General features: G+C 40.5%; 1 protein-coding gene across 4 annotated transcripts; it reads left to right on the top strand.

Moving 5' to 3' along the window:
* The first annotated feature begins 18000 nt into the window (after positions 1-18000).
* Positions 18001-55293, top strand: PLEKHD1 (pleckstrin homology and coiled-coil domain containing D1). 4 transcript variants are annotated; one of them, XM_072629489.1, is made up of 14 exons: positions 18008-18164; positions 18751-18848; positions 29303-29396; positions 29955-30044; positions 30760-30836; positions 32367-32458; positions 33535-33587; positions 43883-43977; positions 49591-49684; positions 51089-51267; positions 51650-51782; positions 52847-52991; positions 54033-54182; positions 54664-55293. In XM_072629489.1, exons 1-14 carry the CDS (start codon positions 18054-18056, stop codon positions 54831-54833), a joined length of 1581 nt encoding a protein of 526 aa, XP_072485590.1. In that variant the 5' UTR covers positions 18008-18053; the 3' UTR covers positions 54834-55293. The 4 variants fall into 4 exon arrangements, with proteins under 4 accessions (XP_072485592.1, XP_072485590.1, XP_072485591.1 ...); XM_072629492.1 differs by lacking the exon at positions 18008-18164 and adding an exon at positions 18264-18353; XM_072629491.1 differs by lacking the exon at positions 54664-55293 and having other exon boundaries at positions 18001-18164; positions 51650-51802; positions 54033-54122.
* The last annotated feature ends 16796 nt before the right edge of the window (positions 55294-72089 follow it).

Genomic DNA, 72089 nt, shown 5'->3' with positions numbered 1-72089 from the left:
GAGTGAAATTGTTTGTTAGGACTATCTTAAGAAACTTCTTTCTGAAAAAAAAAGAGATTTTGAAATGAAGTTGGAGGGTGATAGGTAAGGACAGTGCCTAAGTCAGCCACTGGGTGTTTATCAGACAACAGTAATGTAGCTGTGGGGCACAGTACAATTACGGTTACAGTATAGTATAGTACAATTGAGGCTACAAGTAAGTTGGAAATTAAGAAGTGTGGAGATAAGGCTAATGAGTATTATCTGCCCTTGATATTTTAATTGTACCTAATGACTAAGACTGTTATTAAGTACATACTATGTACCAGATGTTTTGCAAATATCTCATTTGATTCTCATAACCCTGGGAGGTAGAAGCTATTTACTATCCACATTTTACAACTGAGGAAACTGAGGCAGACAGAAGTTAAGTGTCTGTCCAAGGTAGAAAGTGCCTTCTGCTGCCCTCTATCCTCCTTTATTCCTCTCACATGATGAAGTGACCTTACTCTTTCCCCAGGCTAATTGCCTCTACTTGTTCTATCAATCCCCTTCCATCACTCCAACAAATGGCCCACTTCTGTCATCCCGATTCTATCACTTATTTTCTGTCTCTCCCTGTCTACTGGCTCATTTCTTCTTGTCAACAAACATGTCCATGTCTCTGCTATCCTGAAAAAACCTTCACTTGATCCTTTCATCCCCTTGATAGATATGTATTCTGCCCTTTGTAGCTAAATACCTTGAAAAGACCATCTATAATAGATGCCTCCACTTTTTCTCCTCTCTTTTCTTAACCCTTTACAATCTGGCTTCCTACCTTATCATTCCACTCTAACTGCTCTTTCCAAATTTACCAGTGATCTCTTAGTTGCCAAATCCAATGGCCTTTTCTCAGTTCTCATTCTCCTCGAACTCTCTGCATCCTTGGACACTTGTTGATCACTCTCTCCTTCTTGATACTCTTTTCTCTCTAGGTTTTTGGGACACCTCTGATTGTGGTTTTCTTCTTACCTATCTGACTGCTCCTTCTCTGTCTCCTTTGCTGAATCCTCATCCAAATCATGCCCTCTCAACTATAGATGTCCCTCAGGATTCTGTCCTGGACCCTCTTTTCTTCTTCCTCTATATGACTTAACGTGATGATCTCCTTAACTCTCATGGATTTACTTAACATCTCTGCTGATGATTCCCAAAAGTACCTATTCTGCCTCAGGCTCTCTCCTAGGAGTCTCCAATACATCTCCTACTGCCTCTCAGATCTCAAATTAAATGTCCAGTAGATATCTTAAATTCAAAATGAAACTCATTTATCTTTCCCCCAAGCTCTCTCCCCCCTACTTTTCCCTATTTAACTGTGTAGGGTAACACCATCCTCCCATTGCCTCAGGCCCACAATGCAGGAGTCATCCTAAATTCCTCACCCCCTTCAGGCCTGTCATCTTTGCAATGTCTCTCTAATATCCCCTTCTCTTAACTCTGACACTGCCACTACTATGGTGCAGGTCCTCATCACCTCATGCCTGGATTATTACAGTGGCCTGCTGGCGTGTATGCCTACCTCTTCTCCCCACTTCAATTCATTTTCTATTCAGCCATTGATTGTGCTCATCCTTCGTTGCCAAAGAAGACCATGCCATCAGAGAAATGATGACATAGCCTGTACTTGCCTTTGTTTTGAGTGAGGGAGGGCTGTGCATGTCACCAGCCTCACTTCTCCTCCAGAGCCATCTGAATCCAGAGACCTGATATTACTCAGGATGACTGGAGATGACTCAGGATGCACTGGGATACCGTGGGCCCTTTAGGCCAAGGTCTTTGCAGGCCCTCACTTAGGGTGAGGCAACGCCCATTCATTGAGTAGGCCTGTTTAAGAAGTAACCAGGGTATGGCCCTATGGCCCCTTTAATGAGGTCAAGAAAAACAAAGACATCAGTCTGGGTGGGAAACAGCAACAGTTACTATTGATAATCACTCTAAAGCTACTGAAGTCCAGGCGTCCTTGGCAGGGGCCAGTTGGAGTCCCAGTTTCAGAGAGCAGTAGGTTTAAGGTTTTAGGACAGTACAACATTGCCTTTCCTTTCCTTCCCTTCCCCTCCCTCCCCTCCACTTTCCTTCCCTTCCCCTCCCTCCCCTCCGCTTTCCTTTCCTCCCCTTCCCTTCCCTTCCCTTTCCTCCCACTGAAGTGATTTCCTAAAGCATAGGTCCTATCATGTCACCACTCCAACCCCACCCCTACTCAATAAACTCCAGCAATTCCTGGTTGCTTCCAGGAGCAAATACCAAAAAATGCTGTTTGACATTCAAAGACCTTCATAACCCAGCCCCCTCCTACCTTTTCAAGTCTTCTTATACTTTACTCCCCAAACTGTACTCTTTGATCCAGTGACAGGAAGTGGTTCCACTTCCTGATTGTTCCACAAACAAGACCCTCCATCTCCAGACTCTGCATATTCTCTCTGCCTCTTTCTCATGCCTGGAATGCTCTCTTCTCCACTCTAACTACTGACCTCCCTGGCTTCTTTAAGTACCAACTAAAATCCGACCTTCTACAAGAAGCCTTTCCAAACCATTCTTAATTCCAATGCCTTCCACCTGTTAATTATTTCCTACTTATTTGTCTATATTTGTTTTCATGTTGTCTCACATGTTAGACTGTAATTTCCTTAAGGGCAGGAACTCTTTTGCCTCTTTTTGTAATCCCAGCACTTAGCACAGTGCCTGGCACATAGTAGGTGCTTAATAAATATTGATTGATTGATTGAGGTCAGATCTGAACTTGGATCTTCCTTATTCCAGGCGTTATACCACTAGCTGCTTAGGTGGGAGGCCTACTGCTAATATTCCTGAATGGAATACGAGCCTCTGCTGTATCAGTCCTTTCTGGAGTCAGTACATTATTATAGGTAGAAAAAATAGGATTTGTTATAGGAATGAACACTTTTTAATATTACTTTTTATAAATGTATATGTTTAATGCTATAAAATTTCACTTTCCATGGCACATAAGTATTTTGTGAAGGCAGTTTCCATGACTTTCAGCAAAGACCTCTGGTGAAGAATAACGCTTAGGGGTGCTGGAGAGCGCCATTTTCCAACCTTGCCTATTAAGTAACAATGCTTTTTTCTCTTGGCTCTGTTGGAGAGCTTACTGTGGGCTAGGTTGGTCTAAAAAGTTCTCTTTAATTTTAAAATGATGTGGGGTAGAGCTGGGCTTTGAAAAATGGGTAACATTTAGATCATTTGAGTCTGAAAAAGCTGGGTCTGCTAGGTTGGGGAAGCAAGATAAAAGGAAATAACTTCATCACCAAGGCTACGGTTGACTTGCAAGAAATTGGCTTTTTGCAGAGCTAGTACGTTTCTTTCTGTAGGCTAACAAGCCTTCCTCTTGGCAGTAGGAACAAGGTTAAAAGTTCCGAATTCCTTACTACTATTCTCTTGTTTCAGCTGTTTTCATATATCTGTGTATATACGTATTATTGCCATATACTAACCAAGAATCTATCAAATCTCTCAAATCAAGACATTCACCTCACTCTAGATGTATATAATTAAGCTTCAGTCTGTACAAGATAACTATAATAAACCACTCCCAAGGACTAGTCAGAGGGAATCCATCTTTTATTTCAGTTCTTTACAATTTCCTTCTAAAGCTCTTCTGAACTCCTAGTTTTAGTGTTTGGCTTTATTGCTATTGGACTTGTGCCAAGGCCCTTAGACCTATTTCCTTGACATCGTTCTTGTTCCAGACCTTATAGTCTCTTGGATTAGCCAAATAACCTCTGTAAGTTGTTTTACCCTTTGGCTCTCTCTGTTGTGGGGTATGTTGGATTTATGGGAACCATTTACCGAGAGGAACCAACAAATAACTTTTCTCACCCACCAACAAAGGAGAGTAGTTACAGGGTCTCTCAGGTAGACTGCTGCATTGTAATTAGTATCTGTACTCTTCTAAAAGGAGTTCAGTCTGTTGACAACAGCTTAAGAGGGGTGACTAATTGGGATAGCTACTAAGCACCCACTGGGAAGACTGCTGAATGGTCCGGTATTCTAGATTCTGCAAAAGACTTGTTGCTTTTTTTGTAGACCTTGGAATGGGAAGTTTGGGTTTGGAGATATTAGAGATCAGTATTGTAAGCATCATGTGGAAACTGAGGTACAAAGCTGAGAAGCAACTCGCTGAAAAATGTATTTTGGTCTAAGTTAAAACACAATCAGCTTCAGGAGGAGAATTTTCTACCCCATGATTTCCAGTATATTTTATCATTTCAAAGTATCACATCTGTTGTCTTTCTAGTCTTTATGTCTTTGAATTCCCAGCTCTCCTTCCCTAAGACATATACTATGAGCTTAATTAGTAGAACTAACTGCCAGAAATGTAGCCAGCTTAGCTAAGGTCATGGGGTGCGGGGAGGGTGAGGAGAAGAAAATGGTCCCTAGGGGATTTGCTGGTATTCACCATCCCTGTGTTTCTTGATCTTCCATGGGTCTGCACCATTACAATGCATCCCTACTTCTTTTAGTTGGGGCAACTAAGTGGTGCAGTGGATAGAGCACCAGTTCAGGAGTCAGGAGGACCTAACTTCAAATCTCACCTCAGACACTTGACACTCACTAGCTGTGTGACCTTGGGCAAGTCACTTAACCCCAATTGCCTCATCCTGGGTCATCTCCAGTCATCCTGATGAATATCTGGTCACTGGATTCAGGTGGCTGTGGAGGAGAAGTGAGGCTGGTCACCTGCACAGCCCTCCCTCACTCAGAACAAAGTTAAATGCAAGTCATGTCATTATTTCTTGGATGGCATGGTCTTTTTCAGCAACGAAGGACGAACACACACACTCTTTTATTTGGTATTCAGCTGCCACCACCAGGCTCCAGTACCCATAGTAACCCATTATCAAGGCTACCATTTTCTTTTCTTTTGATATAAATTATTTGGTGTACAAGAATACAAGTCATTCCCCAATTGATAAATGGTCAAAGGATATGAACAGGCAGTTTTCAGAGGAAGAAATTAAAGCTATCTATAGTCATGTGAAAAAATGCTCTAAATCACTATTGATTAGAGTGATGCAAATCAAAACAACTCTAAGGTACCACATCACACCTATCAGATTGGCTAACATGACAAAACAGGAAGATGATAAATATTAGGAAAGATGTGGGAGAGTTGGAACACTAAAGCATTGCTGGTGGAGCTGTGAGCTGATCCAGCCATTCTGGAGAGCAATTTGGAATTATGCCCAAAGGGCTACAAAAATGTGCATACCCTTTGACCCAGCAATATTGTTCTAGGACTGTATCCCCAAGAGATCATAAAAATGGGAAAGGGTCCCACATGTACAAAAATATTTATAGCAGCTGTCTTTGTGGTAGCCAAGAACTGAAAACTGAGGGGAAACCAATCAATTGGGGAATGGCTGAACAAGTTGTAGTATATAAATATAATGGAATATTATTGTGCTATAAGAAATGATGAACAGGAAGACTTCACAGAAGTCTGAGTAAAAGGAACAGAACTAGGAGAACTTTGTACACAGCAACAACCACAGTGTGTGAGGAATTTTTCTGGTAGACTTAGCCCTTCACAGCAATGCAAGGACCTAAAAAATTCCCAATGGACTCTTGAGGCAAAATGCCTTCCACATCCAGAGAAAGAACTATGGAATTGGATCGCAGAATGAAGCAGACTATTTTCTCTTGTGTTATGTTTTGTTTTGTTTTGATGGTTTCTCCCATTTCATTTTAATTCTTCTATACAATATGACTAAGGTGAAAATGTGTTTAATAAGAAAGTATGTGTAGAACCTATATAAGATTGCATGCTGTCTCGGGGAGGGAGGGGGGTAGAAGGAAGAAAAGAGGGGGAGGGAGGGGGATATATGGAAGTGATTGTAGATATATGGAAGATATATGGAAGTGATTGTAGAAAACTGGAAACATAAATTAATAATAAAAAATAATTTGTTATTTGGGAAAATTTGTTGAGAAACTTGGAAAACAATATGACAGAAACTGGACTTAGACCAATATCTCATACTGTTTACCAAGATAAGGTCAAAATGGATATATGATCTAGATAATAGGGATTGCAAGAAATTCTGAAGAACATGGAACATATTAATTCTCAGATTTATGGTAGACAAACAATTTATGAATAGTTAAGAGATAAAGAGCAGAATAATGTATAAAATGGGTAATTTTGATTATATTAAATCAAAAAGTTTTGTACAGATAAGGACATTCAGAAGGAAACTCAGAAGGGATGCAGAGAATTGGGGGGAAAATTATAGACAGTTTCTCAGAAAAAAGTTCTCATATCTCAAATATATAAAGAGCTTTCTCAAATCTATAAGAATATAATTTATTCCCCAAATGATAAATGGTCAAAGCATATGAACAGTCAGCTTTCTGATGAAGAATTTAAAAGTAAGGCCACCATTTTCTCTTCCTTCAGGGACCACTGGGAAATATTCACTTCTTCTCCCAGTATAACTTTATCCTACATCCTGTGTTTGGAGACTGCTGCTTCTGATCCTCCCTCCCTCCCTCCACATAATATACCCAAACCCAAAAACCTCACCTGTTTTTATTTTTAAGTGAGAATTTCTAGGAATTCTAGGATTCAGAGCTGGGAGGAACCTTAGATCATTTCACATTTTACAAAGAAACAAACAAAGGTTCAGAGGGATTAAGAGGTTTACCCAGAGCAGGCATTTAAAACAAGGTTCTCAAATATGTTTCCACTGGAGCACTCATGCTGAGCTAGAAGAACATTTATTTACATCTGCTATCAGAATGCTTATATAGCTCATTCTCCCTAATGTTGGGACAAAAATTATGAACCATCTAATGAGACCCGTGTAATTTGAGATTCTCAAGAGTAAGAACTTCATGGATACTATGTAGCTATGTGATTGATGCTCAGAAAGTTGTAGGGGATGATGAGGAAAGCATGGTAAATGCTTCTAACACCCTGACACTGTCCCAAGTGTGCTGATTCCTAGGATGCACATAACTTTCCAGAGCACTGCTCATTTTATTGTTTCTAAACCCTAGAGTTGCCATGGTAATAATAATAATAATAGCATTTATATAGCATCGATTATGTGCCAGGCACTGTGCTAAGCACTTTACAGATATTATCTTGTTTGATCCTTTCAACAACCCTGGGAGGTAGGTGCTATTATTATCATCCCCATTTTACAGTTGAGGAAACTGAGGCAAATGGAGATATTTATTGTACTTATCTTGTACAACAAACACTATTGTACATATATTATGTATCTTGTAGGTGTTTCCTACCCATTTTTTCTCCACAGTCCTTGAGGGCAAGGACTTTTGTTTACGTCTTTGCATCATCACCAGTGAACATAGGTACATATTAGGTGTTTAATAAACCCTTTCTATTTGACTATAAAAGGTATTCTACCAGTGGTAACATGAAATTGGAAATAGTTGCTTGCTCTTTGTAGACTGGTAGAGCCTATTAACATGTTAAGTATTTAAACATATGCCTCCGCTTATGTCAGATGATGATTTTCCCCATTAACTCATCAGTGACTGAGGGCAACCTGAGTATATAATGTTTTACTAAATCTGCAAGGGGACCTGAGTCTTGACCTATAACATCCTTAGCCCTGAATGCCAAGATGGCCCTCTCCTTTACCCTGTAGGATCCCCTACTTTTTCCTTCTTCTTTACTATGTGGGGTCTTCTACTGATACTCTCCCTTTTACCTCTCAATAGTATGAGACCCCCTCAAACTGAAAACTACTAACCTTTCAAGGAAGAATTTGGGGCTGATACTAACCTAGCTTACCATCTATCAATTTCACTTTTTTAGTATTTGACACTTTGGGGTAAGACTTGGGTTAGAAATATGGTTGATAATTAGTAAAAATGAGGTAAAGAGAGAGGTGGGAATGTAAAGACCTTCCTCTGGGTAAAATTCTTCAATAGGGGTATCTCTGGAATAAATATATGAAAGATAGGATACAACTGAATAGGAAAATTAGAAACCCAGATTCCATTTCTGAGTCTGCTGCTAATTTTGCTAAGAGGTTAACTTCCAAAGAACAGTGAATAAGAGCATTACATTCAGGTCTGGGTGCCTTACTTTAGGTGAAACAAATTACAAGTCGTTCTAAGATTCTTGAGATCCACCAAGATCGAGAATGTTCTGCCAACTGTCTCATTTGAAGAATGGTTGATGGAAACAGTAGATGTTTAGCCTGAAGAAGAAAAAATATGATAGTGATCTTTTACTTTAAGGAAAATAATAATGTGAAAAGAGGAAATTTATTCTACAATTGTCTCAGAACCCCATCCTAGAATATTGTGGGGTGGGAGTCATCTGTGATACGAACTGAAGTCCATTGGGTTGTTTGCTGTTGCAGTAGCAGAATGGAAGGTCAGTTAGATGTCAGTTATTTGATTAGAGTTTTGAGGGGTTGTGGGTGAAAAAGACCAGAGCAAAAGGTATGGATCTGATGGGGTTCAGACTCTGGGAACCTCTTTGAACTCCCCTGGAGTCATCCCACTTAATCTGGCTTTTCATACTAAAATCTGTTACCCTTAACCTAGCCTGGCCCTCTGTTACCTTCTAGATTGCCCCACCTGCTTCTCACCCAAGCCCTGAATTGTCTGATACCTCCCAATTGCCACCAGCTGCTTTCCACCCCTGATTACATCACTGGTTACCCCAGTCCCATCAAGATCCTCCTTAGACCCTCCTCCCAGACTACTAGATCATCTCTAGATCTTTCCCCCAGGCCTTCTGTATATATTCTATCTCACCTCCATTAAGGTACTCAGATTCAATCCAGCTCAGACTGTGTCTAGCTGAGATTCTGACCCACTTGTTAATACAAATGGTTAGGCTCTTTAAGAGTCAACCCAACATGGCCAACCTTTAATAAACTTTGTTTTACTTTGGCTGGAAGAAGTCTTGAGTCAAATTCATTTGGCAGGACCAGGCGTGTCGGTATTTTGGGGTCCTGGATACCCCAAACCTTATATGGTTCCCCAGACCTCAACATATGACTCCCTGATTGGGAATAGATGTAGTCTACAATATGTCAGAATGAACCAAAAGAGCTAATATTACGGGTCAAGTAAAGTCAGATAATCATAGACCAAGTATTTTTTCTATTGTGAGGATCTAGTTCCTACCCTTCTGTCCTTCCAGATAAACCTCTTCTACCACCTACATGGGAGATAATTCTGGCAGGACAGATGACAATTGGTATCATGAGTAGCAATGGAGGCAGAGATAGAACTCAACAAAGTGGCCCAGTTTTTCAGGGAAGAACTTTTTATTAATTAGTTCTGTCCAAAAGTGGAATGGGTTGTCTTTTAAAAATGGCATCCCTGGGATTCTAGGACAGTCAGAGGATCTCTTGTCAGCAATGTTGTAAAAGGACTTCTTGAAGTTTGGATTTTCTCTTTTCCATGACTATCCAAAGTGTACCATCATGGCCCATGGACTTGAATGAAGAAAATCAGACAGATTGGTTGAAATTCCTCCTTATTTTTACCTTTCAAAATGCTTGTTCATGTCCTCCATGATGACCTTCTCCTATCCTCCCAGTTAGCATTCTCTCCTCCTTCACTTTAACTTTATGAATTTGTTATATCCTCCCTAGTGAAATGTAATTTCCTTGAGGCAGGTGCTTTACACTTGTTCTGTTTTCCCCATTATCTTGCACGGTGCCTTCTACATAATAGTTGCTTAAATTTGTTAAGTTGCTAACAAAGCAATAAAGCAAAAGTGATTCCTTAACTGAGAAAGAACTATATTACCTCCAAAGTTTCTTCTTGTAATAATAAGATTCTGTTGTTCTAGCATAGGAACCAGTCACTGTGGATCCCTCTCTTGTCTTGTTGAAGCAATAAAAATTCTTTGGTTCCAAAGTACTAAAGGCCTCATGTAAAATGTAAAGGTGTTATTTATACATCATCCACGAGGGGGAGCATTTAATATATTTGTTGTGCAATTGAATCAGAATCTTGTGACCCCCATTTGGGGTTTTCTTGGCAAAAGTGTTTGAGTGATTTGCCATTTCTTTCTTCAGCTCATTTTACAGATGAGGAAACTGAGCCAAACAGGGTTAAGTGACTTGCCCAGGGTCACAGAGCTAGAAAGTGTCCAAGGTCACATTTGAACTCATGAAGATGAGTCTTCCTGACTCCAAACCAGGTGCTCTATCCACTTGTGTTTTAGCCACCTGTCATTAAATATTAGTTCATTTTTTAAACTTCCACTTTCTAAGCATCCCCTGTCCCTGGATGTGTCCTCCATCTGTGATTGACTGATGGACAGAGAAGCCATTAATTATGATTATTCTTGTTAAGTGGTTAGCAAACCTATGGGGCAATGAAATTGATGAACTATCGCCTTTATATTTCTCTTTTCAGCCTTGGTCTACAAATGATTACTGATGAGCTTCTGGCCCATAGTTGAAGGGTAGACTTTCTCCACTGGCTCAGAAATTAATAGAATCAATTTCTGGACTGATTTTTTTGCTGATGTTATTGACATATATTGCTTATGGCAGAATGAGTTTCTGGACTGCAGTGACAGTGACTTTGGACCAATGTTATAAAGCTAACAAAGGCCTTCAGAGCCTACCTCCCTCCTCTTTTGGTTCCCCCACCTATGTGCTCTGTTGTCCCATATAAGAAGGAAAACTTTGGGGATGAGCTAACATTCTGGGTAATTGGACACAATTATAATATCTATTATAAGTTTCTCTCCCTCCCACACCCCCATTTCCTCTTTAATAGAAAGAGGAGGAACCTAGCTGGATTAGTGTATAATGGGTATAATATCATAAACCCAGTCAGCAATCAAGATTGCTGAATGAATGAATAAAAAAGGCATTTATTAAGGTGCAAAGTGTGCAAGTTCTGCTAAGCACTAGGGATACAAACAGAAAAATGGAGACAGTTCCTATTTCAGGGAACTCAAATTCCAAGTTCAAAGAACTTTACAATTTTAATGTGAAAGATACACATAGATTTCAGCTGCAAGTCAGGTTTCACGGACCCATGGTCCTTAGGGAGAAGTGGTTAAGCAGATGGTAATTCATCTTTAATGTTGTTTCCACTGGTAAAATCACATCAGTTTCTGGTGTTGCAACACTTAACAAAGCCAAGGACTTCGCTATCAAGAACTTTCTCTTCTGGGTCTTCAGTATCTGTGGTTGATGAAGAAGGTTGGAAGAGGCTGTGTTTTTCACAGAAGCGGTGGCCAGGCCAAATCTCTTGGCATACTTGTTGGCTTTGGGGGTTGGGCTAGAATCAGGATTGTATTTGGAGGCACGTAACTTCTCCTAGGGCTGTTAGGCTTATTTGACCATCAGGGATGGTGGGTTGGTGATGGGTCTATTGGAAGCAGAGCAGGTGGTCAGGACAGGGGGAGGATGCTATTATTCTCAGAACTTTTGCATTGAGTCCTGAACTGTCTCCATCTGAGTCTTAGAGGAGAGAGTAGTTGAAGTGGTGGCAATGATTTGACTCCCATGTACATATCTCCTCTTTCACCTTTAGCGTTCTTTTGCTATTTTAGCTCAAATAAAAAGGAAGGAATGAATTCAATCCAAAGAATCCAAGTAGGTATGAACCCCAAATCTGCATAGGGATAATTTGATTCAAAAGACTTCATTTTCAGGCTAAAACAAGAGCAAGCTGTCTGGATCATGAAGCTCTAGGTAGATGAAATTCTATGGCCCAAGCTCAGGTACCTTTAACTTTGAGAGAGAGCTAGAATTTAGATGAGTGGAGAGGAGAGGGTGTTAAGTTTGGGTATAAACCAGTCTGTACTGAATAGTTTTCTTTTCTATATATTCCCAATTACCTTCTACATTATTCTTGATATTTTAGAATATTGCTCTTTTCCTTTGTGAACAAATCCAAGAAAATATATTTTTGCATTTTTGATTTGTGTAAAAAGAGGAAAAGAGAAGAAAGAGCAAGTGAATGGTTTTAAGGTATGACAGGTCACTAAACCTTGGAGACTGTTGGATCTAGAAACCTAGCATAATACGTTAAACATAGTAGGTGCTTAGTAAATATTTGGTGAATTGAATTGAAGAATAAGCTATTAAGTAAACAAGACTTGGGGCAGCTATGTAATGCAGCAGATAGAAAGCCAGGCCTGGAGTCAGGAAGACATCTACTTGAGTTCAAATCCAGCCTCAGATCCTTACTAGCTATGTGACCTTGGGCAAATCACTTAACCCTGTTTATTTCAGTTTCCTCATCTGTAAAAGAAAGAACAAAATGGCAAACCACTCCATTATCTTTGTCAAGAAAAACCGCAGTCCTAATACCCACTGAGAGCAGGGTAACTCAGCTCCTCCAGGGTTACATTTCTCCCTTGGGCCGAAACTCTTTGTAGTCCCTTGGAAAGCTCAATTAGAACAAGTCCAAAACCTGTAACTATATACTATAAATACAAACATCAGTGCTTAAAAACAACAAAGATGATTTTCCTGGTGTACTAGGTGACTAACCTTAGGCACCACTGAAACAGAAATAAACCAAATGCACATTAATAGAACATGCAGTAGACACAGTGCTATATAGGGCATTACCTCGGAGGCCATTACAGTGCCTAACTATATACTCTATACATAACATGCATCTCCCTAATACACAGCATAATAATAATATCTATAATGCACAGCATAATACATTAATTTCCATAATAAATAGTACTGAAATGTACAAGCATACCCATAATATACAGCAATCAATCAAAAGCAATTACCATGGATAACTAAAAAAGCAATGCTAGTACTAATAAGGCTATCGTTAGGCCTACATATAAAGTATAGCTTATCAATAAGCATACAACGTAATCAACAAAACAGACCTTTCCATAGCATGAACAGAACATAAAACATAGTCAAGTGAACATAACAGCAAAATAAAAAACAGAATAAAAACTCAACAAACACACAGGAATTCACAGGTAAAGCAGGAAACATGCAATTACATGCAAGGCACATTTTACATGGGCAATCTCTAGTATTGTTGCTTAGATATGTGCAACTATATCTACAGGTTTACTTGTAACATCATAACATAGCCTGATAACAGCCTGGTAATAGGCCTAGTTCTCCTATCACTGACTGATCTCCCAGTTCTTCTGTATACCAGAGCTTGTAATGACACTTGGACTGGCAATCAGTGTTTTCAAGCTGTGGATTGAATCTGTACCCTGAATCTTGGTAACAGTTTGAAGCAAGAAAGGAGCTGCCTTAGGGCTCAGTTCTCCTGCCTTGTAATAATATATAGTTTCCTTCACTGGATGGATCTTTTTCAGCGCTCATATCTGGGTCAAAAAGTGTTTGTACAACTAGTGGACCGTGTGTTTTCCTCAGTCTTTTCTTAGGTGAATCTCCATCACCTGCTCAATAGAAAATCTGGCTGGATCTTCTATGGACGATCTGTGGTTGTGGTGAATAGTCTTGATTGGGCTACCTCTATTCTCTGGGGCTAAACAGGCAAAGTTTATAAAAAGACAAGCTGATCTGTTTGAATTATTTTATATGGGTTAGCATTCTATCAGACAGTTAACTTGTGAGTCCCTTGAATGCTTGCATTTCTCCTTGTCAAAGGTCTTGATTCCGTATTCTGGTATCATAATGTCTTTTGTTTCTGTTACAGATCTTCTGAACTGAAGCTGTGGCTAATTAGTAGGCATTTGTCAGTTTCTTCTTCAATTAAGGGATGTACTGAATGTAAATAGTTGTATCACCTCTATCTGAGGTACTGATACACAAGTTAAAAGGCAGGAATGGTTCTTGTCCAAATATGAGCAAGTATGGTATACAGCATGCAACATCATTCCAGATGGAATTGTGTGTACATACTAGAAATGAGACATGTTGACTCCAGCAAGACAAGCCTTTTGTTCTCATGCCAAAATTTCCAACGTATTCAACAATGCCACTAAGTTGTCAAGCTGTGACTCTCCTTGAGTATGGTAAGGTTTTAGTCTTTTTAATACTTGTCAAGACATTTGTCTGGGTAACATTTCCCCAAGTAACTTGCTCTCAAAGTCTACGTTGATCAGAATAGATCCTAGAAGAAATTAAAGTCTCCTTTGGAGAAGGGTGGGAGAAGAGACTATAGAAGTCTTTTCTGCCTCCTTTTGAGCCATACAACAGCCATATGCTACATGGTGGGGATAGCTCTCACAAAATGTGCAAGATCTCTACATGGGAATGTAACCCCAGTCCTAAAGCCCTTTGGTATAGAACTCTTTCCTTACTGACAGAGATGAACATGAGGGGAAAAGTAGTGTTGACTGAGATCAAGAGAGAGGAGTGCTCTCTACTCTTCTTGAGAGTGTCATTCAAGATTCTCTGAGTGCTTCTGGCTTCTAGCTGCTGAAGGGAAGCTAAACAAGGCCAACCCTACTTCAGGTTTCTGAAGGAAAAGACTGTAAAGACTTGAGAGGAGCCAGCAGTCTCTATCATATCCCTATCTTCAGTAGTTACATTAGAGACTTTGAGAAACTTCCCCTGTGGGGGAGATCTAGGACTCTCTCGGCTGAGCTGAGTTACCTTGCTCCCAATGGATTCTGGGACTTGAGTCACACTAAGAACTCTTTGTCTTAATCTACCCTAAAATTCATTGATCTCCAAACCCTTCCTTCAAGTTACAAAACCTCCTCACTTCTTGGTCTCTGGAACCAAGTAGTTCTAAGATTCAGTGACTTATCATACCTGATCCCCAATTACTTCCCCTGCCATGAATACCAGACCAATTTAGCTATAGTACTTATTCTGCATTGGAATTTATCTTGGTGTCCAGATTAGCTTTCAGGATCTTAAATAAACTGACAGCATTACCATACCTTAGATGAACTGAGTGAAAGCAAGCAATATATTTTGTTTGATTTTTTTAATGAAAAAGAAAAGAAAAAACAAACACATCTGAAGGGAAAGTAGATTTTCAGGGGTCTGGACAGTTTTTTGAGGGAATATATAAGCTGCTGGGCAATTTGATTTAACTTTCTTTTTTAAACCAAGAAATCCTTTCCAACCTCAGCAAGATCCATCCAGGTATGCCAGTGGTTGTCTGTTGGATTTTAGCTGGAGCTTGACAGAAAAAGAGAGCTTCATATTCGTGTTTTGAAACTACCAAACATACCTTCCTTCTTAGGACCTAGTTCTGCCTTTTCCTCATTCTTCTGGTGGTCAGTTCATCCTTCTACCCAGGCAAAGGGGCAGATCATTTGAGCACTAGAGTTCACTTTACAGGCTAGGCTAATGACCTTCTCTCACAGGCTGAGAGGATTTCCATGTTATTGGCTTGGTACCCCATGCTGAAAGTTTGTTAGAGATGTGAAATTGAGACCTCAATCTGCAGAACTAATCAGGGCCAGCATAGCCAGCTTTCTATGCTCCTGAGCCATGAGGCGGTGGTCTTCCACCCTGGGTAAAGATGGTGTGGCTGTTGCATAGTCCTGGATGTTGGGAATGGTTAGCTTTAATAAGACAGTAAAGTTTGGGGCAGTTGGGGTGATCATGTAATAGAAAGAGCATTGGATTGGATTTAGGGTTACTAGACCTGGGTTCAAATCCTAGCTGTGTTACTATCTCTATAACCTTAGTCAAGTCACTTAAACAACCTCTCTGGATCTCAGTTTCATTCTAGATAAAATTAGATTGGACTAGATGACCTCTAAGATTCTTCCAGCTTTAAGTCCTATAATCTTATGAAGCCCTGAAGGAAGCTACCCCCTTTAAGTTAAACTTGGTTTTATTTAGGTGAATGGATATCCTTTTTTAAAATAAAATTGTATTGATATCTCTTATTATTACATCACCTGCCTTTCCCAATGGAACCTCCTCCAAGAGGTTCCATGTTCTATTGGGCAGCTAGGTGGCGTGATGTATAGTGCACTTGGCTTGGCGTCAGGAACACCTGAGTTCAATTCTGACCTCAAACATTTACTAGTTGTGTAACCTTAGACAAACACTTAACCTCTGTTTGTCTCAGTTTCACAAATGTAAAATGAGGATATTAATAGTACCTATCTCCCAGGGTTGTTGTGAGGATTAACTGAGATAATATTTATAAAGCACTTAGCACATAGTAGGCAATATGTAAATGCTAACTATCATTATCATTATTCCCTAGCTACTCAAGCCCCTTTGGAGTCATAACATTATAAGATTTAGAGCTGGAAAAGGACTATATAAAATTATCCAGTCCAATCTCTATTTTACTAATGAGCAAACTAAGCCTCAAAGAGTTGAGTGATTTTTTCAAGGTCACTGGTTACAGGTTCAGCACAGTTTCACTTAAAGGGATCTTTTTTAGCTGGCAACTAAAAATAAAGTTATAAAGTACAAGTTGCTCATACGTGCCTCTGGGTGTAGAAGTCCTAAAGAGGTGAATGGTAAAGCTATTAGGCCACTTGGATTCAGGACAAGAAGATTGGTATGAAAGGAGGATTCATGAGAAGCAATCTTGCATAAACTAGATATAGATTAATATCTCATACCATATACAAAGATAAGCTCCAAATGGATTCATGTCTTAGATATGAAGGGGGACAAAACAAATTACAGGAGCAAGGAAGAAAGTCCCTTTCAAACTGATGAATTGGAGAAGAGTTCATGATGGAGAAATTCTCCAAATTACTAATTATTGAAGAGATGCAAATTCAAGTAATAAACTGATTCTACCTCATACCCATCACATTGGAAAAACTGACAAAGAAGAGAAAGGATGGATATTGGAGGGACTATGAGAAAACAGGTATATTAATGCAAAATTTGCTGATGGAGCTATGAATTGGTCCAAATGTTCTGGAAAACAATGTGGAACTGTGCACCCTCCCCCCCAAGTCACTAAACTGTGATTTTCCTTTGACTCAGATTTATATACATAGCAGCTCTTTTTGAGATGGCAAAGAACTGGAAACTAAGGGAGTATCCATCAATTGGGGAATGGCTAAACAAATTATGGTATATGAATATAAAATTATTTTATTTTGCTGGAAGAAATGTTGACATATGTCTTCACAGAAACCTGGGAATATAATGCAATACAGATGCAAAATGAAGTGAGCAACACCAGGAGAACAAGCTATACAATAACAACAAATTTATAATGATGAAAAACTTTGAGAGATTTAATTTTCATCAATCAATGATTTTAAAGAACTCATGATGAAATATGCTACTCACCTTCTGATAAAGAGGTCTCAGGACTTAGTGTGCAGATTGAAACAGAAAATTTTTGGACATTGCCAGTACAAGAATTTGTTTTGCTTGATAATAGATATTTGTTACAAAGGTTTTGTTGTGATTTTTTTTTTTCCAGTGGAGGTTAGGGGAGACAGGAGGGAGAAAAAATTGTTTTTTAAATTAAAATTTTTTATAAATCTAAGGCGTGTTCAGTCCAGTGGGGTTAGGGATGAAGAGAGTGTGAGAAAGAATATTTCCAGTAATAACTAAGATGTAAAAACAAAAGGTAGTAAAATTTATTTAAAATAAATAACAAGGTTAGGTTAGAAGATTATCTGTAAGGCCCTGACTAGATGGGATGGAGCAGTTTTGGACTGTGAGCTCCTTGAGGGCAGGAAATTTTATTCCTTTTTTTTATATCCCCAGACAGTGCCTGGCACATAGTAGGCACTCAATAAATGCTTGTTGATTTGACTTGAACTGAGAATATAGGGTGAGGCTCAAGTCCGGGAGGGGAGCCTCCTGCAGTTACCCTTCAAGGAAAGTCAGGAAAGGCCCTTCAGCTGTCCACACCTCCCTATTCAACATGGTCAACAGCTTTCCTCCCCCCCACCCCCACTTCTCCCATTTTGTCAAAGTAATTGATTGATCTAAGTTTGCTCTGTAACTCCCACTCATTGAGCTTCTGTCCCTTCATCTTTCGGCCATAATAATACCTGCACCTTCTTTCTCAGAGTCCTAAGGAAAGCTTTTTTTTTTTTTCTTTTTTTTTAAGATCATGAAGTGCTCTATGAACGTGGGTGGTTATTTTCAGAATGCTGGCACTAAGGAAATTCATCTTCTGACCTTCTGATAATGGTAGCAGAGAGACCTTCAGAGACTAGCTCAGGGACTCTGATTGGAGTATCTAAAGTGGCCCCTGACTTAACTTTTACTCCTAGCCAATCAAAGGCCACCAGAATTGGGGTGTGTGCATGCTGGAATGGGGGAGAGGGAGGAGGTATGGGGGGGCGGGGGAGTGAAGGATGAGGGAGTGATGAAGGGGAGTTGTTTTGGTGAGAGGGATACCAAGCTCAAGCTCAAGCATTTTTTCCTCGGAACTCCCACCTGGGATTGTTCCCTCCACCTCCCTTTCTGCCTTCCCCATAAACAGATGTAAGGAACCTGGCTTACTCCATTTCTTCGGGAGGGTGACTGCTCTACTTTTTCCTCCGTGCTTTGCAAAGCTCTGATCTCGCTGCGGCCAGCTGTCAACCTTTTTGCTTTAATGCACCAGACACTGAGAGGAAACCTCGCTCATCTCTGCACCCGGGAAACAAGTATCGACTATGCCTTGAACCGCCCGAGGATTGATCCAATCTGTAGCCTCTTCTCACTTGCCTCTGGCTCCCTGCCATTTTAGACATTATTATTCTAGGTTGTTGCCTTCGGTCATCTCCCCGCAGCAGCTAGATTCAGGGAAGTTTTGAGGAGGGGAGGGGGAAATTCCTCTGAGATAAAAATGTTCGCTTCCAAATCCAACTCAGTTTCTCCCTCCCCTTCCATGGAACAGGCAGATGCCGATGCTCTGGACATCAGCACCAAAGTGCAGCTGTATGGCGTGCTCTGGAAAAGACCCTTTGGGAGGCAGTCAGCCAAGTGGTCCAGAAGGTGAGTTCTGAGGATGCTTGGGGCTTCGGCTGGAGTAAGAAAGGGGAAATGACTCAGTTTTGAGGAAAGCTTCTCTTGGTCAGACAATAAAATGGGAGCCAAGACGCTTGACATTTTAACCTGGCTCTGTCTGTGCCTTGTTATATGACCTTGACATCACCTTTTTCCAGTCCTCATTTCCCTCTTCTGGGAACTGGCTTCAACATTTGGCAATCTTTGTCCCCAAGCAAAGATACTGAGGTCTTTGCTGAGATACTAGAATGAAGAGGAACAGACTTCTGTTTAGGGAGTATAAGTGGAATTGGTGTTTTGATTCAAGAGCCAGTCCAAATGCACACATTTATTCAGCTGTGAATTGGGGTCACCTCATACAGAAGGGCTGGGCTGACAGCACCTCTGCTTGGAAGAAAAATGGGAGACTTCACCATCTCCATGTAGAGCTAGAAGAAATTTTCTTGGAGAGAGACCCTCACTATAAAACAACTTCTGAATTTCATTGACTTTATAAGCCTCACCAGGCACCAATATGCCAGGCTAAGTCCATGTTTGTGGGGGACAGGCTAGACCAGAGGCATAACTAGAAATTCTGGCATCCAGGGCAAATTCCCTTGGTGAAAGGGTGCTATAGACATACCTTAGAAGAGAGGCAAGCAGATACAGCCCTGCCAGGAGAGACGGTAGCCAGGCCCTTCTTCTGAACTGCATCGACCCAGTAGCTCAATGCCTTGCCCTCTCCTGGGGCCTGACTTCACCCTCCAAACCCCACAGGGTCAGAGGTCAACAAAGGACTCTGAACAGGGAGGAAAGGGAGAGGATGATGGTCTCCAGACCAGTATGAGGAGGAAGTCCTCTCAGTTTAGGTGCCTGGAACAAACCTGCCCCACCCTAGTTTCAGCTCTAAACAGAGTATTTCAGTCTCTTCTCTTCTCCCACATGTCCCCAAATCAGGTATTTAGCTCAATGTCTTAGGCAAAAGATTAACAAGCTACAGTAGTTGGAAGAGTCTGCTTATGAAAGTAAAAAGCTTTTAACAGGCTTGAGATGGATTGTAATATATAAAACCTGAGATTAGACTGCCACCCCCTACCTTGACCTTGAGGTCTAACAATAAACCTTTGGAAAACTGGATATGGGGCTTGGGAAAAGTCCTGTGAACATCTAAGATTAAGTGACCCTTTTGATCTCTGGAGGCAGTCAGAGAGCTGTCTGCTCTTTATTGATCATATTCAGGTTGGATTATCGGGGTGGCCTTTCACAGGATCAAGGTTTGGAGATGACTTTTCCATGGGATCAAGAGACTTTCTTATTGCCAGACTCTTCCTCTTTTTGGCATTTGAATGCAAAAATTGGGGGTGTTTTTGTTCATTCGTGTCAGACTCTTCATGACCCCATTTGGGGGTTTCCTTGGCAAAGGGAGTTGGCTTGTCATTACTGTCTCTAACTGATTTTACAGATGAACAAACTAAGGCAAACAGGGTTAAGTGACTTGCCCAAGGTCACACAGCTAATGAGTATCTGAGGTCAGATTTGAACTTGCATCTTCCTAACTCCAGGTCTTGTGCACTTTCCACTGTACCACCTACCTGCTTTGGGGGTATGAAGTGACCATATTAGGTTGGGCTGCCTGAGCACTAACTCCCTGGAGTTAGAGATTTCCTCTGACCTTCAGAGGTAAAACTATCCCTAGAATATGGCAAAAAGGGGCACATTGACCCAGAACATCTGGCATAGTTAACAAGGGAAAGAATCCCATCCACTCTCTCTCCAAAGATGATTCTTCCATTCTGCTTATGGTTCTGGTGATACTTCCTCCTTTACAGTGCTTCTGCCTTCTGTCCAATACCCTTTAGTCATGTTTACACTCTCAGCTATCCTCTGCTATTACCAAATCCATCAATTTAGAGTCATAAGGTTAGAACTGGAAGCTCCTTCATTTTTCAGATGAGGAAACTGAGGCCTAGAGAAGTGACTTGCCCAAGATCACACAGATGGCAGAATTGGAATTCAAACCCACAAACTCTCAATTACATCTTTCTACTACATCATGATGCCTCTGGATTTCACCAACATTATGCTGGGCAAGGAGAGAGGGGCCCCAGCACAGATTTGCCCCAGGACTTGAACCCTACTAGGGAATCATCCCACCGCACAGATAGCAGCATCCATCAAGCTAAGTTTTGGGAGAGTAGAGAAGAGTGAAAGTTTCCAATCTACAGATATAATCCTCTAGCATTTGGAAAGGAAATAAAAATCTTCCTAGCATTGCCGAACTTAGACTGAGAAGCCTGCCGCTTTGTAAAGCGGAGCATCTCTCCTCCCTTCCCTCCTTCCCCATGGTGGGTCTTAGCTAATTAGTGACCACAGATAATTGCAACAAGCTCTATCATTAGAACCATCATTGTCATCTTGTCTTTAAAAGATTCAGTGCTCTGGAATGTCAAGGGAAACATAAATAACTAATAGGAATGGATGAATCTGGTGGGCTGAGCTTTGCTCTGCAGCCATGGTCAGTTCTCTTTTCTGAAATTGCATTTGGCCTGGTCTTCTTCCTTGGCTGCAGAGGATATGTTAGGATCAGAGTGAAAAGGTGATGGTTGAAGGATGTCTATTCCTCTTTTCCCAAGACTCACCCCCATAACTGACAAAAGCAGCTAGGTGTTCATTAAGTTAAATTCCTTTCCCTACAAGCAGAAAAAAAAGGCATAGAAATAGAGATAGAGAAAAACAGACAGAGGCAAAGAGAAAGACAGAGACTAAGAGAGAGACACAGAGAGATTCTCTCATCACTGCCCAAGCAGTTCTACATTTGTAGGAACTGGAAGAGGATGGCAAAGAAAATTTTCTGCTGGGAGATTAGTTTCTTTTGCAATTTATAGAAAGATAAAAGACTATTTCTAAAATGATGGAAGGGTTGGAAGAAATGCTGGGAATTGAAAATATGATGAATTTATATTTGCATTATTTATAAAACCCATTGACATTTGTGAAAGGGAAGCATGTTTTAATGGAAAAGCTACTGCTGGATTGAGGAGTCAGAGGACCTGAGTTCAAATCCCCATTTTTCACCTTCTTTGCTATTTGACACCTATGTGACTTAATTTCTCTGGGCCTCGGTTTCCTCATCTATAAAATGAGAGGATTGGACTCAGTGACCTCGAAGCTCTGAATCTAGGAGGCTGTGAGCTTATAGGACTGTGAACAGTAAGAAACACGGGTATCTTTGGAGTAGTAACGTGAGTAGTATGGTAAAGAAAGCTCAGGAAGGGCAACAGATCAACCCCAGCATATATCAGTGAGTCAGCAGACTGGCCAGACTGGGGTTGGGCCAGCTGCAAAACAGCCTCTTCATGAGTAAGCAGTTCTCAGAGGTCTCTGATTCTGCATTCCCCTCAGGTCCCTGGTTCCTCCACCTGAAACCTCCACGGAGGTGAGCAGCAGTATCTATCATCTTCCTTCTCTTGTAGTCTAGGAGTTAACTATCTGAGGATGCACAAAATGAGATCAGCTTTATTAATCTAAAGTAGTAGTGGGGTAATATATGAGTGAAAAGCCCTGTTCTGCAGGGAAAAATCAGAGTTGAAATTTGTTGTAGTGAGAAATAAGGACGTAGGGAAGAAAAACTTTGGGCCCAGAAATTCTAATCCCATTTCTGAGATTTAATTAACCTCTGTTCGCTTGCAAAGTTGTAAGGCTGAGCTTCTTCAAAGGACTGTAAAAAGAACCTAGATTTTCTTGTAAAGTCCTTGGCCCCTCCTTAGGATATAATCTGAAATGATTCTGAAGCTATTGGGTCTCTTTTTTCTTTCATCTTCTAAACTGGCCTCCCCCAGCAAACTTTGTCTGGGAATTTGATTTGGCTCATGAACGTAGAAATGCTAATACAATGGTCGATAACAGTAATGGGCAGCTAGATGGTGTAGTGGTCAGAGCACTTGGCTTGAAATCAGGAAAACTCATCTTCACAAATTTAAATGCAACCTCAGACACTTACTAGTTGTGTGACCCTGGGCAAGTCATTTAACCCTGTTTGCCTTAGTTCCTCATCTGTAAAATGAGCTGGAGGAAGGAAATGACAAACTACTTAGCAAAGTATCTTTGCCAAGAAAATCCCAGATGGGGTCACAGCTATGACTGAAAAATGACTCAACAATACTAATAATAATTACTGTTAATAACAGTAGTAGGAGGCAGCTAGATGGCTCAGTGAATAGAATGCTGGGCCTGGAGTCAGGAAGTCTTGAGTTCAAATTTGGCCTCTGATACTTAACTGTGTGACCTTGGGCAAGTCACTTAATTTCTGTTTGCCTTAATCCACTGGAGAAGAAAATGGCCAGGATCTTTGCCAGGAAAACTCCATGAGTCGTGAAGAGTCAGACACAATTGAACAAGAAAAAATAACAGTGATATGACATCTTTCTTTATTGAAAATGGTTTTTGCCTGCTCTCTGTGACACCTCCCTTCCCCACCTTCCACCTTGAGAATTATGTTCTGGTTAATTCACTACTATTGGTCACACTGTTGGTACGGCTAGGGGAAGCCCTTTGGACAGAAGGTTGATAATCCCCTGGAGCCCTCCAGAGTAAAGGGATCTGCTGTGCTAGGTTAGACCCACCTAAAGAAATTAGCAAAAAATAACTAAAGCAGGGAAAGAACAAGTACCTCCTTATTGGTAAATCCCAAGGCAGTCTTTTTGAACTCCTAAAAGAGTGGGACAGAATCCTCAGTTCTCCTGTGACTGTCCAAACCCCCCAGCCTGATTAGCTCTCACACAGTTGAGTTCCAGGTCAGGCTTACACATAAAGGGTATGTATCATTGACTATCTGTGTAGCATGTTGAAGGCCCTACTAAAAGTTGCTCCCTCTCCAAAAATATTTCTTCCCCTGGCTTTTTGCAGTGCCTATAATTCCCTCCATTTGGAGTTAAGACATTTGGGGGTTTCAAGAGTTCATTTTAAAAATTGAAAATGTTTTATGGAGAAGGTAAGCTTTAAGATGGGGAGCTAAGTGGTGTAGTAGCTGGTGTGCTGGACCTAGAGACAAGAAGACTCCTTTGTATGTGTTCAAATCCAACATTAGAGACTTTCTAGCTGTGTGACCCTGGGCAAGTCACTTAACCCAGTTTGCCTCAGTACCTCACTTGAAAAATGAGCTAGAAAAGGAAATGGCAAACCACTCCAGTATCCTTTCCAAGAAAATCCCAAATGGGGTCACAAAGTGCTGGATACAACTAAAAGAATCACTCAACGACCACAAACTAATTATGTTAATTTGCCTTTCAAGTCAATAACCATGAAAGACAATCTATTGATAAACCCAGAATATGTAAAAGTGAGGAAATAGTTTGACTTGAATTTCTATGTATGTGTCTTATGAAAAAACATACATGAGAATTACCCAGAATTAAAAGGTGTGGAGGGAATAACCACAACAGGGAAATCATGGATCCCTCAAAGTAAATACAGCCTCAAAAAGGCCTTTGTGGAATGAGACAAGACCCTGTGGTGTACAAGAGGCAGCCCTATAGCAGACAGGTCACTGCTTTCTGCTGGATTTGAAGTTAAAAGAAAGACCTGCTGCATTTGAGCTAGCCATGTGACCTTGGGCAACTCCTCTCTGAGCCTCAGTTCCCTTACCTGTCAAAAGGAGATAATACTGATACTGCTTACCTTGTGGGCTTGTTGTGAAACAAGTGCTTTGTCAACTGACTCAGGACGGACAATTTTTAAATTTTCAGTTAGATTATTTAAACCATGGAATGATGCAAATTTGGGCTTCATATACTGCTTTGTTGATTGTTTAGAATTAAGAACATGATGTAGAAAATATTAATAATGCAGAATACACCTGAAAGTATGTCCTCCATACATTTTTTGTTTCAGAGAACTGGTTGTTAAACCAGTATACTCCTGTGTAAAACGTTCTTGGAATAGTTAAGGTTTCATGCTGGTCTGGAATGAAATGAAATGAAACCTGTATGGATCATCTAATTAGCAAACCTATGGATATTTACTTACTCATAACATACAAAGGATACTCAACAAGGCCTGTCAATTTTATAAAATCTCTTGTATATGCCTTTTTTCCTTTGACACCACTACTATCATTGTCATGACACAGACCCTTCTCACCTCACAGCTACACTATTGCAATAGCCTAATGGTTAATCTCCCTGCCATAAGTCTCTCCTCATTCCAGTCTATCCTCAACTCAGTAGCCAAACTGATCTTCCTAAAGTCTGACTATGTTAACCCTCTACTCAATAAATCCCAGTGGCTCCCTATTACTTCTGTGATCAAATATAAAATCCTCTACTTAACATCCAAAGCCCTTCATAAACTACTCCCATCTCCTACTTTTCTAGTTTTTTTTTTTTGGTTTTTTTTTTTACTATTTATGCCCCACCACATGCTCTTTGATCAAGGCCTCCTTGCTGTTCATTGAACAAGACAATCCATCTCCCAAATCTGGGTATTTTCACTGGCTGTCCTCCATGCCTGGAGTTCTCTCCTGCCTCATCTCTACCTCCTGATTTTATTTCAAGTCTCAGCTAAAATCCCACCTTCTGTTGGAATCCTCCTTCTTTTGATCCTCCTTAATTCTAGTGCTTTTCCTCTATGGATTATCTTGTATATACCTGGTTTGTACCTAATTGTTTGCAGGTTATTTCCCCCATTAGAGTATGAGTTTCTTGAGAGCATGTGCTTTGCCTTTCTATATCCCCAGCACAGAGTAGGCCCTTAATAAATGTTTATTACTATTGATCCTTGATACTGTACCAGTTCAGCCCCCCTCTTTTCTATGTGGAAATAATTGCTAGCAGTTATATAAGTAAGGTACTTTATGTATGTTATCTCAGGGGTATGTTCATTCTAAGGGCAAGGCTTCTGTATTCCCTGTTCCCTTGCCCCTGTTCCCAAGGGCAGGACTTCTTAAGCTTTTTCCACTTCTGGCCCCTTCAGCACTTCTTAAACTGTGGATCTTGACCCTGTTTGGGAACAGGGAAGCTGTGTCCATCTGGGTGTGTTAGCCCCCTGAAACAATCCAGTCAGTCAACAAGCATTGATAATTTGCTTACTATATTCCAGGCACTAAGCTAAGTTCTGGGGATACAAAAAAAGGCAAAAAATACAAACACCTGCCTTCAAGGAATTCATATTCTGATAGTGGAGGACAACATGCAAACAATCATGAGCATATAAGAAATAAACAAAGGAATTTTGGTAATCTCAAAGGAAAGGTGCCAAAGGGGGCAGGGGGGAGGTAGGGAAGGGTGGAGGGCAGAGGGGAGAACCAGGAAAAATTTCTTGTAGAAGGTGGGAATTTAGTTGAGTCTTGAAAGAAGACAGGACAGCTAGTGGAGTTGAAGAGGAAGTACATTTGCAGGTCTGGAAGTGGGAGTAGGAAGTGGGACAGAACCGTCCCACATTAATGAGTGATGGAGTATGTGTATCAACGTATATCGTTTTTTGTTGTCATATTAAATGAGTGACGGAGTATGTATATCAACGTATATCGTTTTTTATTGTCATATTGCCAGCACCTAGCTCAGTGTCTTCTACATAATAGGTGATTAATAGATGCTTGTTTAACTGAATTGAAATTGGGGGATCTCAAATATAATCCCAGAAATTGAAGCCAACCAGGAAATTGGGATATCAAAAGATAAATACTAGGACAATGAAACATCAATCTCAGGGTTGGTTTTGTGTTATTTTAAGCAAAAGTATAGGTATTTTGGCCACAGAATTATGTTTGGCTAATCTGATTTCTGTTTGAACAATATGCATCCCTATTATTCCTTATCCAAGGAAAAATCAGTGCCCTGCACAGTAATAATGCATTCTTAAAGACTATAATGTTTACAAAGATTTTTCCTCACAGCCACTCTATGAGACTGATAATGCTAATATGATTGCTTCCATTTTATTGATGACAAAACTGTGCCTGAGAAATAAAGGGATTTGTCCATGGTCACATAGCTATACTGTCAAAGTTAGGATTCAAATGCAGTTCCTCTGGCTTTGAGTCTGGTTTACTATATTATTCTACTCCCATGGGTTTCCCTAGGTCCATTCCCATTCAGGAAAAAAATCATCTTCAAGTTTCTCATGTATTTCTTGGGGTGAGAAGTAAAGGAGATCACGTGCCCTCCCCATACACTCAATCTTCATGACCTATTTAAATACTATCTACCCTTTCCAGCTCAAGTCCAACTCCTTCATGAATCCTTGTTTTCCCAGCCACCCCACTCTTCAGAGATAGGTCTCTTTTTCTGGCCTGGTCCTTATCATGTGCCATCTTGAAATATTGTGACCTGAATGGGGATCCTAATCCCCTACTGTTGGCAGTCTAGAGAGATTTCTGTCTTTGGGACATGCCTAATAGTTTAAGATCCCATCAATTTGAGCCCCCACCCATAATCTCATTAGAAAAAAATTGACATAATCTAGTTTATTTCTAGAATGGTTGGAGCCACCTCATCTGCTTGCTAACAACCAAGGCAAACGTTGGTAAGCATTTTTAACATGAACGTATTTATTACAAAACAGATAAGGAGAGAAATGACCCTTGGACCCAAATCTTTTAACAGGGAACAAATTCATATTGTCAGTAGTAAAAGCAGCCCAAGTTCGCTGCAATTAATCTTCACTGCAGCATACTCATGATATGTATTGGTTCTAAATACTTGTCTGCCAGCCATTTCATCTGTTCCAGATGATTGCTGTTCCCACCGCTGCTGTCTCTCAGACGCATAATGCCACCTTTGAAGCTGCCACCTGCTGTTGCTGCCAGCTGCAGTCCTGTAGTTGCATAGGTCTGCCCTTATCACCTCCTGGCCCAGCACTTCACATGGAAGATTTTCCCTTCTCAAGTCTCATGGTTCTTCTATTGCCTTCTTGCCCCAACCCAGGGGCCCTTTATCTTCTAATCATCCCTACCTGGTACTTTTTGCCATATGCCTTTGGCCTGCAGAACTTTGGGAGTGTGAGGTTTTTATTTTTTTTTCTACTAGCACCATGTTGACTGTAGTATATTCTGTACACACATCCTGCCTCCCTGTGTCTCACTTTGGCAAACTAGAAGAAAAAACCCAAAAAGGCAGAAAATTTTCTACTCCCATATCTTACATTACTTATCTTTTTATGTCTCTATATTGACTTGCCTACTAGATTGCAGGTGCCTTGAGAACAAGAATTCTCTTATTTTGTACATGTATTGCCCACAGTTTCTAGCACAGTGCCCTGCACATAGTAGGTACTTGATAAATGAATGTTGATGAGATGTAGAGATAAATGAGTACACAAAGGAGAACTGAAGCGTAGCCTGGAAACCCAGGTTTGAGGCATTTTGTGGATCAGTTCAAAACTGCCACTCATGAGCCCCCATCAGTATGTTCACTTTTTTTCTATTAATGAAATTTTTAATTAAATTAAAATTAAAATTTAATTTAACTAATTAAGTTAAATTAAAAATTTAAATTTTAAAAATTTATATATTGAATTTATTATATACTTAAAAGGAACACAAAGCTGAATGTAAATAGATTCTTGATTTCATGTACAATTCTCTTTTTTCCCCCAAATTCCTCAACTTTAAAAAAAATTGAGTATTTTATTTTTTACATGTAAAAAACAATTTTTAACCTTCATTTTTTACAATTTTGATTTCCAAATTCTCTCCCAAACTCTCTCCCCCTCTCTCATCACTGAGAAGGCAAGCAATTTGATAAAGTCTTGTAAAACGTATCTCTATATTAGTCATGTGCAAGAAAGTATGCTTACTTTTACTAGCAATTCAGAGAGTGCATTTGTTCAAAACAAACAGAAAAATTTAATCAGTTAAATAAAATTACATAGAATGATTCCATATGCACACATAGGGTATACTTTCCAAAAGACTGCCACATCAGTAGTAAAAATATATGCTTCTTTTCAATTTCTACCCATTGCCCCAGGTTTCTTACCTGTAGGATCAAACAGAACAAAGTGAAGACCTTTTCCACATGATAATTTCATCTATTTGAAGATAGCTATCATATCCCCTAAAAAAATTTTTTGTCCAGGCTAACTAAACATTTCTTGTTCTTTCAGCTGGAACTTATATAACATGGACTGAAGGTTTTTCACCATCTTGCTTGCCCTCTGCTGGATACTTTCCAGCTTATCATTGTCTTTCTTCAACCATGGTTGAACATGCTCAGAGGTTCTGGACTCTCTCTTAGTGGGAGAAGTAGAAATGTTAATAACCTCTTGGTTCTAGAACATAGGGATGCTTTGGGGGCCAATTCAGTCCAAAATTCATAAAGTGACTACTGCTGGGGGCTAGGGAGGTATATGGTGCCAGTGGAAGATCTTCACCATTCATTATAACATCAATCTTATACATTCTCTTAACCCAAGTTCTTGACTCTCTTTCTTTCTCCTTGTTCTCTTCTCCCTGGTCACCACTTCAGGTTTTTCATCATCAAAGAAAGCTTTCTGCTTTACTACTCTGAAAGCGAAAAAAAAAGCTTCGAAAGCAATAAATATTTCAACATCCATCCTAAGGTGAGACCATCATACTTGGAGCTGGGGCTGGGTAAGGGAGGAGGTGTTAAAATAAGGAGAGAAAGGATCTAGTAGGCAGTGAAGATCATATGTCCCGGGATTTCACAATAGTGCTGATTTCAAAATAAGAAAAATACTTTTAATGAGGCTTTGCACGACTAGTAGCCTTTGCCAGGCCATGTGTCCTGGTTTTGTATTTGAGTAGAAGAATAAAAAATGTCACCATGGGTAAAGTGGACTTGGGTCTAGGTAGGATCTCATACTTGAAAGAGTTTGAGATTGGGGAGACATGGAATCTCTGGAAACTGCCTAGGAACTGGGAACCTGTCTGCTGAGGAATAACTGGGTCAGCTAAATCCTCCTAAGACAGGGAAGTTGACCAGGGGGCTGCAATAAGGTATATTAGGCTTCCCCCTTCCTTCACCATTAATAACTTCAATTCTCTTTCCAAGGGCCCCTCTATCGGGTTTCCAGTCTGGGGGCCTCAGATGAATGTGTTTCAGTAGTCAGTCTGACTCTTAGGTTGAGTTGGGTGATATATTCTGGTTGTCCATTCAGGGTGTCATACCTCTGGGGGGCTGTCTCGTGGAAGCCAAAGAAGAACCTAACATGCCCTATGCGATGAAGATCTCCCACCAAGACTTCCATGTGAGTAAAGCTTCCCAGGCAGGCTAGGGAATATAAGCAGAACAACCCCCCTGTGACATCCTCCAGATCCATAGATCAGAAACAACTCAGGCAATGCCACTGGCTTCCATCTGCACCAAAGATGCCCAAAGAGTTTGTGCCGCATCTTGATCTACCGAAATAATTAGCTAAGGACTATTAGTGGATTAAAGAAGGGCTAAAACCTTCTCATCCACTTCCTTTCTTGGGATGCCAAATATTCCCAGCATTTTCACTGACCCATCTGGAGAATAGACAACATTACCAAAATTTCCTACGTTTTGGAAGCTGTGTTTTCCTGTGTTTTGGAGGAATGTGGGTGAGGGCCAAAGGTGTTTACTGCACACATATGCCTCTGACAGGAAGAGAGACAGTAGGAAGGTCATGTGTTGTTCTTTGCCCATTAAGCACTGTTGAAACTTAGCTGTGTGTAAATAGTGGAGAGTTGTTAGATTTTGGAGGGTGGTGTTTACATGGACTTGGGGAGTACTACAAGCAGGAACAGATGCTTCTGTCAAGAGGGTAAGTATTTGGCTACTGTCCTTGTTGAATTCAAGGACCACAACCGCCCACACCAGTACAGAAGAGAGGACAGCTAGGAGAAATGAGACAATGATGCTGAACCTCTCTGATGTACACTGACTCACATGTGCCAAACCCAGTGTCTCCTTCTGCCCTTGCTTTATTATTCCCTCAGGGCAACATTGTACTGGCTGCAGAATCAGAGTTTGAACAAGTCCAGTGGCTGGAGATGTTGCGAGAATCTGGCAAAGTGTAAGTGCTGGGATGGTGGAGGGAGATGGTGTCCAGGTAGGGTAAGAGGGAGGTGGCAGCTTTGGGGGAGGGGATGCAGAAGGTCTTGTGGAGGAAGAGGAGGAATCTACCAACTGTGAGCTGACCCTGCTCAATGTGGCCTCCCTACCACTCATAACTCCGAAAGAGGTCCTGGGTCCCATAGGAAGCTGGAGAGGTTGGGTGTTGTGGATGAAGATAGAGGCAGTAAGGAAGAGATAAAAAAGCTTCTCAGGGAGGAGAGGAGACAGGAAGACTTGGCAGTATAAGAGGAAGCAGAGGATTGTCCTCTCTTGCCATTCAGAGAACTTGCAGAAGCCACCAATCTTCAAATACTAGATACCAGAGCTGTGAGAAATTTTATGTGAACACAATATTTAACCCTCTGACTTGACACAGCTGCCTTCTAGCCCCTTGGACGAACAGAGCCATAATTGGGGCTTTAAAAAAATTTTCCGTCTGACCATGATCACAAATGGTTCTTGGGGAAAATGGCATAAATGGCATTTGAGGGAGGCGGGATTCAAGGTCACTGCTGGGAGGGTGCTATTTGGAGAGGCATGGAAAGAAGTAGAAATTATGGGATTCAAGCATGGAGCATAGTTGGGGAGGGTTTAGTGAGAGGCAATTTACTCACCATAACATACCATTTGGCAGCATAATATACTAATTATTTTTGCTAACTAGATACTAAGTCTTATTTTTACCTTAAGGCAAAACCCCAGTTACTCAACCCTGGTTTGGCTTTGGGATTGAACCCTAGGATTGGTACTTTCTGAATCAAATTCTCCAGGCCATGAAATTTCCATGGGTCCCAAGACAGTCATTTCCTCTCTGGCATCCTTAGATTCAGAAGAACTTGCAAGTTTCCAAGTCTATCTTCATTCAAGTCTCCCAGTCCTAATTCCTCAGGCCAAGGTCAGCCTGAGAAAGAATTTCTTATCCACAATGTCTTAAAGTTTTACAGTTTGCTATGTGCTCATGTGCTGCTTACATGGGAAATTTACTAATATACCACAAATTTACCAATGGTTATTATAAATTTATTTATTTAGTTTTCAACATTCACTTGTATAAGATTTTGAGTACCACATTTTTTTCTCCCTCCTTTCTTTCTCTCCTCCCTTCCCAAGACAACAAGCAATCTGAGATGGGTTATATATGTACAATCATATTAAACATATTTCCACATTAGTCATGTCATGAAAGAAGAATCAGAACAAAAGGGAAAACTATGAGAAAGGGAAAAAAAGGTGAAAATAGTGTGCTTCGATCTGCATTCAGACTCCATAGTTCCTTTTCTGGATGTTTACCATCAGTTGCCATGATGGACTCATATCTCAGTTCCTAAGTGCTAGGTGAGACATATAGAAGACATTAGCTCTTGGCATCAGCAAGATGACATTCTGCAAAAAAAAAAAAAAAAAGGTGAATATAGCAAAGCATGCCTTTTTTTTAATGGTCTTGGACTTATTTTTCTTCTATCTCTTCCCATCTGTTCTCCTTCCCCAGGACTTGGAAGAATGCCCAGCTGGGAGAAGCCATGATCAAGAGTCTAGAGACCCAGGGTCTGCAGTTGGCCAAGGAGAAGCAAGAGTATTTAGGTGATGCTTTGATTTATGGTGATGCTTTGGGTCTAGACTGTTCCTATAACTGCAGCAATTTGTGATCACATTGGGCTTGTATTTGGCATGTATATTTGGTGTAGCAGAAATGGCATTCTATAGTACCATTCTGGGTTGTATGGGAAGGGAGAACCCAAGGACCAGTCTTTAACTTTGAGTACTTTGAAGTATACTGAGATACCACCTTTAACCTGCAATGAAACAATGATTTCCCCTTATTCTCAAGACACAAATAGGGAGAGCTACCCTATTCCCCCTTACCTGGACATGTTTTGGTCCACAGTTTCAAATTAAGGCCTATTTTAGGATAGAGTCACATGGTTTTAGATCCTCATGTCAAGGTCTCCAACAACAAGCTATCTTTGTGTGACCCTGGGCAAATCACTGTTCCTCAGCTTCTTCATCTGTTAAATAAGGATAATAATAGTACCTTCCTCACATGGTTGTCATGTTGGTTAAGGTCCGACTTTGGGTGTTACCATCCATGATGTAGATAATGTCTCCCATGTTGAGTTCTGAAACAGAACATTTCCCATGTCAGGAAGATCTGAGTTTAAATCTGCACTTACACACTTAGTAGCTATGTGACTCTGGATACTTTTCAATCCTTAAAGCACTATAAAATGCTAACTATTGTTACTGTTATTATTTGTACAGAGAAAAAGAAAGTGATACAGCTTGTTGGTCCTTCTCAGTGATTCATACCCCATTATTGATCTCAGAGGATGGTGGCTAGATCCATTCTCTGCCTGCCCTCTCTAGATTAAAATAGAGAAAATAAGGAAATAAGGAAAATAAGGAGAATATGCTCAATGCCCACGATGGGCTATTCAAGGGAATTGGTTAGCCCTTTTGCTGGAATGAACACTAAGATTCACACAAGCCTTCTCTAGGGAATTGAGGAAGGCAAAATGATCTCTAAGCTACCCTTCCCCTCTAGTTCCTATCATCCTGTGTTTGCCTCTGGGACCAATCCCTCTGTACCATTAATATATCTCAACTTTGTTTAGGAGTGTGTGTATTTTTATCGTATGTACATGTGCTTGCTTTGGCAGACAAATTGATGGAAGAAACTGAAGAATTGTGTCTTCAGAGAGAGCAGAGAGAGGTAGGTGGCTTCTGTAGTTGTGCAAAATCCTCCCCTCTCTCTCTTAGGCCTCTCAGTCCATGAAGGCCTTTGAAGCAAAGCTCAGATATTTTCTTGGATGGTTTCTGGCACTAAGAAGAGTCTGATGTGGGCAGTAACTCAGGTTAGAGAGGAGTAGCCACATGAGAGGACTGTGGTCAAATTGTCTTTTAGCGCCTCCTTTGCAATATTAACTACCTGGGAGTTAGGGGTAGTGGGACAAAAGGGGAGATGAGAGGTATAGGGGGTGGAGAACAACCAGATTAATTTCTTGCAACTGGAACCATATAACAATGGAATGGACTGGATTGATAGGTAGTGAGATCTCCATCTCTGGAGGTATTGAAGTAGAGGCAAAATCATCTATTCAGCAAATTTTTATTGAATGATCAATATGTCATTTGAAGCAGGGTACAGGAAAAAAGGAAGGGAAGGAGGGAGAGAGGGAGGCAAAGACCTGAACATGATGGAGCTTATTTGACCCTAGGGAAAATAAAATATTTACACAAATAATTATAATGCAAGGTAAAATGTGAAAGTGCATTAAGAAAGACACAAAATGCTATGATAGTTCAGATGAGGAAGGGATTACCTCCAATTATACACATCTGAGGAAGACTCATGGAGAAGATGGCATTTGAGCTGGATGATAATCAGTATTGGGTATCACAGGGTAAATTCTTGCACTGGAAAGAAGATTGGTTCCAAATGACTTCTAAGGGTACTTCTGACTCCCACTTTCCAGAATGCAGTTCAGAGAGCAACCAGGCATTTGCCTATAGAGTAACCTGTACTATTTATCATTGAGACTTCTATAAAATCTATAGCTAACTACCCCTAGAAATTGTCAAATTTCCAGGAATTTGCCCAGGCTGTTCCAGAGGTTGCTCAGATAACACAGGTGGGAAGGATCATGCAAATGATGTCACAAGAGCTTTCAAGTCATGGGTGGGAGGCATCAGTGATAAGAGGTCCTATTTGCTATTTTTCTCTCCTTTCTCATCTGACTCTTCTTTCCATTGTCTCTCTAGACAAAGGAGGATGTCTGTCTTGGCCAACCCCCTTGAGGCTCAGCCCTTGACTCTGACTAATGATAACTCCTTACCCAGTCTCATTTGTTTCTTGGTTAAGGTCTGACTTTGGGTGGTACCACTCATTAAGTAGATAATGTCCCCCATGCTGAGTTCTGAAACAGAAGCAGCTAGTGGATAAAATTCTGGGCATAGAGTCAAGAAGACCTGAGTTTAAATCGGGCCTTACACACTTACTAGCTATGTGACCCTGGACAAGTTACTTATTCTCTGTCTGCCTCAGTTTCCTCATCTGTAAAATGGGGATAATAATAGCACCTACCTCACAGGGTTGTTGTGAGAATCAAATGAGATAATATTTATAAAATTACTTAGCACAGTGCCTGGCACGTAGTAGGAGCTATATAAATGCTTTCCCTCCCTTCTTTCATGTAGTCAAGAAGCAAGGTAGATTAACAGTATTCTGACAGACAGATGTGTATGACACAGACATCTTGGCAGGAGGAAAGATAGGCTTATCCATCAGAGCCACAAAATCTGGGGCAGCAGCAGGCTAGAGGAAAATTTAGACAAAGCATCTAGGACTCATGCCATAGAATGAGGGCAGCAGTGGCCCATTTCAGAAAGGCCCCATTTAAAGACATATTGCACTAAATGAGACCTGTCTGAAATTAAATACCTATTATGTAGTCTTAGAATGTCAAGTGTATTAACATTAGGTCCAGATGGTGCCACAGTAGGTTCTCAGTCCGCTTGTCCTGAGGTAAGAAAGAGATGGATAAAAAGTTATCTCTAGCTTTTATATCCAGAGTAGTGAGGCAGGATTCAATTCCTGCTTCTTTCACTGAGTTCAATGAACAAGGCCTTTTCTGTGCCCCAGTTTTTCTACCTGCAGAATGGATATACTAAAAATCTCCTTTCCTCAATCCCTCATGGAGATTTTTGTTTTAAAGTGTCTTAAATCCTTAGAAAGGATTTTTTGTGTCAGGAACTGTTTTATTTCTTCTTTGTGTTAAAAAAATTCTTTGCACAGTGCTTGACACATAAAAGGCATTTAATAAATTCAGGTTGAGGGAATAAATGAATGAATGTGATTTCTATCCTTAATATTGTTTTTATATTCCATCTATGTGTTTAGTTGCTCCAGTTGTGTCTGACTCTCTGTGACTGCATTGGGGTTTTCTTGGCAAACATATTGAAGTAGTTTGCCATTTCCTTCTCCAACTCATTTTACAGATGAGGAAACTGAGGCAAACAAGGTTAAGTAACTTTCTCAGGGTCACACAGCAAGTAAGTGTCTGAGACCAGATATGAACTCAGATCTTCCTGACTCCAAGCCTAACGCTTTATCCAATGCACTACCTAGCTCCCCAAATTTCCTTTGAACAGAAAAAGTCCTGGAATGCAGGGTATAAGGCAAGAACCTGGCATATGGTATGCAAAGAAGATTGAGATGAGGGCAGATGTATTTAGAGCTATAAGAATGAAATGAGAAGACAATGTGGGGAAAGGGCACAGGACTTGGAGTCAAGAAACTGGGATCTGATTTTGGGTTCTTGCATTTTGGGTAAGGCACTTGAACTGTTGGGTTTCCTTTTTCTCCTCAGTAAAATAAGCTGTTACTGCTTATATCAAATAGGACTGTCATGGAGAAAAGGGCTTTGTAAACCCTGAAATATTATAGAAAGGTAATTTCTTTTTTCCCACCTGCCCACCTCTGGATTTAGAAGATGTCTGAGACCACTGCCATCACCTCTGTGAGCCTCAGTATACTGAGAAATGCTCACAATCCTCATTTCCTCCCCATCACCAAATGGTATAGTGTTCACCCTATGTTATTTCATGATCAATTTGATTCAATCAACAAGCATTAATTAAATAGCTATTATGTGTCAAGCACTACTGAGGAATCTGTTGTTGTCGTTCAGTTGTATCTAACTCTTCATGACTATATGGACCATACTGGGTTTTCTTGGCAAGGAGCGGTTTGCCATTTCCTTCTGCAGCTCATTTTACAGATGAGGAAACTGAGGTGAACAAACCAGTTAAGTGACTTACCCAGGGTCACATATTTAATAAGTGTCTGAGGAAGTTCTGAACTCAGGAAGATGAGTCTTCTTGACTGTAGGCCTGGCACTCTATCCACTGCACCACCTAGCTGCCCTTTGGGGTTCTCGAATTTCCTCTATTCCCAAACTGCCTTGCCCCACAACTAAAGGATTGCAGAATAGCCAGTTTATCTCTATGAGTTTTAAGGGCTTTAAAAATAATTGTGAGAGAAGAATCATAGGATTTAGAGTTGAAAGGGACTTTAGTCAAAACCTTGTTTGATTTATACATACCCCTCACCTTACCCCCCCAAAAACATAACTTATGGCGGATCATTCAGCCTCTGCTTGAAGACCCTTAAGGTGGGGGAATGGGAGAGAACCACTACCCATTCCACTTTCAGTCCTCTCTAATTGTTAGTAAGTTTTTCCTAGCATCAGACCTTAATTTGCCTCTTAGCGTCTCTAACCCCTTGCTCCTGGTTCTGCCCTCTGATGCCACACAGAACAAGTCTTCCACATGCTAGCCCTTCAGACATTTGAACATAGCTATTGCGTCCCCTTTAAGGCTTTTCTTCTCCAAACTTAATATTTCCATTTCCTTCAACTGATCCTCAAATAACATAGCCTTAATTCCTTCTCCTATGCTAATTTCCCTCCTCTGGACAGTTGAATAGTCTAGCTTATCAATGCCCTTCTTAAGCCACAGTGCCCGGTACTGAGCAAAATACAATAGATGAGATCTGTTGAGGGCAGAATACAGAAGGACTCTCATAATTCTTGCTTTTCTTAATACAGCCCTAAATCACATTAACTTTTTTGGCTGCCGTATCTCGTTCTGACGTATCTTGAGCTTTACAAAGTCATGTCATTATTTCTCTGATGGCATGGTCTTCTGCGGCAACGAAGGCCAAACACAACAATCTTGAGCTGTAACCCTCAACTGTCTTTCAAACTGCTAACTGCGCCTCCCCCACCCTGATCTGGAGCGTTCTAGGCCACTGAGAAGTGTGTTGTTGGTTGTTTTTCTTGTTAGAATTGTCATTCCTATCAACTCTCCTGTATGTTCCGTTCCAACAGAGGGATTTTTAGACTTTTTCAAGTCTTTGATACTTTATATTAAGAAGCAAATTGTGAGACCTTGATACTATGATATTGCTAACACATTCATTTTTAAGTGAAATTTATTAGGCAAATAAGAGATAAAATACAATTTATATCAGTTCATAGTCAACAATCCAGACTTCAGTGAGGGGGAAGGGGTGGAGGTACAGTGGGGCAGGAATCTGAAATGATGATAATGACTGCAACTGATTATAAGAAAAAAAGAAAATGAGGCAGCAATGTTGAAGGTATAAACTGGGGAATTTCCCATGAACTTTCTCTCCCATTTACGTATGTAAAGCTTTCTCAGGAATCTCCCAGCACTGGTACTGGTCGGCTGGGTCCCTAGAAGTCAGATGCTATCCCATTAACACAATAGTTCACAAGCTCTCACTGGTGTGCTTCCCCTTAAGAATCACCCAGTAGACTCAAGTAGTTCTTTAGTATAAGAATTTGCTCAAATGCTGTGGCAACAACAGTAGTTCTAAAGCATTTTCTCACCAGGGTAGGCTGCTGATGGACTGGATTCAGTGGGTTGTTTAGCCACTGGACTCTTGCCACACTAGACCAGGCAGATAGGTTGCTCTGCGGAGGCTGCCCTGTCCCGTATTGTTCTTCTCAAGGCCATGGTATCTCTAAAAGATGAGTCATTCCGCTGGATTTCCTGGGATCATTCTTTGATGTGCAGTTCTTACCACCCTCACCCTCTGGCTCTCTTCGTGGGAATTAGTATAACACTCCTTTTGTTAAGGCAATGACCACTGTTAGCCTAGGAGTGGCAGAAGCTTCTCTTTTAATTTCTTAGAGGTTTGTCACCTTTAAGCAGGACCTAGGTGAGGTCTAGCTTCTTCTGTTCTACAATGCTTCCTGGTTCAAAAGTGGTTTCTCTCAGAAAGGGAGTCTATTTTTACATACCATAATCAGTCAAGTTATACTTTCCATCTTCCTCTTGGATCTTCTGCAAATGGTTGGTTGGCAACAGAGGTTTTAAAGCTGTGTCCCGGGGAAAGTTCGTTCTCTTGCTGACCTCATCATATGTAACTGAGATAATGAGACTTTGAACTTTTTCTAAGGTGTGGAATATTTCTTTTACATGTGAAAGGACTTTTTCTTTACATTTCTTTTTCTCTTAACCTTAAAGCTTTCAATTTCTTAGAAGTCCAAACAGGGTACAACTTTGTAAGTGGTTAATTGTCCAGACCTCTGCCTTTCTTCTGTTTCTGCCTTTTAAGTGATAAAGTTTATACATTTTTCTCTCTGACAAAGGTCTTTGAAATACCTTTGGGAAGGAATCTCCTGCTAGGGCTAAAAATAAGAACAATTTAAAGCTAGAAGGAAGGACAGGAATTGAATTCAGAAATAACAATACACAACTGGCAATTTAGAAAAGAATCTTCTTGACAAAAACAGAATGCTTAACACCTCTTGCAGAATGCCTCAGAACCCTAGAAAGCAAGATGGCACAATGGAAAGATTTGGAGTCAGGAGACTTTGGCTTCAATCTCTGCATGGTACTTAATACCAATGTGAACTTGGACAAGTCATTTTTTTCTGGGCCTCAAGTTCCTTGTTTGCCCAGTAAGACCTTTGGAATAGATTACCTCTACAATCCCTTCCAGCTCTGAGTCTATGATCCTATAAAGCTTCTCTCAAGTTTCCCCTGGACTTCCCTCATTCTGGGACAGCAGTGCTCAACCTTTTTTGGTCTTAGGACCCCTTTACACTCTTAGAAGTAAAAAGAAACTCAAATAACTTTTGTTTATGTGGGCTATATCTCTCAGTAATAATTTTATTAAAAAATTTTTGTTATATTTATATTATAATTTATTATATATTAAAAATTTAAATGGATAAAATTTTAAAATATGTATTTATTCACTTAAAAGACCAATAACAATCCTATTACAGGTCAATATAAATAGCACGTTAATGAAAAATAACTATTTTCCAAAACAATCAAATTTAGTAAGAAAAGTGGCATTGTTTTACATATTTTTGCAAATCTCTTTAATGGCTGTCTTAATAGAAGATAACTGGATTCCTATATCTGGTCCTACATTTAATCTGTTGTGACATGTTGTTTTGGGTGAAGTCTATGAAGAAAATCTGTCCTCACAAAGATATATAGTTAGAAAAGGGAAGAGTATCTTAATAGTCAAATAACATCTTAGTATTATTACAAAAATAGTTTTGACCTCATGGATTCCCTGAAAGGGTCCTAGGTGGATCACAGTTTGAGGACCTGATATTCTAGAACCTACAGTTGAGTACATGGAGATACCCAATAAATGTTGTTGTTCAGTTGTTTCAGTCAGGTTTGACTCTTTGTGGCCCCATTTGGAGTTTTCTTGGTGAAGATATTGAAGTGGTTTGCCATTTCCTTTTCTAGCTATTTATAGAGGAGGCAAACAGTTAAGTGACTTGCCCAGTGTCACAGAGTAGGTGCGTGTCTGAAGCCAGATTTGAATTCAGGAAGATGAATCTTCCTAATTCCAGGTTTGGCACTCCACTCACTACACCACTTAGCTGCCCCCAATAAATACTGATTGATTAATTGATATGGTGGAAATTGCTGCTTGGACTCTCTTTAGTAACCAGTTCTAGACCGTTCAATTCCCCTTTGCTTCAGAGCAAGCTTTTTCTGGGCAAAAGAAAATCAAAGCTGATGTCCTGAGACTCCTTTTTGGCTTATTCCTTTCCGAATGTCCTGGGAGGGATAACTACAGGTCTCTAACATTTGGATTGGCATTTTCTTTCAACCACTTACATGAGAAATCCAAAACAAAAACTCTAGTGGATATTTAAAAAACAAACAAAAACCACAGATAATACTGTTCTATAATTACTGAAGAGTGAGTACAGTAACAAATGAGAGTCCAGGCTGTTTGTAGGGGGAGTGAGGTGAAGAAGAATTCTAGATTTAGAGTCAGAGGACTCTGCTATTACAGTGTCCTAGCTGTATGACTCTCGGCAAGGTCACTTTGCTTCTCTGAGATTCCGTTTGTTGCTCTAAGATGAAGGAACTGATGCCTACCTTTTAAGGGTTTCATTTTTCTTATTTTGCTCCCTGCCTGCCTTTCCTTCTCCCTCCCCAGCCCCCCACCTCCCATGGAGAAGTAGAAAAGAGAAAGTTGATTTTTGTTCGTTAAAGTGTTTTTTTAATTTAAAAAATGTATATGTAAATAAAGTGAAAGAGGTGGATTAAATGATCTCTAAGTCCCCTTCCTCCTCACTAAGAAGTTGAACTCTGAAAAACTGAAAAGTCAATAATGGTACAGAAGAACAGATATTAAAACATCTTCTTTCTCTCAATAGAGAGGCAGGACACTGGCTGCTCAGACAGAACTTTGTGTGTATTGATTTTGATTAACTACTTTTCTTCTGTAACAAACGTAGAATCTGCATGGGATGCAGAGCACTTCAGTAGCACAAACAGGCCATTTGGGCTTGTGTCCTCCCCTACTTAAAGTCTGTTACTGCTGTTAGGTCATTTCAGTTGTGTTCAACTCTTCATTGACCCCATTGGGGTTTTCTTGACAAAAATACTGGCGTGATTTGCCGTTGCCTTTTCCAGCTTATTTTACAGATGAGGAAACTGAGGCAAACAGAGTTAAGTGACTTGCCCAGGGTCACACAGACAGTAAGTGTCTGAGGCCAGATTTGAATTCAGGAAGATGAGTCTTTCTGACTCCAGGCCCACTCACTATGGTATCACCGAGCTGCCCCCAAGAAATTAGCAAGTAGACTTATTGTTGTTTAGTTGTGTCTGACTCTTCATGACCCCATGGACCCTACTGTCCAGAAGGTTTTCTTGGTGAAGATACTGGAGTGGTTTTCCATTTCTTTCTCCAGTGGATTAAGGCAAATGGGAGTTAAGTGACTTTCCCAGAATCACACAGCTAGTAAATGTCAGAGGCCAGATTTGAACTCAGCTCTTCCTGACTCCAGGCCCAGCCTTTTATCCACTCAGCACCTAGAAAGTTTTGTCTTGCTATATTCATTGTCTGAAGAGGGAGCATGGTATCTCATTTGTCCACATAGTGGTGATATATTTAAGCAACCAGCCAAGAGATCCATCAGTTGCTCTGGCTTCTGTTGCTCTGGCTGCAAATTTTTACCCACTGGTCACCAGAGGCCACTCAGTCCTCAGTCCTTTAGACTGCTCCCTTTTCTGGCTTCTCTCCCTTTCCTGGTTCTCAATTTAACATCGAGAGTAAAAAGGAAATATCATTAAAATATTAATATAGAAAATCTATAGCTTTTAGCCCCTACTCCATCTGGAATTTTCTGTCTTGGTCTCAGAAGACTACACACACACACACACACACACACACACACACACACACACACACACACACACACACACTACTGTGACTATATAGATTATGAGACATAAAAGAAAACTGAAGAGAAATAAAGCACATTCTCTTGCCTTGAGCATCCACCGAACCATCTCCTAAAATTCCTCCTGCACCTAGAGATTGTAGAACAGTGAGAGAGGATTGTTTGTATCCATCAGGGATGCAAGTCTAGACTAGATCAACGGTAAAGAGAAAAAGAGAGAGCTGTCCTCTTCTCCATCTCTCCACTGATGGAGTTTTGTTTTTAAACTGCTAGTTTCCAGCCATTGATCCCCCACCTGTATGCACTGGTCCCTGACTGGCTCATTTTACACATCTCTGAATGCTGGTCTTTATTCCCAAAGCTCACTGCCCTTTACCCACATTCTGGACAATCTTATTCTTATTCCCATGTGTCTCTGTTTCTTGCATCTCAAAAAATGGTGGGTAGGAAGAATTTCCAAAGAGCAAAGGAAATTGAGGTCCTTGAAATCTGCAAGCCCAAGCAATACATTTTGTCATTCCTATTTTGCCTTGTGAGAGCTTCTATTCCCCACAGGAATGAAACACTATTGTAGAAATACCTGTTATACTTTGTTACAAGTTAAAAATAGGCAACAAGTGATGGATCTAGAAATGACTGGTATTAAAACAATAAGGATCAGTAAGACTTAAGACAAAGTAAAATAAATCTTATGGTTTCAGCAGTGTATATAGACTTCCTCTGATGCATTTTGATTATAGAAACAGACCATTTGGAGGGCTTCTGATCTTTGCTTTAAAAAAAATGTTTAAATGTTGGGGAAAATCATCAAAGTTTATTACGTTAACTTAATCCATTGACATTTCTGGTATATGCAATTTCTCTAAGAATGTAGCTTCTCCGGTTAGTAGAGGCTGGGATCAATTCAACAAAAGCATTAATTAAGCACCTACTGTGAGATAGTCCTGGGATTACAAATACAAAAGTAAAATAGTGTTTACCCTCAAAAAGTTTACATTCTTTTAGGGGCTACAGCATGTTCACAAGCGAATATAGGATACATACAAAACAAATACGCAATGATGTTTTTGTCCAGGGCCAGTTCTAACAACTGGGGGAATCAGAAAAAGTCCTATTGAAGGAGATGGTGCTTGAGATGAATCCTGAAGAATCTTCTCAAGATTTAACCCTGGAACCAGGTCATAGGGAATTGTCATTTCTTCATCCCCCATTCTTGGAACCCTCTCTATCTCCACCTCTTAGCTTCTCTGGCTTCCTCCAAGTCTCACCTAAATTCTCATATTCTACAAGCAGCCTTTCCCAATACTCCTTAATCTCAGTGCCTTCCATCTGAGGCTATCCTCAGATTATCCTGTATATATCTTATTAGTGCATTGTTGTTTATATGTTATCTCCCTATTAGACTATGAGCAACCTGAGAGCACAGATTGTCTAGTTTTTTTTTTTTGTTGGTTTTTTTCTGCCTTTCTTTGTATCTCCAATGCTTAGCACAGTGTTGGCACATACTGTAGGGATTTTTTTTTTTTAATAAATGATAGTTACTACTGATTGATTGAGAGACAGAGACCAAGAAGGAAGGGTCCCCCTTGATGTCAAACCAATCATTTCCATTCATGGAAGGTTCCCAACTCCTGAATTGGTGATATCACACAGAAAGCTTGTCTCCTCCTCCTAGTGGATCAAGGAAGGACAGAAGAACTTGACTGGATCTTGCTGAGAAACTCCCCTTTGCTTCTTTGTTTCCCTTTAGGAGCTCGAGCGTCTCAACCAGATCCTGGAGGCTGAGAAGCAACAGTTTGAGGAAGTTGTTCAGGAACTGAGGATGGAGCAGGAGCAAATCAAGAGGTACTGATTGTATTGCCCAAGAAGATGGAGGGAGAACCTGCCTGGAGGAGACAGGTCCCCACTCCCCATGGCCCAACCATGGTCCATGGTTCAGACTCTAGCCAGAGCAACTGGACTCGTTCCTTATGGCATCATAGTTGACTAGAGTTGGAAGTTTCCTCGTGGTCATCTAGGGCAACCTCTTCATTTTATAGATGGAGATTGAGGAGATAGCTGAGTATCTTCCATTTCTGAATTATCTGTCTTAAAAATATGAATAATACATTAATTTATAGGCAGGTTCTAACTATACTAGGGCATTGCCACAATTTGACCATAGCCAGGGCTGAGCGGTAAGTTCATAGGATGCAGAGATAGAAGTGGTTTTAGGCATCCCACCCTCATCCCTCTATGTGTTACAGAAGAAGAAACTAAGTCTCACAGAAGTTAAGAAGCTTTCTCAAGGTCACGCTGGTAGTGAATAGCAGACAGAAATTCAAACCCATTCAAACAGGCATCAATCAAACTTATTTAATAAAAAAATCTATTATTTGATCCCATAGCTAAGCAGTGTTTATAGACTTAATCTTATACATACAAACCACTGGGAAAGTTTCTCATTTTTGCTTTAAAAACAATAAATGTGTTTTTTAAAGAATAGTACTCGTTCTACTGTGTCTACCAGTTCCTCACATGTTTATTACTCCATAATGATTTTCAGAATCTAATTCAGATTTTCTGCATCCAGCTCAGTCTGTTTAGTCCTTTTCAGTTTCCAAAATCATATCACAAATATTTAATCATGTAACCTGAGGCTTACATGTTTGATTGAAGAACCTTTGAGACTGAGACTAAAAATTCAACCTCTCTTCTCCCTACATAAAAGAAAGAAAGTAGGAGATGCCTAGAGCAAGAGGATGGTGGCAGAGAGAGAAAGAGGAAAATGCAAGGGAAATGGATGGGCTCCAAAAAGCCACTAGGGCAAGTGAAGACGAGGGAAAGTTATTGGCCTACAGTTGATGCACTGGGTTTTATCACATGTTCAAAGGCAGGAAGAAATTTCATTCATGGGGGTATTTGATCATCACCTATAGGCAGTGGTAGACCTGACTTCCAATCCTGCCTCAGATACTTACTACCTCTGTGACCCTGGGCAAATAATTTAGTCTCTGTCTGCCTCAGTTTGCTCAGTTTGTAAGATGGGGGTCATTATAGAACCTACCTTGAAAGGTTATTGTGAGGTTCAAATGAGATAATAACTGTGAAGTGCTTAGCAGAGTGCCTGGTACTTAGAATACCCTTAATAAATGTTTATTCCCTTATAAAGAGACCACAATGAAAATAATTGAAGCTTCTAAATCACCATCAGTTGCTGAAGATCAAGCAATAGAAAAATTCTATGAAGGTCTTGATAAGATCCTCCATATTAAAACAAAATTCACAGATGACTTCAGTGCAGATGTAGGAAAAGGTGAAGATAGGGAGAAACAGGGGTATGCTGGAGCCAGCTCCAATTGGCTTTCAGAGCAGATAGTTAACATTTTCAGTGTGAGCATTTATACCTAGGAAATAAGCAATTGCTACAAATCAGAACTTGAGTTATTGTTTCATTGATTGCTTGGATTAAGAAAATGTTAACAATGTAGATTAAATTTAAAAGCATGTCCTGTGTACATTTTCCCCCCTGGAGAACCTGGTTGTTAAATATTTACCAGCATCCCGATAGGTAGAAATAAATGGATAAGTATGGATCAGGAGAAATGAAAGAAAGAAATCAAAGACTTGTAGATTATACAGAAGCCTCATGACTCTATATTGTGAATGTTTTCTTTAAAAAAAAAATTGGTAAGGCATTAGACATGGTGAGCACCAAATAACATCATAAATATTTTAAGCGACAGGAAGAGACTTAATGTTGGCAAAGAGTTATCCCTGAGTCAGCTGTCTACACAGTTAATGTGTAATTTATCAACAGTAATGTCAGAATTTGAAATAAACAAGAAAAAAGATTAGTCATGAGAAAAAGATAAACCTGCCTAGTTAATATTTATCCCTGAATCATTTAAACAAACTATTGAAAAATAGGAAATAGATAACAGAAATCACATCTACACCTAAGATAATCATTTCATCCATAAGTTAAAAGAAATGTAAATTAATTGTTCTAACAGAGAGACCCAGAGAGTTCAGAAAGCACTTTAGTTAATAAACACCTGACCACTTGTTGAATGCAGAGATGGCTGCCAAACACAATATAGAGTTAGAATATTAACGCATATGTAAAGTCCAGGGGCAGCTAGGTGGTATAGTGGATTGAGTGCCAGGCTTGGAGTCAGGAAGACTCAGCTTCATGAGTTCAAATCCAGTCTCAGACATTTAGTAGCTGTGTGACCCTGGGGAAGTTACTAACCTGTTTGCCTTAGTGTCCCTAGGAGTTAGGGTACAGGTGGAGTTTGTACTTTGTTCTTGCTGTGTTGAGGCTGGAGCTGATAACAGTAGAAAAAAGATACCCCCAACCCTAAGAGAACCCTAGAACCCTGAGGGAGTCAATATATCTGCCTAAATCTGGGAGAGTGAGCCAGAGAACACTTGCTCATCTGGGATTAAATTGAGTCATTCACTTTTGAGGGACCCCTAGTAAGATTCTCCAACCTGGGCTTTCATTTTTTTGATATCTTAGTTTACCAAGTCATAGGGAGATTGTCAATTTAAAAAAATAGGCTGTATTTAAATTTAAGTTGTTTTTTTTCTGGTGTGTGGGAAACCCCTACAAGTCCACCCCATTTGAGGTGATTTTGCAAAATTTTTCATTTGTTGATTTGTTCAATAATTAAGTATTGCTACTTATTATATTATTGAAACCTTATTGATATTGGGTCTAATATGATGAGTATGGAGTTCAAATCATTAAAATACTGGTGCCTACCTACATGCTTATTTTTTCTAGTTTAATTTAAACAAACATAGAATATGTATTTTGGGGCAGCAAGGTGGCACAATGGATAGAGTACTGGGCATGGAGCCAGGAAGATCCAAGTTCAAACCTGACCTCAGACACTTTTAATAACTGTGTGGCCCTGGGCAAGTCACTTAACCCTATTTGCCTCAGTTTCCTCATCTTTAAAATAAGCATGAAAGGGAAATGGCAAACCACTCCAGTATCTCTGCCAAGAAAAGCCTGAAAAGGAGTCACAAAGAGTCAGACATAACTGAAAACAACTGAACAACAATACAATATTTATTTATTGTGAGAATTGTGTACCCAGCAAATCCATAGGATAAGATTTACTTGTATGCCTAGAAACTCCAAGTAATCAGTTCTTAGTGTTTAGTTCCTTTTCTCTGAAATCGAACCTCTCTTTGTGCTTACTTGACCTTGTTTTGCTATTTCCTTTAACTCAGGCTATATGTATTGTTATTGGGGGAATTTGGAATTCCGGGAGGAATGCCCTTGTAGGGGCAGGACTTCATTGAGGGGAAATTTCAGGTGATCCTTGTAATAAGGACCCATATAAAATGTGTGGATCTCTGAGGGTATTGCCTATGGTATATAGGGACCCCTAAAGAAATCTTGGTGTGCCCTGGATACAAAGGACCATTTAGAAAATGACACACACACCCCTTATATAAAAAAGCAACCAAAAGAGCATCAATATCTACTTTCCATCATCTATACATAAACAGAGGGCATTGGTAGGGAACTAACTGGCTTTCCCAAGCAGAGTTATTAAATAATGGACTACACCTTCATTACACTAAAAGATGAAAAAAACATAAGATCCTATTATGTGAATTGTTTATCAATGTTGAAGACACTTTAAACTCAGTAGAATAAAATACTGCCTTACAGATTTATATAGTAAGGTATCTCTTACCCATATATTAGGACCATTTAGGATTTCTTGGAAGTTATAACAGCAGAAGTAATTCTGTTCAATGATGCTTGGATAATAAATGTCAGATGAGACATAAAACACAGAGATGTATGCCTGCCAAAGGTATTTGCCATTGTGATGGAGGAAATTCAATGCTGAGTTCAGGTCAAAGAAGAATTCCCTATGGATGGTAATCCTTCAGATATTCCTTTTTATAGATGGCATCATGCTGATTATGGCATATCTTAAAGAATTGCAGAGCTTCTTGGAAAAGATATGTAGTCACTCTAAGGAGTTTAGCTTGTTCATCTGCAGAGGAAATACCAAATGGGTAAAGAGTGTCTGTTGCCCAGACTTCAACACGAAAATGGATGGACACCCCATACAACTTGTCCGACAAGATATATGTCTGGGACAGAATGGCAGTAAGCTGAATCCAGAGTTAAAAAATAGAGGGGTTGGATTCCTTTCAAGAAATTTTTAAAAAGGGAAAGGGGGACATTTTTTCTGATCCCTAACTTCCCATCTAGTTAGGACAGTCAGGAATACTCATATTCATGAGTTTGAATCCAGCCTTATACACTTAACTAGCTATGTGAACCTAGACGAGTCACTTAACCCTGTTTGCCTCAGTTTCCTCATCTGAAAAATTAACTGGAGAAGGAAATGGCAAACTACTCCAGCATCTTTGCCAAGAAAACCCCTCTTGGGGTCACAATATCAAACATGCCTGAAATGATTCAAAAACAACTTCCCATAACAGCAAAGTGCCATCTTTTCAATATAAACATTTTACTAGTATTCTGGATGGCAGAAAAATATGGAATAGCACTGCCTATAAAGAATTAAAAATGAATACCCAGAGGCCAATAGAAGGGCACATAGTGGTTGTAGACAAGCTGTACCATGTAATGAATGAGTTGAAGAACAAGACTGAGTAAAAAATGTTAAGTAACTGTGTGACAAAGAAAAGATAATCTAGTCACTTGGAGAAAACAAGACATATGACAGAAATATGGTCAGCGTGCTCTGCTTGTATCCTTTTGATATCAGGAGAAAGCTCTTCCAACATGTTGGACTGATCCGCACTGGCCAATTTTAGGAAAGATATGGATGGGAGTTGTGCAGGATGAATAGATATGGATAGGTTGCCATTTGCATTTTCAGGGGAATTCCCAAATTGATATGATCGTATTATTGTGATCAGTACCTTGAGTATTAAGTATTGTGAACTTGACAGTTATCAATAAGTACAAACATTTCAATATGAAAAAGAAATATGATTGTATTTTCCGCTAGGCATAGTGTGTTTTTTAAGCATATTAAATTTAACAAGGTAGCTTTGTCAAAACCTACCACCTTGATCTCATAAACCCTCAAATAGATGCTGAGCAAATATTTGTTATACTGAACCATTGAAAGTGCATGTGGATACAGAAGGTCTTCCAGAATATTGATTTATCCCAGCTGGTTACTGATTTGCACATTTGAGAACTGTATGGGAACAAGCCGAGTTTTGCAGATAAACTTATACTGGAGGGGTCTCTGAAGCTCCAGATCATGCACTAAGTCTTTCAGGATGCTATGGAATGGGTTCTGTGAGTTGTATGAACAGTACCATGGTACTAGTTACTCCAGGAAGAAAGAGAAAGAAGACACATGCTAAGACAGAGTTGTTATTTTTTTTTAAGGTTTTTTTTCTTTCTTTTAAAATTCTGCTGGCTGGAGGATAATGGTATCAAGTTCTCTGTCTCATTAGGGAGTTGGAGCTAACAGCAAGATGCCTCAAGGGGGTGGAGCAAGAGAAGAAAGAGCTGAGAAACCTTACTGAATCCTTACAGCAGACACTGGAAGTAAGTAAGGAGCTGGTTGGCTGGGAAGGGTAGACGTTACTATTATTTTCCAGTTGTGTATCTTGGAAACCCAGCCTTGCACATTTATAAGGGGAAAGGGACTTGGAATGAGTTGAAGAACAAGACCTCTGCGAGGTCTTCAAGGAAAGTTAAGAGGTAACCCCACCACCAGTCTTCTTACTGCATTCAAAGTAGAGAAGGGAAGTGTTCTTGCTTTTCTTTGTATAGGACACTTCATGTCCCAACTCCTGGCATTTTTGCTGGCTGTACCACACACATGGAATGACTCCCGCTCCTCATCTCTACCTCCTGGCTTCCTTGAAGTCTTAGCTAAAATCGTACCCTCTTATAGAAGCCTTTCTTGATCCCACTTAATTCTAGTGCATCGCCACTGTTGATTATTTCCCATTTATCATGGATATATCGTGTTTGTACCTAGCTGTTTGCATGTTGTCTCCCCCAATAGAATGTGAGCTCTCAAAAGTGGGAACTGTTTTTTTAACCTTTCTTTTCCCCAGAGCCTAACACAGTGCTTGTCACGTGATAGGTGCTTAATGAATTCATTGACTAAATATTGATACTAAAACTCACTGCCATTTCACCTCCACCTGCCATTATAGTCACTGTTTGGGACTACCCAACTGAGAATTGCCACTTGGCTATTTGATGTGCTGAACCTCCTGAAATTTGGTGTAAGGGTTGGGATTAAGGAGGATATTTTCATCCTTGAAAACTGTATGGAACAATATGCTAAATTCACAGAATAAAGGGAAAAAAAGTGATCTGTCCCCATTCCCTGAACTGATTCTTGGAGGCAGTGGAAAGAATAATTAATATGAATCACAGGTTCAAATCCCAACTCTGTTACATACTATCTGCATGATTTTAAGCAAGCCATTTAATTTCTCTCATCTGTAAAATGAGAACTTTATACTAGATCACTTCTCAAGTCCTTTTCAGCTCCAATCTGTGATCCTATGGTACTATGAGTCATTAGACTTTGGATAGCCATGGAAAGAGAGATTTGGGATGAAATAGTTTCTTCTATGCAAAAAAAAAGAAGAGACTTTGAATGAAATTTAAAAAGGGATGAGAAAGGAGAGCAATACTCTCTGGAGACAGAAGAAATAATAATTGATAGTATTGATATCATACTTTAAGGTTTGCAAAGCTCTTTATAAATATTATCTCATTTTTCCTCATGAAAACTCTGTGAAGTAGGTCCTATTATTACCATCATTTTTCAGATAAAGAGCCTGAGGCAGAAAAAGGTTAAATGACTTGTTCAACTGAACCTGAACTCAGGTCTTCTTGACTCCATTGTCAGCTCTCTAACCACTCTATTACCTGGCTGCCTAAGGGAGGTACCTCATTTATGCTCTTTCCCCTCCATCCCTACCCTAGGAACTCTCCATAGAGAAGAAAAGAACCTTGGAGATGCTTCAGGAGCATGAGAACCAATCAGAGACTCAGGCCAGTCAGAACAAGCAGCTCCACCCCAGTGGGGGTCTCCATTGTAACCTGCGGCAGATTGAAGAAAAGATGCAGCAACTTCTGGAGGAGAAACTCCTTGCGGAGAAGAGGTGAAAGAATACAAGATTGGCTGGGAACTAGGACACTTGAGTTGTACTGCAAAGTAGATGAATAATTACTTACTCATTCCTTACTCTCTGAATCAGTTTCCCCAGGAGCCAAACGGAGATGAGTCCTCACTGGTTGATGGTTAATGTGGGATAGAAGGTTGTGGTGCTAAAGTAATCTATGGGTCACAGAGCTTCTCCAGGCAGATATGCAAAGGGCTGGGAGAATTGCCTGACATCTTCTCTTTCTCCCCTCATATCCCTCATACCCCTCCAGGGCTGTGCTCTGATTGGGTCATTTCCTGAAGTGCCCTCCCTAACTACCTTACCGGAGGAATGAACTGGGTGAGTAGAGATGGTCATAAGCCTCTCCTCCTTGAGACAGGATGAAGGAAAATGAAGAAAGATCTCGGGCATTGGAGGAGGAACGGGAGTTCTATTCCAGCCAGTCACAAGCCCTGCAGAATTCTCTGCAGGAGCTGACAGAGGAGAAGCAGCAGACCGAGAGGGACCTCAAGGTGCTAAGCCTTGGCCGCAGGTGCCCTTTTTTACCCAGATTATCTTTGGGATATAAGTGTGTCACTAGACCTTTGCCTCGCATTCCTTTCTTCCTGTGTGGGTTTCTCCATCTCAACCCAATCCAATACCCCCCAAATTGTTAATTACTATATACAAGGTACTGGGAATACAGAGATGAAATAGAAAACTCTTGCCCTCAAGGAGCTTATGTTCTCCTAGGGCAGGGGACAATATAAGAAGATAAATATAATAAGACGATATAAAAAGATAACCTAATCATTCGAGGTTGGAGAGAATACCAATAACTAGGGGAAGCAGGAAAGGCATCCTGTTGGAGGTGGCACCTTGAAGGTGAGCCTTGAAGGAAGCCAAGGATTCTAAAAGGGAGAACTGACAAGGGAGTTCATTCCAAGACATGGAGCACAGCCTATACAAAAGGATGCTGGCAGGAGATGGAATGGGAAGGTTAAGGAATCAAAAGTGGGCCAATTTGACCAGAACATAAGATGTCTGTCAAGGAATAATATGAAATAAGCCTGGAAAGGTATGATGGAACCAGATTGGGAAGTACTTTAAATGCCAAACTGAGAAATTTGTATTTTATCTTAGAGGCAACAGGGAACTGTTGAAGGTTAGCCCCCATTCTAGGATGGTGACAGAAAATGCCCTTACCTCCTAACTGTGGTTATTAAATGTATGCACCATGCCTTTGGTAGCTGCAAGCAGTGTGGGGAGGGAGTTTAATCTCTGTTAGCAAATTCAGTGAGCATCTTGCCTTAATCAGTTAGCAAATATTTCATGAGCACGAGAGAGAGAGAGAGAGAGAGAGAGAGAGAGATAGTAACCCTCTAGAAGATTAAAGTCTGGTAGGGGAAATGAGGCATCTCTACAATAACACAGAGCAATAAATGATATATCACCTGTAAGTACAGATAATAATTGGTAGAGGAGTTCAGTGCAGAGATCATTTCTAGCAAGGGAGATCAAGGAAGGCTTCATGGAGGAGGTGGAATGTACTCCCTAGTATCATTTTCTCTCCTATGTCCCATGTCCCATACTTCAGGCTGAGGTCAAGATTCGGATGGACCTTGAGAAGAGACTTCGGGAGGCAGAAGGAGCCCTTCGGAGCCTGGAGCAAGGGCTCAACTCCAAGGTTCGAAACAAAGAGAAAGAAGAGAGGATGAAGGCTGACGTCAGCCATCTGAAAAGTAGGTCTCCTTTCCTTCTACCCTGAGGCTAACCCAGATCCCACACTTCAAACCTAACCAGAAAAACACGAGGTAATTCCTCTTAGAACCTGGTAGGGTAACTGGCCTTGGAGTCAGGGTGCACCAGGCTTCGAATTCCACCTCTCAGAGTTGCTGCTTGATAACTAAGTTTCCTTATTTATAAAATGAGGATAATACCTATCTTGTGGGGCTGTGGGGAGGATCAAATGAGATAATTTATGTGAAAGACTTTGGAAACCGTAAGTCCCTGCATTAATAAATGTTGACTCTTCTCTCCATCTCTTCCTTTTTCTCCTCTTCTGTCTCTCCTCTCCTCCTCTTCCTTTTCTAACTTTCTTCCTTCTTCCTCCCCATCTTTTGGCTCTCATCCCACTCCTCTCCATCTTTCATTCCCTCCGTTTTCCCTCCTCCTCCTTCTGCTGTGTCCAGATCAGAGATTTGCCCTTGGGGCGAGTTTTGTCCTTTCTTCCTCGTTTCGATGAGGTATAGGGTAGGATATTATTTTCCTTTGTCTAATGCTCCCAGGTCCATTATCTATATCAGGGCTTCTTAAACTTTTTAAACTTTTTCCACACATGATCCCTTTTTGGCAGCTGTTGGATGGCATCAAATGGCCTGAGGGCATGCGCAATGCAAGGTGCGTGTGCTTTGTGTTCAGAACCAAGGCTGCAGTAAAGGTGCATGATGCGATACTGGCAAGTGCTTCCAGAAACACCTTGGATTCATTATGTATTTGATTTTTAGTTAATTTTTGGTTATTGCCTCTTCAGAAACCTTTCACTGTTGCCAAATTTTTGTATCTCACGATACACGAAGGGTTGACTTCTGTATCATCAATCACCAACTCTTCTAGTTCTTTCTATTGTATTCCTTGTGTATGTTTTTATTTGGGGGGAATTTGAGAGGAGTGGGGGGAGGGGGAGTGGAAGTCCTTGATTTTCTAATCTGACCTAGAATTCTTTGGGAGGTTCAGGGTACTGGGATGTCTCATCAACTTCTGCCATGGCCCTTCCCCCACAGGGTTCTTTGAGGAGTGTATACGGAATGCTGAGCTGGAAGCCAAGATGCCAGTTATCATGAAGAACTCAGTGTATATTCACAAGGCTGCTACCCGTCGTATCAAGAGCTGTCGTTTCCATCGAAGGAGATCTAGCACATCCTGGAATGACAGTGAGTGCCTTCTAAATTACCCTATGGGATTTGGGCCAGGGTAGGGGTGGGAAAAGAGAGTCACATTTTGGCCTTCAGTGATATAGTATGGGGAAAGACCTTGCCTTCTCACTCCAACCCACCCCTAGGGTCTTGTCACCTTGACATCGCTCTCATAGGGCTTCCTTCCCCTCAACCCCTTAACATTTGGAGAGTTACCCTGTTTCCCAGAGCATCTAGTCTCCCTTCTTCCCTCCCCCCCAACCCCTCCCCACTGTTTTTCTCAAAGACAAAAGCATTCCAAAAGAGTTCTGTTTCAGATATAGAATTCAGAAGTGGGACTTAACACTTTAATTTGAAATGAGCTCTTCAATGCAAATGTATTTACAATACTGGTATAATTATCTTACATTGAAAGAAGCAAAAATAGGAATAGTGAGCAGAGCCAATGGAGAAGTTTATTGGTAAGAGTGGGGTTGCGTGGGTCTTGCTGTATTTTCAGTGAAACCTTCCCAGTCCTTCATGACATCCCAGTTGGAGGCCAACAGCATTGAGGACCTCAAGGAAGTGGCCAAGAGGCTGAGTCGAGACCAGCGCTTTCGGGAGTCCATTTACCACATCATGGTGTCACAGCCCGGGCCCACCCCTGCCCTTCCCCGGGGCGGGAAGTGATCTCTTGTCTTCCTTGCTGCCATCCCATCCCCACCATTGCCACCTCCCTCCCCAGGAGTGGAAGTAAGGGTAGGAAGGTCAGCCTCCCTGATCTTCTCCACTTTGTTCAGGAGCACCTTTCTCTCCTTGTGGGGAAACCACTGCATTAGTAATACCACTCTTTCCCACAAAGAACAATGGTATATGTATGTCATTCCCCAAGTCTTTCCCCAAGTCAGATTTTCTGATCCTGGATAAGTTGATCTGATCTCTGCCCCTTACTTATATACTAACTCTTTGCCTAAGGGCACCAATCTATATGTTACCTGGTAGGTAGCCTTGGTAAGGATGGTTGTCTTAAGATACACACACATACACACACACACACACACGTGTGCATGTATGTATGTATTTGTCTTTGTTCCCATTTCTTCCACCTGCTGACTATAAGTAAAGTATTTACACCATTACCAGGTACCTACCTACCTGCTATCCTCAGTGAACTTTCTCGATGCCTCCTTGCTGCACAGATATATCCAATCAGGCATGCAGGAGCTTGCTATCTCTGTAGTTTCTCTGTACTCTACATATATCCCTTCCTGTCTCCTCTTTCCTCTCCCTCTCCTTTATTCTGTCAACCGCTCTCTCTTCATGCTTTCCTGTTCATACCATATCCATGTTTTTCTTCTGTCCCTGGCTCTATCCCTTGTCTCTAAGTCAGTAAGGGTTTCCCTGCCACTTTCAATGCTTCCTGGTGCTAGATGTTCCCCACCCTGCCCAAGGACTGACTCTCCTGTGGCCCTTGGTCTCTCACTCTAAGCCATAAATGCCAAATAGGGGCCTCTGAGGATCTCAGCTCATTCCCCTATCCTCAGGCATGGAATCATCTCTCACCAAATACTCAAGGACTACAGGTAGGTAGTTAGTCCTCCATGATGGTCTCTGTGTTACTTGACTCACCAGCTGAGCCCAGAAAAATACTTCCTAGACTACTGCTCTTCAGAGTTGTTTGAGATCCACAGAAGGATGATGTGGCCAGGGGAACCATGTTCTTGCTGGATATGGAAACAGAAAAGAAGGGGCCATTATAAGAGGAAGTTAGGTCCAGGAGGTAGGAGGAGGTGAGTTCTGCATTATAAATCCTTTTCATTGCCTCTGAGTAAAGTGATGGGAAAGTTGGAATGTAAAGGCTGGTCCCTGAAGAAACTGGGGGCCATGGATTTTGTTGGATCAGATGTCTAAGCTGCCAGGTCTGTGTGTAATGAATCACAAGGACTTCTTTCTCCACCTCCTTAGGCCTTTTTTACTCATAAGATCATAAATGTAAAGCTGGAACTGACCTCAGAGGACATCTAATCTAACTGAGGACCAGGAAGTTTAAGTCATTTGTCCAAAGTCACACTGTTGTGTGTGTCAGAGGTGATGTTTGAACCTAGGTCCTAAGACTCTAGAGTCAATGGTCTTTTCCAGTGTGCTGCAATGTAACCCAAACTATAGGGACTGTTTTCCTTATAGATTCTGGCTCAGAAAGACTGGTCCCATAAAAATGACTCTGTTAGTCCTTAAAGACAGGGAAACAATAGCAGTGACAAGGGTTCTTAGCCAGAATGTGTCATTTGTTGTCCAAAAGAGTCTAAAACCTACGGTTTCCATACATGTTTCCATGGCATGATACTACCTACCCAGAAGCAGTTCTTGCATTAAGCAAAATACTTGGGTTCATTTCTCCCGTCTTTGGATAGGAAAACCTATCCTGCTCCTTCTTTTCAAAAGCTACACTCCATTATCTGTCTACAGTCACTGTATTTATCCCCCAAATAAAGTGTGACCCAAGCAATCAGGAAGATAGATGGTAGTTTAGGTACAGAATCTCTGGTATTGAGAAACTGAGTGAAGAGTTAATATTTGTGATGAGCTGACTACTATGCAGTCAGACTTTGACACTATAATAGCCAAAACAGATGATGTAGATCTGTTTCTATTTCCTTATTCTCCAGGGCTTCAGAATCTTCCTTCCATCAGAAAGCCAACTTTCTAGTCACATACGCATATCCACCTCTGGTCCAGATAAAGCCAAGAGCATCTGGCTCCTTCTCTCCTTTGTGCGGTTTTAATTGGTTAGGCTAACTCAAATAGTTCTCTCTTTGTTATGAGAACTTAGCCAGCCTCTTCAAATTCCTGGTAGGGGTTGGTTCATAAATAAACTAAACAAAGAGCATTGGAAAGAATCTATATGTGAGATATAAACCTGTACAAACCTGAAATTGTCACATCTCCTATGCAAGGTTAGTGGGTTTTGAAAATGGTGGTGGCAAGTACATTTTTTTAAATTAAAGAGAAAGGAGTTTAAAATTTGAAAAAACTACATGAATGAACACATGCTCTCAGGGAAATGCTTTTTGGAAATTTCCACATGAATGTATTTTCTGGGCAAGAAAGCAATGAGTACATAAAGGGAAATGAAAGAATTTTTCTGTGCTCAGGAACCACCCTTATTTATTTTTCTACCCTATTTTCTCTATGTGTAGTATGACAGGAATGTCTTCTATTCAGTCAATCAACTTACCTCCAAGTATTTATGGAAAAAAGGGGAAAAATCAACTTCTCTGAAAAAATATCTAGTTAGAGCATTCTGGACTGGTTTTTAAATTTTAAAAGTAAAAATATTTCTTGACCAAAAATGCAGTGCTAAAAAGTGGTCAGGTGATTGCTGGAAGAATGCTGCTCTCTGCAGGCTACATGCAAACTTAGTCCTCCCAAGTAGCTCCCAAAAGTCCATGTGTATATTTTATAGTACAGTGCTGGGCTAGCCCCTTAGCACTTTCTCTTTTTGGGGGCTCTGTCTTATATAATCCTCCCCACTATGGTACAATCTACTAGTTTCATTATCTGTGTTCAGTCCCTGAGGTCCTAAATGTCCCTGTGCAAGAAGGGTACCCAGCAGGGCTCTTTCCCAGTGAGGGAGAGTGCCAGAGGGAAAGAGCTGACCTATCAGCATGCTATCTGAGCACCACTGGTCTCCACCTGGCCTAAAGAGATATTCAACATAGAAAGCACAGAATACCCAGATTTGGGAACTTTCCATCCCCACTAGGGGAGAGACTGTTTTCCTCTTTGTTCTTTCAGTATCTGGCTCTAGCCCAGAATGGTTCAGACTTTGCAGAGGTATGATTTTTGAGCCATTGGGAATTAAACTCCCTATTTTAAGCTGTTTTGATAAGTCAATAGCATTTATTAAAATACCTACTGTGTGCTAGGCATGGTGCTACGTGCTGGGGATACAAAGAAAGGCAAACGATAGGCCCTGCTCCCAAGGAACAAACAGTCTAATAGGGGAGACAATACACAAAGAACTGTATAAATAAAATAGAGAATGGCAAATTAACAGTGTAAACTGTCATGAGTTGAATTCTCTTCCCATTTCTACCAAGGGTATGGAATGTTTGCCTCTGAACTGCATCACCCCGAACATGGGAAAATGGCCGCTGGTACTCGCCTCCTCTTTCTTCACCTGACTGGAGTAATTGAACTGTAATGATTAGGGAATCCTTAAGAAAGATGGCACTTAATCACAAAGTGCCACTGGCATGCTCCCAAGCTGCTCTTGTAAGGGAATTGTAATGAGTTTTTCTGCCTCCAAAAGACAGTTAACTCTGTCTTTACAGCTCAGTTCTCTCCTTAGCTTAAGTGGACCTGTTTCATCTGTCAAATGAGGAGGTTGGGCTAGATAATCTGTAAGGTTCTTTCCGGCTCTAAGTCTATAAACCTAAATATGGCATCTAAAGGGGAAGAGAGGGAAAAGTAAATGTGATTGTGGATGCACCTTCTCCAATCACTCCTTTGATTTTCTGGGGCATCAGTAGCTGAATGAAGCCCCCTCTGGATCTGTGAACTAACAGGAACTCAGCTATTATTTTTGTTTTACTTTGTTTGGCCACTGGGGAGCAGCACAGTTTGGAAAAAGGCTTAATCTAGCTAAACAGAGACAGCAAAACCCGTAGGGTTAAATGGCAGCATTTCCAAGTTTGGGTAGAGGCTTACTGCATTCCCTTTCCTTCCTACCTCCCATTACCCAGTGGAACTCTATCATCTATCAAGGAACTACCTAAATCGGGACATTCTTTGTCATTTAATATTTTAAATGGATTGCAGGGTTAGGGAAGCAACGCTGTACAAACTTTTTCATTCTTTCCTGGCATCACTGATCCCCTTCATAAAACCTCTTCTCCCTGTCTTCCTTAGACCTGCGTTCTCATCGTGGGTTACCAAAATCAGAACTTTTTTTAAAAAAGCCATAGTGAACATATTAGTAGGAATTAATTAGTATCTGTGATGAGTATGACTAAATGCTGGTTGCTGGCTGTTCTCCTCCTACACATCTCTACCAGCTCTGTTACAGATTCCAAATCTAACCTTAGTCCCCATTCTTCCATTCTGTTGATATAAAGGTATCAGGGTGTAGCTCAGAAAGTTTCTTGCTTCCCCATGTACCCCTTATTCTCCCTTGACAAAACCCAGGAAACTTGGTTAGGGGCCAAATAAATCAATGCCACTATAGAACTCTGTATGGAAAACTTGGCATTTAATAAATATTTATTATTTTATATGTTGTTCTGTTGTTTAACTCTGGATATGGCAACACTGTCTAATCCTATCTAATGGTTAGCGGAGAGGTTTGGGCAATCCAAGGCTTTATGGGACATCAAGTAGTTCTTTCCAACCAGCTCCTCAAGGTAACTGAAGCTGCCTGATAATCCTTGCATAAAGCCCAGCATCAGTGAGCAGGTGCATGCATCAAAGCGCCAGCCTGTCTCCTCTAAGCTCACAGGGAGAAGCATATGGGGGCTCACTGCACATTCATCTTGGGTTTATTGTTATGACCCTCAGCTCTGTTTCTGTCTTCCCTGGAGGATCTCATGCTTGCCTCTCTTTCAAAGTGCCAGCTGCCTCAGTTATCCTAACAATAAAAAATATGCTAAACAGTAGGTTCTCTAAGCCTTGAAATCAAGCCCAGAGATCTATTTCCATTGCATTAGCCTGAATTTGACTGTAGCTTGATTGTTATTTGTCCTTCATTTTCAAAGAGGACCAATGACTTCATGGGTGATGTCTTGACTTTCCAGTGGATTGGATTTAAGTGAGGCAGAGTTGCAGTCATCAGCCTTACTCTCTCTTCTTGAGTCATCAAAGTTCAGTGGCAAGATAGAAGTCAAGATGACCTGTGATGTCCCAGGATGCAATGGGTAACATTGGTGTCTTCTATGTCTGACCAAACTCTAAGTGCTCCACAGCCCCTGCTTCAGCTGCCCTCAGGGCTCTCGGAACAAATTGTTCTCATCTGCCCATCCTATCAGGGAAAGTCTTCACATGCTTGGGGTAGACATCCTCCAAACTCACCAATGGTTTGAGGCCTGTTGGTTACCTTTAATCTGACTTATTCCCATATGCCAAGACAGTTTTACAGGGGTGTGGCCACTGTGCATGTTACAGCTTCTTGGAGTCACAGGTCAGAGTTGGGTGGTAGGTGGATACTAAAGGTGGATAAGCAGACCTGAAAAGGGCTCAGCAAACCCTCACACCAGAGGTGCCTGTCCTTTTACACCTTAAGAGAATAAAGGGTCACTGGGTATCACTGGTTAATAAATGTTTCAGTGATAACAAAGCAGAGAGAACTGTTTCCCTAAAGAGCCCATTAATCTTTTTAATTCAGTCATTCAAAGATCAAGTGCCTATGATATGCTACCCACTGAGATGCAAAGACAATAAAATAGTTTCTGCCCACAAGGAGCTTACTACTGGGGAGTTGGGGGGGCAGGGAAAGGGAGAGTGGAACATACCAATCAATACAAAATCTATATCAAGTAATTGGGAAGAAAGTTGAGAAAGGTCCCAAGCCATGGGAGTGGGGAATGGGTGGGAAGAGGCAAGGATTCTTGTAGGAGCCAGTACCTCAGCTCTCAGAAAATCTAGGAATGCCAAGAGGGCTGTGTAGAAGAGATGAGAGATGGTATGCTAAGAGTGACTATAAGATCACAGATTTACAAGGGAATATGTTGTTCAGTTGTGTCTGACTCTTTGTGATCTCATTTGGGGTTTTCTTAGCAAAGGCACTGAAGAGGTTTGTGATTTCTGTTGTAGTCTGGGGTGAACCCCAAAATGCAAGGGCAAAGGGAGTGGATTTGCCTCGAAAGAATTCAACCACTCAAGTCTTACATACAAGCGAGTCAGATTTTAAGAATCTGAACAATTTAATGGGGGAAAGATGGACACTTTTATACAGAAAGACTGTGAGAAAATCTGGATTGGATTAAGGAGTGGCAAGTAGCCTGACCTGGGACCAGTTACAGACAAAGAGGGCCACAGTGAAAGGGCAGTTGAAAAGATTATTGACTGAGATGGGCCAGATGCCTCAGGCAAACCAGAGATCTGGGCTGTGTGGGAATGTCCAAGGAGTTTTCCTTTTTGGAGTCCAGATCCCAAAGATATGGTCTTTTCCTTTTAGGGGTTCAGATCCTATCCCCATCATTTCCTTTTCCAGCTCATTTTACAGATGAGAAAACTGAGGCAAACAGTTAAGAGACTTGCCCAGGGTCACAGTATCCGAGGCCAGATTTGAATTCAGAAAGACGAGTCTTCCTGACCCCAAGCCAAGCGCTCTATCCACTATGCCTCTTAGCTGATTCAGAAGGGACTTTAGAGGTCATCTAAACCAATCTTTTCAGCCTAGCACATGTTAATTAATGTTTATTGATTGATTGGCAGATGAGAAAAGCAAGGCTCAAAGAGCTTAAATAATTTGCCCAATAGTAAATGGTAGAGTTGGGATTCAAAGCCATGTCCTTTGATTCTAAATTCAATCCTCTTTCCAAGGTTCCACAGTGACTCAATGAGTCAACAAGACAAATGGACGAAGAATTCATTGGAGATTTAGTGACTTAAATATTATGATGATATTTTATGTGTTGGAATTAATTCATTTCGATATGTAAATAATGACTGAGCAAATTTAATTGGTTGTATTAATGTGTGATGCTAAGACTTTTCCAAATTTCAAAAGACCTAGCAGATTTCAAAGTGTTCAGATGGATCTGATGCACTAAAATTCTACAGGAAAAATCAATAGAAAAACAGAAAGCTATTTTGGAACCTGAGGATTTGAGTGTCTGGCAACATAGAGGAAGAAAGCCATTCCAGTCGAGCTTCTGAGAGAGAATCACTTTGGGAGAAGGATAAAGCCTCAGTTTTCTCCGCTTGTAGTTATCCCAAGAAATCATTCACATAAGATTCTCAAAGGAGTATGGAAGTTGGGGGGTGGGGTGACCAAAAACCAAAACAAAACTTGATCACCCTAAGGGAACTTGGAATGGCTTCTAGAGGGAAGGGGTTTTGAGGCATGAACCTTTAGCTAAAAAGTCTTCTCCCATTTCCTGACCAAAGGTAATGCCTTCAAAGCTTAGTTTCTATGGGAGTCAAAGGGGGAAAACTGTCAATCTTAAACAAAGGCCCATAGCCCTAGATAAAAGGGCTTTTATCATTCTCTAGCTGAAAACATTTAACACTCCAGCTGCAGAGAATACATTTCCCTTTTAGCCTCGCCAGTAGGTGGAGGTAGAAAAAGACAACAGCTGTCTAAGAGCAGTGTATCCTGGATAAAAAAAAATTCCTAGTGAAAACTGTACTTTTTTTTTTTATCCCAATAAGATTTTATCAAAAGCTTATGGATTGAAAAACTATCTGAAGGTAAAGGAGTAGGCCTTCAGATGCAAACAGACATTACAATCCCTAGAATGGATGAGAGATTTGAATATCTTAATTGCAAGTGAAGAGACCAGCTAGTAAAACCTTGAATTTTCCTCCAGGGCATATTGCTTTCACGCAGTTCTCCCTAGCCAATCAGAATTCACTGGTCTCCTGATCTACCTATGGAAGCTGCCTCATCCTGACAAGAACCCATACAGCAGCCGCAGATTAATAGGCTTGTCCCATCCAACAGCCATTGCAACTGGGTTCTTGCTCACTCTTTTTCCATGTCCTGCCTGGGCTTTGCGTATATTTAGGAGAAAGTATGCCCTGGTGTTGGAGAAAACTATTTGTAATGACTGTACTTGTGGAACTCTCTGCACTCTGAAGCCCATAGGTTGCACAACAAGAGCTCCCTGCCCAAGATCCACTTAATGAATGGCTTAGAGTGATTATTAATAGTAACAGTTTCTCTTTCCCTCCCAGTTTGATTTAGTTTTCTTTTTTTCTTTTGCTCATTAAAAGGGTCATTCCCTGCCTATTCATGCAATGGGTGTTACCTCCCTTGAAGTAAGTCAAAAGGCCTAGCCTAAAAAGGCCAAGGTCTCCCTTTATGTCCTGGGCCATCTCCAGTCCTCCTGGTGAATATCTGGTCGCTGGATCCAGATGGCTCAGGAGTAGAAAGTGAGGCTGGTGACCTTGCACAGCCCTCCCTCGTTAAATGTTAAAAAACATTTAATGTTAAAAACCCCAAAGCTTTGATAGTTCCCAGACTGAGGTTTTGATGGCCAGACACATCTTTTAGGCAGACAATGTTTAATAGGTCAGACTGTCTTGTCAGGAGAGGGTGGGGGGATGGTGCTGTGAGGTGGTGTTGAAATGGTCTGCCAACTCTTGTGCCCTTCTTTTTTGTTATATGCAATAAAATCAATACATTTTTAGCCCCTGCCACTAAGAGGCCTTAGCCTCTAAGTTCAGATGTGGATTTATGAGCTATCTCTGAAAATTAGTTACTCCCTTTTAAACCCTAGAGTGCCATAAATCTAAGCATATAGCATTTGAGAGGCAAGACGAATGCTTACAGACTTCTAACCTTGAAAAAAGAAACTAGGGGTTATTATATTAGGCATATGCACTGTGGAAGAATTTGAAATAGAAGGAGAACTCCTTGAGGGTAGGGACTATGTTTTTGCCTTTCTTTGTATCCCTAGCCATTAGATTGGTGCCTGATACACAGGAAACACTTATGGCGTGCTTGCTGACTGAATGAATGACAGAGGAGCCGAAGCCCAGTATTGTTTATTAATAATACTGTTAAGCAATTAGGAAAGCAGCTTCCCCCTACGTCCTCCAAATTCCACTTATCAACAATCACTATGCATGTTACGTGCTATCTTCAGATGATGAGGATGAAGTGCAACATAACAGTCTTCCAGTATGCGAAAGGTTATTGGACAGAGGAAAGCATCCACCTTCCATCCCTCATTCAAAACAAAGCCAAGTGCAAGTTGTGTCATTATTTCCCCGATATCATGGTCATGGTCTTCTTCAAAAATGAAGGACATACACAACAACTTGCTAAGGAAGGCATTTGAGTAAATGGCTTTCCTAAAGATCCCATTGAGTCTACTAGCTAATTTTTAGAAGGAAGCACACTGGTGAGGTCTCATGACCTAGTGTTTGGGAAACTCCCCAAAATTACTCCTAGAACCTTCCTCCAGAGTAGTAACAACCACTCCTCTGGGGACCCAACTGGCTAATAGTGGTTTGAATTGAGTGAATGAGCCCTAAGAAGACATTATATAAAAGAGGAAGAGAAGCATAGTGGACAGAGAGCAATAAAAACTTTGGTGCCACTAATGTGTTGTGAACTGATCCAACCATTTTAGAGAGCAATTTGGAACTATGCCCAAAGGGCTCTAAAAATGTGCATACTCTTTGACTCAGCCACTTTTAGGGCTATATCCCAAAGAGATCAGAAAAATGAGAAAAGGATGTACATGTACAAAAATATTTAAAGCAGCTCTCTTTGTGGTGGCAAAGAATTAGAAATTAAGGGGATGCCCATTAATTGGGGAATGGCTGAATAAGTGGTATATGAATGTAATGGAATACTATTTTGTTATGAAAAATGATGAGCAGGTAGACTTCAGAAAAACTAGGAAATGTTGAGGTTTAGGGGTGCTGGGACCTAAAATAGCAACACAGGGGTCCTGCCCGAATGAATTCAACCCAAGTCTTCTTTCAGCCAAAGAAAATTTATTAAAGATCTGCCCTATTGGATAGACTCTTAAGGACTATTACCATTTGCATAGCTAATGCCAGGGGGCCAGATTGAATCTGAGCACCTTTAAGGAGATGAAATGGATCTTATATACAGAAAGAGTGAGGGAGGGATTTAAGGGAGACCAAGTAGTCTGGGGTAATTAGAGGAGGAGTCTAGGAAGGATCTAACCTCAGGCTATCTCACCAGATCAAGTGAGATTCAAGGAGAGTTTAAGAGGGTTCACAGAGTCTATACCCCATTAGAAAGATTTATATGAACTGATGCTGAGTGAGATGAACAGAACCAGGAGAACATTCTACACAGCTATAGCCACATCGTAGGATGACTTTGTTAGACTTAGCTCTTCTCAGCAATGCAAGGTTTTAAAATAACTCCAAAAGCTTCCTGATGGAAAATGCTATCCACATCCAGAGAAAGAATTAAGGAGTCTGAATGGAGATCGAAGCATATTATTTGCTCTCTCTCTTATTTGTTTTCTTTCTTCTTCTTCATGGTTCCTCCCATTGGTTCTAATTCTTCTTTACAACATGACCAATGTGAAAATATGTTTCAGATGAATGTATATGTAGAGCCTGTATCAGATTGCATGCTGTCTTAGGGAAGAGGAAGGGGAGAGAGGTAGAGAAAATTTAAAACTCAAAAGCTTCTGGAACTGAATGTTGAAAACTAAAAATAAATAAATAGATTGTTAAAATTCTTTAAAAAAGAACTTTGATTCCTCCCAGAACTTCCTTGATCTGGGCAGATCTAGGATACAGGGCCTGGAGTCAGGAAGACTTATCAGACTTATCTTCCTGAGTTTAAATCTTGCCTCAGATACTCACTAGCTGTATGACACTGGGCAAGTTACCTAAACCTGTTTGTCTCAGTTTCCTTATCTGTAAAATGAGCTCTGGAGAAGGAAATGGCAAAAATTCCAGTAATTTTGCCAAGAAAACCCTAACTGGGGTCATGGAGAGTTGGACACAACTGAAAAACAGTTAAACAACAACAAAAAAGGTAAAAATAGAAAACTTCTTCCTATGAATGAATTAATAGTTTGCTTAAAATAAAAATAAAATTGTCATTTTTACAAAGTGAGGTGTTTTTAATTATACTATTGCTTATAGTAAGACAAATGAGTAAAATTACAGTTTTCAGATGAAATTCCCAAGTCTAACCACTGAGGAGAGTATGAGGTGGCTCGGTTTTGCCCATCTAACAGATCCAGTTGGAGCCCTTCAGTTTGACTGCTATATTTGGGTAGCTCCTCGTTCTACTCTCTCCTGATGGGGGGTTGGGTGTGAAAGTGGTAGTGGGAGAAAGCTGGGTCATGCTGCATCCTAGCCTAAGCTGCTACTTTCCCTTGGCAACTTGTAACTTACTAGAATATGTAGGTGGGCTCTGAATAAATTCCAGCAAAATTAACAAATAAGCGTAGCTCATGGAAACTGGGTTCTCTGACTCTGTCCCCCAGTTCAGCTCCTGCTGAGTGCTGTGTCTCCCAAACACTCCTTTAGCCAAGGAGTCTCTCTGTATAATTCTTCCTAAACTGTAAATAATCAGATCTGGTCAGAATTCTTAGCCAGTGTGCTTTTTTTTTTTAACATAGTATGCTATTTTATTTACCTATCAGTAAATGAATCTTGGTGAAAAGCAACAGATTAAAACAAAATCTTTTAAAAACCTTGTCTTCACCGGCTACTGGTAACCAGCGTTAAAGAAAAAGTAATATATGCTGCAATTTTGGGATAAGTCTTCCAAAAACAATTTTATTAATTGGATTATTCTAAATCTAAGTATTTCTGCTTAAAATCCAAATAAACAGAAACCCATGTTGCCTTTGAAAATCTCTCTTTGAAACAAGCCATTTCCACTTACAATTTATAGTATGCCCAAATAAAGGCAAAATTCCAGTCAAGGTTAAGCAAGAATTCAGAGTTCAGGCCTCATAATAATAGTAACTCAAATATCATTGTATCCTGATAAAACTTCACATGCTAATTCTTAGACAGGCTAATTCAAAAGATCTCCAATGACTAAGATACTCTGCATGCACATACTTTCTCACACACACACACTCCTGGTTTAAGGGTGTAAAAAAGTCCTAGCCCTGAGTATAGTCTGGACCTGTTAGTCTTGGTGGAGGCTTGAGACCATGAGAGTAGCCATAGCCTAATGACTTATTGACCAGATCTTGATGGCCTTAATACAGAAGTTAAATGTCACTGTATCCTTCTTGCATGGTCTCACTGTGTCAGGGAAAAATAAACCCCTTTTTTAAAGGTTCAGTGATTTAATTCAGGGCATTGGGTTCTGCCAACTTGATTAGATCAGTTCATAGTACCCAGGATTCTCTGAAATCTTTGTTTTCATTATCTTTTATGGTACAATAAAACTCCAATATTCATATACCACAATCTGTTCAGCCATTCCCCTTTAGAGGGGCATTCACTTAGATTTTAGTTCTCTTTATTTTTCATCTCTTTAACTTTTTCAGGATTAGGACATTTTTTTTCTTACTACTACTTCCTCAGTTCTATCCTTTTTCTTAATTACCCCTGCTTGTTTCACAGGTGAGTTTGAACTATCTCTTGGTAATCATTTAAGATCATTTGAACCCCAGTTAGGGCCGAAGTCTGAATTAATTACTCTAAAAATGCCCTTTTCTGTGTCAGTAACTAAAAGACCAGATGAGACAGACCAGAAGCATTCTTCCTGTTTGTAACCACTGAAGGACAGGATACCTAGAACCAGATATTGACTTAAACAGTGGGACTTTCCTTATGTTAGTATCCTATGGACCATATGCCATACAGGGGAAACATAGATATCCTGGGATAATAATTTCAACTGACACTTTGTCAATTGTCTAATTGTATTTACAATTTATTTAACTAAGAAACTTCCTTTCTCATAGTATGGTTAAACACATATGGAGACCATAAATCTGAGGGACACAGACATCCTCAAATGTTCTCAAGTCCTCAAATGTATTTAAACCTTCTCATTCTTTTTAATCAGACAGTCAGAAGTTTTCTTCTGGCTCCATAATCATCTAAATGCTAGCTTTCAGGGAATAAAACAATATGAATTTAAATATCACTTAGCCTATTTGCCTCTTTTAACCAAACTTTCGAGTCAACACTCTATACTACTCTGTATGTGTGTTCAAACTTCCTTCATCTATTTCAGACAAGAAAGAGGATCATCCAATGCCAACTCTCACCACCTCATATTCCATTTTTCATTTACCATAGTTATAAGAAACAGCAAGTTCACCCCTTTCTTCATCATTTCTATATTAGTGTAGTCCCTTTACCTTCTATTTCCCATCATCAAACCCTCAGAATAAAACCAATTTATTCTCATGTCCTTTTAAACAAAATTTTTACTCAATACTGCATGAAGATAGCAAGGTTCTGAAGAACTTTTGTTTCTTCCCTCTCTATTAGAATGTTAGCACTATATCGTCATATAGCCTCTTTCAGTTGTTCAAATAAATTTATCTTTCTAGATTTCTGGACTCATATATGCTTAAATCTCACAGTTCCTACTCAGCTTTGGACTTTTCATTAGAAATGTTTAAAAGTCCTCTATTCTTTTGAAGATCAATTTTTCTCCCTGTGAGATTATATTCAGTATTTCAAGTTAAGTTTCTCTTTGGTTTATTCTTCTCTCCATTTAGTTCCTAAATTAAAGCTTTGTGCCCTGACTGGGACTTGAGGTAGAGTGTTGGGCTCTTCTTGTTCTTTCCTGGAATGTCTGTGCTACCTTATACCTCCTGGGATTAAGGTACCCAGATCTTTGATGTTCAAAGTGTTGTGTCTCTAGAGCCTCATGCAGCCCACAACACTCTGAGTGCAGCCTGAACCCTAAATTAAAATGGAATTGGAAAGTATTTTTAAAAATAAGTAAAAGACAGTAAAACATAGATACATTTAATATGTGGCTTTCTAAGTCAATATGTAGCCCTCAAGAATCAGGTTGATTTAGGGATCCCCACCTCCACTTGATGGCTTCACTACAACATTTCAGGTCAGAGTACCAGGGACCTTAGAATCTGTACTATACTGGTCTGATGATTGCTGTCCTACACTTGTCATTGCTATTCCCTGGGTATTCCAAGGTCTCCACGAGACCAATAAACAACCATAGGATTTTCTTGAGGTTGAACTTAATTCATTTTAATGAAATGAAAAATCTTTATAATAAACAATGCACAATGAAAGTAACTATGCCAGAAGGGTGTTTTCTTTCTCTCCTTTGGTATCTTTTGTTCATCTAAAATGATTATTTCACATAACTATAACCTTGTGTCAGCATGTACTTCCTGTATCAGAGTAACCAGAGAGGTTTAGCCACTTTCCCAGGATTCAAGTGGCCACTGAAGTCATGAACTGTATGGAGACTTCTGAGATTGTTTACTAAGAATGCCAAGCATCTAATGCTAGATTTGTATTTCTCTATTCTCCCTTTCAAGTCTCTGTATGTAGTGTCTGTTGATCATGTAGCAATAACTACCCCTGTTAACAATGTAGCTGAGATGAAGTGAGAATGACTATCCTTAATTAAGACTAAGACCAGGTTGGGTGAGATGACCCCTGCTGACTGAAAGACAATTTTTGCCTCCCATAGCTGTGATCTATGTACATACTTATGTACATATTTATGTATATTATCTGTCTATCTATCTATCTATCTATCTATCTATTTATCTATCTATCTATCTATCTATCTATCTATCATCTATCTATCTATCTATCATCTATTGCTGCCAGGCCTAGAGGCCTGAGGGCTACCCGAGTCTTACCTTACCTGTCCCAGGTCTTCGGTTGGCCAAACCGGATAAACGTATGAGAGAAGAGACTTTCCGGAGTCGAACAAGGGTTAGGCTTTATTCAGGGTCCTGGTTACATGTGCAGGGGGAACTCTTCCTTAGGAGGGAGAGAGAAGTCTCCCAAGGAGGCAAAGATCTTACAGTAAGAGATTGGAAGCAGAAGTGTAAGTGGGGAGAGAGGGGGAGGGGAGAGCGAAGAGAGGAAAAACGGAGCCTTCTGTCCTGTCAGGGCCCCTCAGTGCTAAGAGCGCCTTCAGGCTTTCCTGACCCTAATTAAGCTCTCTGGCCGTGTAGTTTGCACCTGAATACCATGCCTGTTAGATAACAATAGGTGTGCCCAGATCCGGGACAGTCTCGAGGGCGGGGATGCTCCTCCCATCACGTTTCTCACGGGAAGAGGCGGAAATACACGAGATAGCTTGGTCTCACTCCTCGATTCCCTGGTGTTTCATGGGGGGCCTCATGAGAACTCTAAGATTTAGAAGTTCCCACCTTTACCCACCCGAGACTGTCCACATGGAATTGAGCTTCCATCCCCAACATATTGCCAAAAGCCAAAATCAAAGGTGGAATAGAGGAGAGGAATTGTTCCACTGTGGGCTCCCTTGGGATCCTTTACTGCTCAGACTTCCCTCATCACCCTGGCAGTGTGTTCAAAATGCTACATGACAATCCAAATATGCTACACAACCACAATCCATCAAATAATTTGGTAAATGAATAATGAATAAATTAGAGAGTGTCCAGAGGATAACAAGGAATGTGAAAGACCTTAAGTTCATGGCATTATCAGTGTAAGGGCAGGATTTGGATCACACAACTCCTTGGTAGAAAATAGAGTATATAATAGATAATAACGTGTTAATATGTTAACAAGGGTAACAACTTTCATTCCCTTTACAAAATTCCCTTTCCTCAAGGAGATTACAGCTAAGTCATAGTATTAGAATTTGAATTGCATATTTCCTTTGTGCTAGAGTCAATTACCATGTTTTATATAACACAAAACCATTTTATGGGATTCCTTATTCACACTAATCAAGATTTGATTAAAGGAAGACTGACCATTGGTCAAGCAGAAAATTCAAGCCATGTTTCTGAAGATCATTAGAAGGCTAAGTTGCTAGGCCTGCAGTCTATACCAGGCAACTGGTTGTGGAGGAAGAATATAGCTGCCTGAAGAGGAATTGCTCTTGGTGGAAAAGAGGAGTTTTCTTCTCTCCTCTTCTCTTGTTTAATCAATAAGTCATGTCCAAGTGTTTGTGACCCCATTTGGGGCTTTCTTGGCAAAGATACTGGAGTGGTTTATCATTTCCTTAGCTAGCTAGCTCATTTTACAGATGAGGAAACTGATGCAAACAGAGTTAAATGACTTGCCCACCTCTGATCTTCCTTAGTCCCAACAGCTAGGTAATGCAGTGGATAGAATGGTGGACCTGGAGTCAGAAAGACTCATCTTCGTGAGTTCAAATCCAGCTTCAGGCACTTATTAGCTGTGTGGCTGTGGGCAAGTCACTTTGTTTGCTTCAGTTCCTTATCTGTAAAATGAGCTGGAGAAGGAAATGGCAAACTGTATTCAGTATCTTTGCCAAGAAAAACCCCAAATGGACTCACAGCATTAGATACAACTGAAATGACTGAGCAACACCCTACTCCTCTTCCCCATCCACTATTATGGATAATGGGGAGGTGTTAAGGTTTAGGGGTACTCAGGACCCCAAAATACCAACATGCCAAGCCAGGTCCTGCCCAAATGAATTCAATTCAAACCTTCTTTCGACCAAAGAAAAATAAAGTTTATTTAAGATCTGCCATATTGGCCAGACTCATAAGAAATCTGAACGTTATGTTTGTCTTGACAAGGAGGCCAGATAGAATCTGAGTTAGATTGAATCTGGGCCTTTTCATGGAGGCAAATTGGATCTTATATACAGAAAAATTGTGGAAGGGATCTAGGCTTGGCCAAGTAGTCTGGAGTAACTAGTGGAGAGGTTTAGGGAGGGTCTTGATGGGAGTGACCAGTAGCTGAGGTGACTAGAGGTCAGACACCAGGAACCAAGAATATGGGATTTTGATGGGATAAAGAGTGGGAAGCAGTCAGAGGCAATTCAGAAGTAACAGACAATGGAGAACTAGGCTAGGTTTAGGGTAACAGATTTGAGCATGAAAAGCCAAATCAAGTGGGAAGATTCAAGGAAAATTCAAGGTGGGGTTTTCCAAGGCCTATGGACAAATGAGAATCAAATTCTTTTGGGGTAAATGGTGAAGATCTCCACTTAGGCCTGTACCCTATCAGAGTTACTCTACCAAAATGAGAATCCCCATCCATTAGTTCGAGGCTCAATTCAAAGTCCAAATGAGGAACACACTTTCCCAGACAGAGAGGTTCTGTCACTTGAGTTCAAAATTCAGCTTCTAGGAAGAGAAGCTC

This window comes from Notamacropus eugenii, chromosome 1 (genome assembly GCF_028372415.1).
Source record: "Notamacropus eugenii isolate mMacEug1 chromosome 1, mMacEug1.pri_v2, whole genome shotgun sequence".
In the NCBI taxonomy this organism is placed as follows: Eukaryota; Metazoa; Chordata; class Mammalia; order Diprotodontia; family Macropodidae; genus Notamacropus; species Notamacropus eugenii.
This window is presented reverse-complemented; position numbering and strand designations above follow the sequence as displayed.

Excerpts from the sequence above, each read along its gene's own strand:
- PLEKHD1 (XM_072629489.1), top strand. The coding sequence starts at position 18,054 with ATGGTAGCAGAGAGACCTTCAGAGACTAGCTCAGGGACTCTGATTGGA. Across the intron at positions 33,588-43,882 it reads TTCAGAGAGAGCAGAGAGAG|GAGCTCGAGCGTCTCAACCA; the intron begins GTAGGTGGCTTC and ends GTTTCCCTTTAG. Across the intron at positions 51,268-51,649 it reads AAACTCCTTGCGGAGAAGAG|GATGAAGGAAAATGAAGAAA; the intron begins GTGAAAGAATAC and ends TCCTTGAGACAG.